Raw genomic sequence first — 72,089 nt, 5'->3', positions numbered from 1 at the left:
CCATGAGGGTGGTGTCATCTTTATATCTGAGGTTATTGACGCTTCTCCCAGCAATCTTGATTCCAGCTTGTGCTTCTTCCAGCCCAGCATTTCTCAAGATGTACTCTGCATAGAAGTTAAATAAGCAGGGTGACAACACATAGCCTTGACGTACTCCTTTTCCTATTTGGAACTAGTCTGTGTTTCATGTCCAGTTCTAACTGTTGCTTCCTGACCTGCATATAGGTTTCTCAAGAGGCAGGTCAGATGGTCTGGTATTCCCATCTGTTTCAGAATTTTCCACAGTTTATTGTGATCCACACAGTCAAAGGCTTTGGCATAGTCAATAAAGCAGAAATAGATGTTTTTCTGGAACTCTCTTGCTTTTTCCATGATTCAGCAAATGTTGGCAATTTGATCTCTGGTTCCTCTGCCTTTTCTAAAACCAGCTTGAACATCTGGAAGTCCACGGTTCCAATATTGCTGAAGCCTGTCTTAGAGAATTTTGAGCATTACTTTACTAGCGTGTGAGATGAGTGAAATTGTGCGGTAGTTTGAGCATTCTTTGGCATTGCCTTTCTTTGGGATCGAATGAAAACTGACCTTTTCTAGTCCTGTGGCCACTGTTGAATTTTCCAAATTTGTTGGCATATTGAGTGCTGCACTTTCACAGCATCATCTTTCAGGATTTGAAATACCTCAAATGGAATTCTATCACCCCCACTAGCTTTTTTCGTAGTGATGCTTTCTGAGGCCCACTTGACTTCACATTCCAGGACGTCTGGCTCTAGGTGAGTGATCACACGATCGTGATTATCTTAGTCATGAAGATCTTTTTTGTACAGTTCTTCTGTGTATTCTTGCCACCTCTTCTTAATATCTTCTGCTTCTGTTAGGTCCATAGCATTTCTGTCCTTTATCAAGCTCATCTTTGCATGAAATGTTCCCTTGGTATCTCTAGTTTTCTTGAAGAGATCTCTAGTCTTTCCCATTCTGTTGTTTTCCTCTATTTCTTTGCATTGATTGCTGAAGAAGGCTTTCTTATCTCTCCTTGCTATTCTTTGGAACTCTGCATTCAGATGCTTATATCTTTCCTTTTCTCCTTTGCTTTTCGCTTCTCTTCTTTTCACAGCTATTTGTAAGGCCTCCCCAGACAGCCATTTTGCTTTTTTGCATTTCTTTTCCATGGGGATGGTCTTGATCCCTGTCTCCTGTACAGTGTCATGAACCTCAGTCCATAGTTCATCAGGCACTCTATCTATCAGATCTAGGCCCTTAAATCTATTTCTCACTTGCACTGTATAATCATAAGGGATTTGATTTAGATCATACCTGAATGGTCTAGTGCTTTTCCGTACTGTCTTCAATTTAATTCTGAATTTGGCAATAAAGAGTTCATGATCTGAGCCACAGTCACATAGTTCAGTTTTCTTTAAATCACTCAGTAGCATTTCTTTGTATGGATTTCTCAAAGTTAGTGTATCTATTTACCTTTTGAAGAATATCTTGATTCCTACAAGTTTTGGTAGTTACGATCAATTCTTTATAAATATTTTATACAAGTTTCCATGTGGACACAAGTTTTTCATCAGCCAAGGGAATGCTCAGGAGCAAGATGCTATGTTATGAGTATTCATGTTGATATATGGCAAAACCAATACAATATTGTAAAGTACAAAATAAAATAAAAAATATATATATATTAATAAAACAAAAAACAAACAAAAAAATTTGCTTAGTTTTTTCAGAAAGTGCCAGACTATCTTCCAAAGTGGCTGTACCACTTTATACTCCTACTTAATGAATGAAAATTCCTGATGAATGGGAATTACTGATGCTCCTTATGCTTGCCAACAATCAATATTATCTATGTTTGGATTTTAGACATTCTAATAGATATGTAGCTGTATCTTGTTCCTTTTCTTGTAAATTACCTAGTAATAAGTGATGTTGATCATCTTCCCATATGTTTATCTTCCATATGTATGTATTCTGTCCTGAGATGTCTATTCAGGTTTTTCCTACATTCAGCTCAGTTCGGTTCAGGTGCTCAGTCATGTCCGACTCTTTGCAACCCCGTGGAGTGCAGCACGCCAGGCCTCCCTGTCCATCACCAACTCCCGGAGCTCACTCAAACCCATGCTCATTGAGTTGGTGATGCCCTCAAACCATCCAATCCTCTGTCATCCCCTTCTCCTCCTTACATTATTGAGTTTTAAATTTTTATTTTATATTCTGGACGTAAGTCCCTTATCAAACATGTGATTTGCAAATATATTTTACTAGTCTATGATTTTTTTTCACTTTTCATTTTCCATTTCTTTTGCAAAGAAAATATGCTTAATGTTAATAAAGTTCAATTTATATTTTTATTTTATGATTACAATTTTTATTTTCATGAGTTGTTCTATCTGAAACTTGTAAAATTTTGATTATTGTTCTTCCTGACATTTTACAGTTTCGTGTTTTAAATTTACATGTATAATACATTTTGAGTTGATTTTCATGAAAAATACAATGTCTATGTTTAAAATCATTTTTTAAGTACAGACATCATCCAATTGTACTACCATTTATTGCAAAAACATGATCCTTTTTCCATGGAATTGTTTTTGTCTTTATCAAAGATCATATGGTTATATTTGTTTTGGTTTAGTTTTGGCATTTTAATTTTAAACTATTGATTGATGTATCTGTTTTTAATGCAATACTACACTATCTTCATTATGATCTCCTTAAAGTAGGGTTATGTGAGTCCTTCACATGCATTGGCTATTCTAAATTCTTGATTTCCTAGATGAATTTTAGAATTAGTTTACTGATGTCTACAAAAAAAAAATTGCCAAGGTATTGATTAAGCTAGAAATTTTGTTGACTCAACAGATGCAGTTGGGAAGAACTGGTATCATAAAGATATTGAGGATTCTAATATATGAACAAGGAATAGCTCTTCATTTGGTTAGATCATCTATGATTTCTGTTATCTGTTATATGGTTTTCTACACACAGATTCTACATATATTTTGTTATATTTTTACCAAGTTATTAAACTCATTGGTGCTATAGTAAATGACTTTAGTTTTTATTTCTGATTCCAATTGTTTATTGCTGATATATGGGAAAGTAATTGACTTTTATATATCAACATTGAAACACGCAAAGCTGTTATACTAACTTATTATTTCAAGATCTCTCTCTCTCTCTGTATGTATAGATTTGTTGAGATTTTTATAGAGAAAATCATACATCATGTCATCTGAAAATAAAAATGGTTTTAATTCATCCTTTCCAATTTGTATATCTTTTCTTCTTCTTTTTACTGTTGTATCCAATTAAGTAAGATTTTCAGGATGATGTTAACAGGAACAATGAGAAAGGATATTCTTGCTTCATTTGCCATGTTAATGAAATCAATCTTTCACTATTAAGTATGATGTATAAGATGTTAGAGTTTTTCAAGTATACTCTTTATTTGGTTAATGAAATTCCGTCTTATTCCTAGCTTGGTGGGGCTTTTATGTTTGCTTGTTTTGAAAATAGTCTTGCAATCTTGGAAAGAACTACAGTTGGTTGTGACATATAATTCCTTTTCTATTTTGCTGGATTCAATTGACTAATATTTTGTTAAAGATATTTGCATTTATGTTTATGCGAGATATTGGATTATAGTTTTCTTTTCTTATAATGTATATGTAGTTTTACTAAAAGGTAATGGTGGCCTCATAAAATCACATGGAATGTGTCCCCCAACTTATATTTTATGGAAGAGATTGTTTAGCATATAACATTGGCACAATTTCTACTTTAAATGTATAGTTGAATTTATCAGTGAAACCATCTGAGATATGTGTTTTCTTTTTGGAGGATTTTTAGCCAAATATCTAATGTCTAACTTAATGTCTTTGCTAGATACGGAGATATATGGTTCATCTATTTGAGAATTTTGGTAGTCTGCTTCTTTCAAGGATTGATCCATTTTATCTAAAATTGTGAACATAGAATTGTTTACAGTGTTAAATTATTACCCTTTGAATGCCTATCAGATTAGTAATTATCCTCTTCTTTCCTGATATTGGTAATTGTGTCTTTTTTTTCTTCTAACCTGAGAGGAAGTTTATCAATACGGTGATTATTTTCAAAGAATCAGCTCTCAGTTTCATTGTGCATGGAGGGGTGGGGGGCAGGGGGCAGATTTATCCTGTTTGGTCCTCTCTGAGTTTCCTAGATCTTCTGCCCTGTTCTCTTTCTTCCAATTATATGTATTCACCTTTGGTTATTATTCCCCAGTCCCTAAATTTTCTGATCTGCTTGCCATTACTGCTTCTGTTGTTCCATCTTACTTCTTGTTGGATATTAGTTTGGAAAGTGGCTACTGACCTCTTGTTAATTTTTCCTCAGACACCTTGAATATATTGATGACTCTCTTGAATGCATTCTAGGTTACTTTTCCCCTCAGCATTTTCTTTTGATTCTCTCATTGTTTCCAGATCTTTGCTGAGAGCAGCCCTTGGGTCTTGTATGTTGTACTTTTTCCCCGTTAGAACCCTTAATATGCTGATCATAATTATATTAAATCCCTGTTTTGATAATTCCTACATCTGTTTTGTATCTGACTCTGGTTGTAATGCTCACTTCATTTTTTATTTCTGTTTTGGCATGACTTGTGATTTTTTGTTGAAAGTTGGACTTGCATTAGTGTTAGGTTCTAAGGCTTTAGTGTTTATCTGGCTAGGAGTTTGACTGTTTAATGTTTTTGAATCTATTACTACCAGAGGCTTCAGATCCCTCTACTATCTGTGTTCTGGCTTCTTGCTTGGTTCTGTGTTTCTATCTGCTGCTCAGAGAGGATCTGTGCTGCTCTTTAGGCTGAGACTCTTTATCATTAATAGGAGAGGCTTTCTGAGTCATAATATGGTGTGGCTGAGATGGAAATTCTACAGCGTTCTGATTAAATTCTACAGCATTCTCACTCTTTCCCTGTCTCAGAGCTAGACCTTCATGGGTATGTTAACCTCTCTTCCAAGGTCATGGTTGTTGCTATTGGTTTTTAAGTTGCTGCTGCTGTTGTTCTCTGCTAACCCACTCTGTTTCCCGGCTACAGCTGGTGGGTTTCACTAGAGCGGAAGCAAATGGTAGTGCAGGGGTCCCTTGGGCTTGACGTTCCCTAGAGTCTCCCATTCTCGTGTTAGTCTGCACTCAGCCTTCAGCACTTCGTTAAAATTACCACTTCACTGTTCCCAACAGATTTTGGTGTCCAGCAGCTTTTGCTCCAGACAAGTAGATCTCAGATGTGTCTCTTTGTAAGTTCTTCTCTGTCTGGATTTTGGAAGATGCAATTTGCCCTGTAACTTCAGTTCCATTATAAATTCAAGTAAAGTCATTGATTTTCAGTTTATTCAAATTACTCTTGTAATGAGAGTGAGAGTGATGACTGGCTCTTTGGAACTGAAATGGGAAGGCCTAGCTTACCAATTTTTAATTGAAATATTTTTATTCCTTAGCATGCCTCTGACCAAATTAATTGGAAAATCAATAATCTCATTTAGTCCCATTTGGTAAACTGATTCTGCAGAAGTACTTTTAACAGCCCATCTGGGTCATGTTATCACCTGGTTGAAAAATTGTCACTGTGGGCCCCTGATGTTTTCTACAAGATGACAACCAGCTTCTTGATGGAAGAGCTGTGGTTCAGAATGCTCAAGACTTACCTTTGACTGAGAAAGATAACATCTTCAGATTTCTCGTGTTAACATTGTAACATTCTATAACCTTGTCTTCCTTACATTCTATAACCTTGTCTTCCTTCGGTGCTTTTATCAGGAGCTTGGTGATCTAAGAAGAAAGACTGTAAATTCAAAAAGTTTAAAGAGAAAATAAATATTTAACTTTTAAAAGATCACAATCATTACACTAGCAAACCTCAGAGATAGGTTTGGCCTCCACAGATGAAGAAACTAAGTTCATAAAGAGGAAGAGTGTTTTCCATGTTCATTCCAGGAGCAAGGCGTAATGGTCATGTTGGTGTCTGGGGTGGAATGCAGAGCCTGAGTTATGTCTTCCTTGGTGCTTCAGATTATACCTGCAAGGCTCTCATCATTCGTAAATTCAGAGAAGAGGAGAGCCCTATACGCATTCACAGTGCACATTCAATATTCCTGCTACAAAATTTAGGAATCAAATACTGTGTATCAGTTGCAGCACTAGCCACTAGAAGGACAACGGTGCAGATGGAGTAAGTAGTTTGTGAACTCAGGAAACCGATAGACTTCCAGAAGATTTGAGAATGTGAGCACAATACGAAATACATTTTTTACGTTTGCCATGAAGATATAACAATGCGTTCTTTGTATTTTGTTTTGATCTTCTTTCCAAAGTTATTTTTTTCCTCCTTACCTCAGATATTTTGGTAATTTTCTTATCCATGTACAGGTCTCTTGTCCTCTCTTTTGTTCGCTCCTTCAGGCTTCAGAAACCTTAAAAAGATCTTTCCCTAAATAGATAGCCAGTAGAATTAAAATAACATTGGATTGAGAGGCAAGAAAACAGGTTTGACTCTCAACTGTGTTGGTTGATTACCTGAATGACCTCTGACAAGTCACTTGACCACTCTTAAGACAGTTTTGTTCATCTTTAAACTGAAGGTGATAATAACCACTTTACAGAGTTGTTATGCTAATCAAATGAGCTAATATATTCGAATAACACTTTTAAGTACACAGAGAACCAGAGACACATACAATTGTAAGTTATTTTACACTTGTTTAACAATCTAGAGGGTTTGATTATATACTAGGAAGCACTGAAAAGCAGACTGTACTTGAATATTACAATTTTTTTTTTAGCAAAATATCTTAAGCCTTTATAAAGGGTAAAGATTTTCTTATGCAAGCCAGCCTCGCTTGTCCATAAATAATGGTTTTTCCATTCAATCATGACACTATATTTATAAAAGCAGTCCTTAAAACATCACCTCTTTCAGATTGAAGCACAGTCTGTATTTGGTTGCTTTCTACAGATTTTATCTTTTAACGTATTAAATATTGTCATGGAAAATATGACAGAAATATGCCTAGTATATAGCCCATAGATTATCAAAGAAGGTTTCCTTGAAGAAATGATTCTTCTGGCAGGTTTCTGCCACAGAATCGCATGACAAGATTTGAAAGGCAGTTGCCTATAATTCTTTTGTAGCAATTATGGGCCTAGAAACTTGTGCTCCAGCATAATTAATGTCGTTTAATGTTCCTTCTTTTTGTATAGCGTGCAATTCCTCTCCTTAAGCCCCAGGCCACTTTGGAAAGCATCGTTATCCTTGTGCAAATGAGTCTGGGATCAACTGGCATAGTTCTGTCCATAAACATCTGAAAGGACTCTAGGGCAGGAATGTTCAAGGGTAGAGGCAAGAGAGAGAAGGTTGGGGATGTCAGACACCGTTAACTTCTACCCTAGTAACCAATCCTCTCCTTGTAGTGACTTAAGTTATTTACAGTCAGTTCAGAATTCAACACTCAACTCACTTTCTGCGTGCCATAAATTTGATCGAAGAAAAATTTATAGGATGGCTAGGGTCCCAGATATTGGAATTAGATGAGTTGTTGAGGTTTACAGAAAGAAAACAAGGTTTTAAAGACCAAATAACACATAAAACATTTTTTAAAGACAGTGGTGATAGTAAAGGGAAACTATAAATATGATCAGACCAGAAGCAAGATATCATAGAGAAACAGCTATTAGGTTTTAAAAGATCAGGAGACCAGATAATATGTCATAACACAGCATCACAAGCTTAGTTTATTGAACTTGGGAGAATATTTGTATTCATAGTTACCCTGATAGGGGATGTAGAAAGCCAAAATCAGACAACCTATCTTTAGGCTTATCCTCAAAGGACCTAAAAGAAGTCAGATGAATATATAGAATCTTAGTTAGAAATTAACCTTGGAATGCTTTGGCTACTTCAAATGTCTCAATAAAACTCAAGAAAAATCATTTGCAAAACCAAACGGAAGCATAAACAACAAAGTCATGAGCATATCTCACTCTCACAAGCAGGTCTGATAACTCCCACATGGTTGATACACTGGAGTAGGGGTGGCAAAAAAGCTGACGTGTTATAAACCGAAGGAACTGCATGGGTTGCTCTACTGGTTCCAAAACATAGCTAGAGAAATCCAGGGATCAATAATGAGATTTCCATTTTAATAGCCAGAGCCATGATGATCAGACTCAAACCAAAGTCCTGCTGTTAACTAATTATTTGCTCATTTCACATAGACATGAAATATGTTCTACGCTACTTATGAGATGCAGCCATGAATTCAGGCACAGCTTTTCCCCTGCACCACTGCTGCACATTGCTAAGACTGGCTGGAGACAGCGCACAGCCTGAGACTGCACCAGGGACCTACGGGAGCCTGCACTTGGTGTCCATGGTCTTGGTCAAGCGTGACATAACCTACCATACATGTGTGCTGTGTGCTAAGGGGCTTCAGTAGCGTCCAACTCGTTGTGACCCTATGAACTGTCAGGCTTCTCTGTCCATGGGATTCTCCAGACAAGAATCCTAGAGTGGGTTGTCACGCCCTCTTCCAAGGGATCTTCCTGACCCGAGGTGGAACCCATGTCTCTTACATCTCCTGCATTGGCAGGTGGGTTCTTTACAACTAGAGCCCCTGGGAAGTCCTATTATATAATATAACCTATCATATAATCCCCTATAAAATATAAGCCAATATCACAAAGCTGTCTGGATAGAAATAATCTAAAGAATGTTTGAATCTATTTCTGGAAAAATGGACTGAATCTACTAAGCTAAAACTTGAGAAAAGTGACAAGACTTGAATTTAGATCTGACTGCCAATTATATAAATATAAGGTGGGCAGTTCAAAGCACATAAATAGAAAGCAAAAAATTTATAATTAGAGTAAGTTTCTAATCAGTCAACCATGTGATATGGTTGTCCAGATTCAAATAAATGTGCAAACCTGTTGGACAGTTGTTGGAAGTATCCATCTATTAAAAACTTTGTGTCATTTTTCAGAAGAATAAACAGAAATGTGAAATTTAAATAATGTTGTTGTTTAGTCGCCAAGTCATCTCTGACTCTTTACGACCCCACAGACTGCAACATGCCAAGCCTCCCTTTCCCTCACCATCTCCCGGGAGTTTGCCCAAGTTAATGTCCATCACGCATTGGTGATACCATCCAATAAATGCCATTAAATAACATGTCCAACATCCATTCTTGTAGCTGAAATGGAGCCAGATCTGAACCAAATGGTGTGTGTTCTTTCCTTTTCCTGAAATCATATTAATGAGCGAATTCAAAACCATCATACATAAAAAAATAATATGAGGAATAAATAAATGATTGGAAGAACTGTAGATGTTTCCCTTAAGGATTAGAAGACATGAAAAATACAAGACATGGTGAAGACAAGGAAAAATCATGATTCTATGAGTTAAATATCTGATGATCCATTAATAACACAAAAGATAACAATGGAAGAGAAAATGGATAAAATTTAAGGATGGCAAGGTATCTACTGAGCTAGAAAAATTGAAAGAAATGATCAAGTTACTTAGGTGGTAATGATTTTCCTGCAGCACAAGTACTGGAGAAGACTCTGGAGAGTCTCCAGGACCGCAACGAGATCAAACCAGTCAATCCTAAAGGACCCTGAAAATTCACTGGAAGGGCTTTGCTGAATCTCCAATACTTTGGCCACCTGATGCAAAGAGCCAACTCATTGGAAAAGACTCCAATGCTGGGAAAGACTGAAGGCAAAAGGAGAAGGAGACAGCAGAGCATGAGATGACTGGATGGCATCTGACTCAGTAGACATGAATCTGAGCAAACTCCAGGAGATGCTGGAGGACAGAGTGGCCATGGGGTCACAGGGTCAGACATGACTCAGCAACTGAACAGCAATAGCAGCAGTGAGTTTTCTGATAAGGAACATGCTCAGGTAGAGACTAACCATCTGTCAAAGGAACTATTACAGAAGTGGCTTGAATATTGTGATATGGTCATTCTAGATGATACTAAACTCTGACCCTCAGAGTTTTTGATTCTATGAAACTCTGGAAGCACACAGGTAGTATAGGAAAATCTCTGGACTAGCCTATGGAGGACTTTTTTCTGGTTCCTTTCCTTGATCCAAGCTAACCAAAGAATGGCTACCAAAAGATAGAGGAAAAAAGAAAACAAAAATCCCTGTTGGCTCAACAGTGCAGCTTCAGTTTCCATGTTACACAGCGCCATTGCCCACGATGCTTGGTTTCCCAAGAGATTCTCAACGATATGCTTTAGTAAAGTGCATCCTGTTACTTATCTCAATACCTGCTTGATGTCTTGCTTCCCCTAAGGACCAAGTAACACCTTATCATTGGTCTAATGATGCTCTGTGCTGAGGTCTCCTGCCTCTGCTTCCTTCCATTACTGATTGGCTGCACGACCCTGATCAAGTTACAGTTGTCTCATGGGCCTGCTGAGCAGTGCTAGCAGTCTTTCAATCTAATGTACTGTAGGAATAAAAAGTAACTCGAGGATGATCTATAGAGCGCTGACAATGCACAGGAGACTTGGTGAACTCTAGCGCTTGGTGGTTGCAGCAGAAGAGACATCCAGGTTAGTAATTTACATTCAACTCAGAAAACAAAAATGCAAATATTCATTTTGTCACACATATATTAGGTAATTTGGATATGTATTGCAGAGGGTTGAGTTGTTAAAAGGACTCAATGTGGAGTCTTTCACAGTTTTGGATTATGGGAGCATCTCACGTGGATGTGTGCTCAGTCACTTCAGTCCTATCTGAATCTTTGCCACCCCATGGACTGTAGCCCACCAGGCTTCTCTGTCCACGGGATTCTTCAGGCAAGAACACTGGAGCAGGTTGCCATTTCCTCTTCTTGGGGATCTTCATGACCCAGGGATCGAAACTGCATTTCTTGTATCTCCTGATTTGACAGACAGGTTCATTACCAACTAAGACCACCCAGGAAAGGAGGAAATAGTACCACTAATGGGGTCCTGAAATTCTGATAAGGAGTATTTTCCAGAATAAGAAGAGGTATAGGCATCATAGTTCTATACCAGACACTATCATAGGTTACTTTCCTGTATTATTACTCATAATCCTCATGATGACCATAGGTCATGATGACCATTTCCCCATTGCACATATGGGGAAAATGTCATCAGTGAGACATAGTGATGTGTCCCAGTTCAGCTCCTATTGTACTATTTTAGGCATATGATTTACTCCATTTGAGAGGTAATTGTTAATATCTAAAGCATGTGTAATAGTAATGCATACCTTTTATTGCACATGTATACACAGTATACAATCTGTTCATACGATACATAAAAATCTGTAAAAAATTAAGCATGTGAGACATGGCATGCACCTGCTCAGTCACATTTTGATTTTTTGTGACCCCGTGGGCTGTAGTCTGCCAGGATCCTCTGTCCACAAAATTTGATAATTTGCTATGATAATGATAGCAAAGAATTGTAGCACAGCAAAACACCATGATAATATAACCTGAAAACAGACAAATCTGGACAAAATGTGATTAGCAACTGCCCAGCCTTGTTCCCCGGAGAAGGCAATGGCACCCCACTCCAGTATTCTTGCCTGGAAAATCCCATGGACAGAGGAACCTGGTAGGCTGTAGTCCATGGGGTCGCGAAGAGTCGGACATGACTGAGCGACTTCACTTTCACTTTCCACTTTCATGCATTGGAGAAGGAAATGGCAACCCACTCCAGTGTTCTTGCCTGGAGAATCCCAGGGACGGGGAGCCTGGTGGGCTGTAGTCCATGGGGTCGAGAAGAGTCGGACATGACTGAGTGACTTCACTTTCACTTTTCACTTTCATGCATCGGAGAAGGAAATGGCAACCCATTCCAGTGTTCTTGCCTGGAGAATCCCAGGGACGGGGGAGCCTGGTGGGCTGCCGTCCATTGGGTCGCACAGAGTCGGACACGACTGAAGTGACTTAGCAGCAGCAGCAGCCTTGTTCCCTCACCTGGCCCAAGATTTCAAATGAAGGCAGGTGTAAAGTTCTTGTAATTGACGGGAGTGGGGTTGGAGTGAAGGAATTAGAGGGAAGGGAAGAGCAAAAAGGAGGATGAAAAGGGAAAAATTAGGGTGGAAATAATATCAGGAGACTCCTTCTCAGGAAGGAAAGAGCCAAACTGTCCCTGTGTCATCAGCAATCTCTTGGCTTAGTCCCCCCAGCAGGGCTGGGGAAGCAATTGTCAAGTAATCATGAGGTTCCTGGAAGTCCCAGAGAGCTGAGGGTCTCAGAATTATTCCCATAATTATTCAAGCAACAGAGGAGAAAAGCCACCAGAGTACATTAAACAACAGCTGGAACTGGGGCATATTTGGATCACGGCAGCCACCCTGGAATTCCCATTTGTCAGCTATGCAGGTTTATCCCAGTTATTTTGTTAACCTCTTAACAATAGTCAATCCTTCATTTTACTTGAATGAGACTCTTGGAGCCAAATCTATCGGATGGTGACAGTGTTTTCCTTTAATAATAACTAGCACCGAGATCGTCGGTGCCCGTCACTGTCTCTTACCCTTGCATCCTTTCATGTAACACTATTACTCCTGCGACACTGGTTCTATTGTTATGCATCACTTATATATGAGGGAACGGAGGCTTAGAGCTGCTAAGTTAACGGCAAGCCACAAGGTTGCATAGTGTTTCAGTTATCTATTGACGTGTAACAGACCATCTCAAGATTTAATAGCTTGAAAACATCGGCCATTTTATTTGCTCACAATTACTGATCAGATGTTTGGCTGGACATAGCAGGGACAACACCGCGATCTGGGGCCTCAGGTTGGGGCTTCAATGGCTGGGGTGAAGTGTGTGTCTGGTGTCTGAGTTCTGGCTGTTACCTGGGTTCCCTGGCATTTCTGCATAAGGCTAGTGCGAGCCTCTCTGCACGGTGATCTCAGGATTGCAGGAGAAATTGTGCTAAATGACAAGTCCACTGTGAAAGTGCTTGTTAAGGCTCTGCTTGCATCATGATTGCTAATGTCTCCCTGGGTGCAAGTCATGTGCAGAAGTGCTGTCACTGTGAGAGACAACCTTGTTTACAAAGTCTAGTAGACAAGAAAAATAATACAGGCATTTGAGGGGGCTGTGAGACCCACTGGGGCAGAGTTATGCCAGATTGTGTGTGTGTGTGTGTGTGTGTGTGTGTATGTGTAGGGAAGAGAGTTTGTCACATAAGACTAAAAGGATAAAAATAGAACTACAGAGTTTCAAAGAGAAATCATCTATTTAGTACAGCCCTTCATTTTGCACAAAAATACATTAGGGCCACAACAGGAAAGGAACTAAAGTCACAGACATAATTATTGACAAAGACTAGCTTCGGAATGCACATCACACCAAAATCCAATAGGAGGTAATATTGGTGAACAGGAGAAGAATGCAGGAACTGAATGAGACTCGTGAAGAACAAGAAGAGGCAAGGAGTAAACAGTCGAAAAGTCCAGTCCTAAGAAGTTTAAGTACCCCACCTGAGATTCGATTATATCTGCAGTGTCCCCCTGCCTGCCCTGGCCAGGCTGAAAAAACCATATTCCCTCTTCCACAGCCGTGGCCTCTGTGATTATTTGGAGTACTTGCATTTTGCTGTTTTTCTACAGCTCTGCGTTTGAATATCTGTCTTGGAGCATAAACTCCTGAGAGCAAAAGGCTGCTCATCTTAAATGTAAGGCAAAGTACTCTATGTAACCAAAGCTTTAGGATTGTAAAAATGATGGAACACGTATGATCCCTTAAATTCCCACGGAAGCAATATGTCTAGACAATCTGCTCTATAGATAATTATTAACTACTTTACATAGAACTTTTACAACTTAGCATAAAATAAAACTATTAGGTAGGTGTGCTTTTAAGTGTGTGTGTTGTGGCCGACTCTTTGCAACCGCATGAACTGTAGCCCGCCAGGCTCCTCTGTATATGGGATTTCCCAGGCAAGAATCCTGGAGTGGGCTGTCGTTCTCTACTCCAGGGGACCTTCCCAACTGAGGGACTGAGCCTGTGTCTCTTGTGTCTCCTGCACTGGCAGGCAGATTCTTTACCACTGTACCACCTGGGAAGCCCAGGCCTGCTTTAATCCCTGCCCCTTTTCTTTCCACAAAGGAAACTAAGAGTGAAATGGATAAATGATGTGCCCAGGATCACACGGCTAGGATTTCAAATGTGACCATTATCCTCCTGCTCCTCTTCCTTTGATGCAATGAAGCCACAATCACAAGGAAAGATAGACTAGCATGTTTTAAACACACCAGGATTTGAATACCAAATCAGGCATTTGTCTCTAAAGCGTTCTTGTAGAAATGGTATCACCTCTCTGCGTGTGAGTAGTTTCATTTGCAAAATCAGAATCTGGAAGTGAATATTTCTCAGAGGTACTCCATCTCCAAACTGTTTCTAGCATTCATTGACAATTGAAAACACAACGTTATTCAATGCAGCGCCATCTGCTGGTCATTGGTGAGATTACCTGATGGTTCCTGCTGCTGCTGCTGCTAAGTCCCTTTAGTCGTGTCCAACTCTGTGCGACCCCATAGATGGCAGCCCACCAGGCTTCCCCATCCTGGGATTCTCCAGGCAAGAACACTGGAGTTGGTTGCCATTTCCTTCTCCAATGCATGAAAGTAAAACGTGAAAGTGAAGTCGTTCAGTCGTGTCCGACTCTTAGCGACCCCATGGACTACAGCCTACCAGGCTCCTCCATGCATGGATTTTCCAGGCAACAGTACTGGAGTGGGGTGCCATGGTTCCTGCTGAACAGCTAAACAAATCAGTTAAAAGAAACACAGAAGCAAACTACCATACGTAAAACAGACAAACAACAAGATCCAATGTATAGTACAGGGAATTATATTAAATACCCTGTAATCAAACATATTGTAAAATGAAAAACACACCAATATACACAAGTAATAAATATACATTATTTATCCAAAATCAATTCCAGTGTGGATTTCATTACTTCACTGTATAAAGTTTGTACTGTTGGTGTTAAAATATCAAGAGCATCCCGCTAACAGAATGGTTGTGCAAAGTTGCACACAGGGATAGACACTACTCTCACATATGAATCAGGTCGATGACACCTACACATTTCATATTCACCATAAAAGCAGTCGTAGGTCTCATCACAGTTCTATGTAATTAGCGTTAAATACATTTTAATCCCATGTAGCTACATGTATTCGAACAGTAACCAGAACTATTGCATTTGAACTGTATAATTACACACTGGTTCTCTCAGTGGCAGAAAATGTATAATTATGAAGTTCTTTGCATTATCAGAAAAAAAAAAAAACAACTATGCCGTGCTGGGGAAAATCACAATAGGATTATGCTGCCTGTGATTCCACATCTCTTAGTTCAGGGCCTACTTAACTTTCTATACAGTGTAATTAGGCACGAGGTGGGGTTGGGAGACAAATGCTATCTAATGTATTAAGAGTCCCTCTTATTCCCAGATAGCTAAAAAGTATTCTACCAAGCTTATGCCAACATTTTTGTGTGCACAAAATACAAGTGATTTGCCACTCCACACGGAGTAACACTATTCTATTTCGTGCCTTTTAATACGAGATTCTAAAAATATTTCCCCAGGCCACTCAAAATGCATCCCTGGTGTTGGTTTTATATAGGTTTTCTAGATTCATGAAACATAATGACATAGGGGAGTTAGAGTGGATGAAGTATGCTCAGTAAGTAAGAAGGAATGCATACTGAATACAACCTAAATGTTGAATTTCTTGTTTGCTCTCTCAAGAAATGAGAAGCTCTATAATGACTCTCCAAAGGATATGGCTAAATAATTCAGTTTATTTTCTACCACTCTGTGACAGATAAATTCCTTTATTTAAATGTTTAAAAATTTATTGGTGACTTCCCTGGTGGCTCAGATGGTAAAGCATCTGCCTACAATGCGGTAAACCCGGGTTTGATCCCTGGGTCAAAAAGATCCCCTGGAGAAGGAAATAGCAACCCACTCCAGTACTCTTGCCCAGAAAATCCCATGGACGGAGGAGCCTGGTAGACTACAGTCCATGGGGTCGCAAAGAGTCGGACACAACTGAGAGACTTCACTTTCACTAAAAATTTATTAAACCTCTACACAATTTGAGATAGTAGCTCTTATAGCAGCTCACATACAATCTTAGTGGAGTATAGGCTTCTCTTGAACAAATGAGATGATGTACTTAAGTAAAGTGTCTTGGGATGTCCTTCATGGTCTAGTGGTTAAGAATATGCCTTTCAATGCATGGGACTTGGGTCCGATCCCTGGTTGAAGAACCAAGACCCCACAGGCTGAGGGCCAACTAAGCCCCTGTGTCTCAACTGCTCAATGTGTGTGCTCCGCAACTAGAGAAAGACCACAATCCACAGCGAGGACCCAGCACAGCCAAAAAAAAAAAAAAAACAACCAGCCTCATGGGCATCATTAGATGTTATGGAATGTAATTCAGGGGCAACTGAGATTTGGGAACCAATGGGACCTTAGAACCAGTGCTTTGGTTGGGAGAGTGACTGTCCTACAGAAGGTGGAGGAAGTGGGATCAAGCAAATAGCAGCTGGAAGATGGATGTTTAGACTGTGCCTAGAGGGGATTTTTATTAAAAAATATAAAGTTTGGAGTAATTAAAAGTACTACATGGAGGCAAAAGGCGACCAATTACAGGAAAGTTGGAAAGCAGAAACTGAGATGAAGCTGGCAGAGGAATGACTTTTTCTGAGATGGTGGGAGCTGAGCTGAAACCTAAATCATGAAAGATGGGGCCTCGTGGGAAACATTTCAGGCAGGGGTAAAAGCAAGTGCTACGTCTTTGGGGACGAATAGTGAAAGAAAAGCAACTTGAAGCAAAAAAAGCAAGAAGCTGCCACTTTACTACTGGATGTGTAAACCAGACAAGCATCCTGGTGTCCAAAGAGCTTAACACTTTGGGAGTTCAGCTGCGTAAAGGTGGATGAATCAGAACATCCAAACCGTAACATCAAGTCATATGTGAGAATAGGTCATGTAATTGGGTCCAAGTCATTCTCCTCTGCTTCAAAGAAGCTATTACTCTAATTTAAAATATCTTGGGACCTCACTGCCGGTCCAGGGGTTAAACTTTGTGCTTCCAATGCAAGGGACAAGGGTTCGATCCCTGGTTTGGGAACTAAGTTCCCACATGCCACACAGCATCCCCACCTCCCATGACAAAAGATAAAATATCTTATGCTACAGAGAAACTTACTTTTCCTTGCAAAGCTCAAGTTTTGGACGTATTTCTGTTGCTATTTATTTCATTTCTATGCAATTAAATGAGTATTATCCAACCAGTCCATTATGAAGGAGATCAGCCCTGGGATTTCTTTGGAAGGAATGATGCTAAGGCTGAAACTCCAGTACTTTGGCCACCTCATGCGAAGAGTTGACTCATTGGAAAAGACTCTGATGCTGGGAGGGATTGGGGGCAGGAGGAGAAGGGGACGACAGAGGATGAGATGGCTGGATGGCATCACTGACTCGATGGACGTGAGTCTGAGTGAACTCTGGGAGTTGGTGATGGACAGGGAGGCCTGGCGTGCTGCGATTCATGGGGTCTCAAAGAGTTGGACACGACTGAGCGACTGAACTGAACTGAACTGAATGAGATGAAAAACATTTCAGAGTATTAAAAGCTACATGAATTAATATACATGATTAGTTTATTGACATCTCATATTTAATCAAAATTCTTTTGAATATTAAGATGTCCAAGAGAGCTGTTTTTTCTTTTTATTTAACTCAGCGAGGGAGGACATTCTACCATTTCTTCCTGTAGAAGTTATGGACTTTCATAGGGGAATCATATTGTGCAGTGCAGTGAGAAATAGTTTGCAGATATTAGCCCTGAGTGCCACTCACAAGGCATTTGAAGTTGGGGAAGTCGTTGAATCTCTTAAGTTTGTTGCATCATGATGTAAAATGACATTGCATTATATGGCATCTGTTTCTCTGCACACCCTTACTCTTTTAGTAGAACTGTATTATTGCAATGGAATAATCTACACATTTATATGTGTGTGTGTATATATACTTATAGGGTTTCTTGGTGGCTCAGACCATAAAGAATCTGCCTGCAATGCAGGAGACACAGAGTTTGATCCCTGGGTGGGAAAGATACCCTGGAGAAGGAAATGGAACCCCACTCCAGTATTTTAGCCTGGAGAATCCCATAGGCAGAGGAGCCTGGTGGGCTACAGTACATGAGATCACAGAGTTGGATGCGACTGAGCAACTATATATATATATATATATATATGCATGTGTGTATGTGTGTAGGTGTGTTTATTCTTAACTATGGACTTCTGTGGTAAAGAATCTGCCTGCCAATGCAGGAGACCGGGGTCCAGAATTCTGGCCTGGGAAATCCCATGGACAGAGGCGCCTGGTGGGCCACAGTCCATGGGGTCGCAAAAGAGTTGAACATGACTTAGAGACCAAACAAAAATAAATTATTAACTATAATATATATTCTTATATATTATATATTCCATGATATATATTCTTAACTATACGATTAGGTACACCATATATAACTATATATAACGTACTATGCTTTTATAGTATATGTGGTGGGTGGTGGTTTAGTCCCTAAGTCGTGTCCGAGTGTTGTGACTCCATGGACTGTGGCCCACCAGGCTCTTCTATCCACTAGATTTCCCAGGCAAGAATACTGGACTAGTTTGCCATTTCCTTTTCCAGGGGATCTTTCCAACCCCACCCAGGTCTCCTGCATTGCAGGCAGATTCTTTACCGACTAAGCTACCATGGAAACCCCAGATATATATATATATATATATATATATATATTATATATATATATACACATATATATATATAGTTTTATATATAGTTATGTATATTTATATACATAGTGTTATATATATAGTTATATACATAGTTAAGAATATATTTTTGTAGTATATTATTATACGAGGATATTCTGATATGTTTTTCCAATCTTTATCGACATAGTCTCTCCTTACTACCACACATTCTACATTTAATTTCATGAGAGAATATTAGTTTTTAATCCTATTTTCTACATCTTAACTCTTTAGCCTTAAGGCAAACTCAGGAATCCTTGAATCCTTATTATTTTTCTCTTCTTTCTCATGAGTGGGAAATATTTTCCTTCTCTTTTTCCCCTATTTTCCATTTTAACTGAATAGTGAATTTATAAGCTGATTTAGTTATGAACATTTAGAAAATTGATTTTAACTAAAAAATTATAATTGCAAAATATTGTGTTGGCCAAAAGATTCATTTGGGCTTTTCCATAACAGCATACAGAAAAACCTGAACAAACTTTTTGGCCAACCCATGATGTTGGGAACACATAGGTCAATCCATATCGGATTATCTTTGTCCCCTTTGGTCAGAAAGTTTTAAAAATTCTTAAAAAGTCTTGATTGTAGTAAAGTATAGGTAACATAAAATGTACCATTTTAACCACTTAAAAGGTTCGATGCACGATACTGGATGCTCGAGGCTGGTGCACTGGGACGACCCAGAGGGATGGTACGGGGAGGGAAGAAGGAGGAGGATTCGGAATGGGGAACACGTGGATATCTATGGCGGATTCATGTTGATATATGGCAAAACCAATACAACATTGTAAAGTTAAAAAATAAAATAAAATTTAAAAAAATAGCATACGGTGCACTGTTCGGTTATTGTGCAACCATCCTCACCATCCCAGAACTTTTTTATATTACAATGCTGAAACTGCTGCTGCTGCTGCTGAGTTGCTTCAGTTGTGTCCGACTCTGTGCGACCCCATGGACTGTAGCCTACCAGGATCCTCCGTCCATGGGATTCTCCAGGCAAGAGTACTGGAGTGGGGTGCCATTGCCTTCTCCAATGCTGAAACTATGTACCATTAAACAATAACTTTCTATGCCATAAACTTTGAACTTTTTCACTCTCATAATGGAAAATAGACAGAAAAAATGTATAAAAGTCAAGTATGGGAGGATTTTCTTCTGAGAACCAAACAGAAGATCTCATTCAAGAGGGAAGACAAGATGTGGGATTAGCAGAAGGGCAGACTCTCCTGTGAACCTGATAGGTCTATAGGTAAGAATCAAGATCAACGTTCCTTGCTGGGCACAACTGCATAGAGGAACAGGAGGAGCAACCATAAGAGCATCTGGAGTGTATACATCATTTTCTGGCTCTAAGTGGTCCAAGGTTCCTTTGACATTCACACACTTCCTGATGATGACCAGGTGACAAAAATCGGCTGCGAAGCAGTGTGCCTCTTCTCTAGGCAGTCATTTATCCTTATACGGGGCCCCTACATTCAACCTCATCCTCTGGTGGAAAACCACAACTTTCTCTGAAGCTATTCTCCTCTTAAAATAAGTCAAAAGGGAAAGAGAGTAAAACAAACCAGAAGAAAATGAAGGGAAAGAGCTCATAACAGTTATTATATGGAACTATGACAGGATAGGTGCCTTATCTCCTTTATCTTTACAGATTTGTCTATATTTTTATTCATACTCTATAGGTAGTAATGTGAAGATTTACAGAGCTTCAACTGGGATTCAAAATTCTTTATAGCCCTTTCTATTTGCTCTGAGGTCTGAAGAAAGATATCTGGAAAGGTAGCTTTCTAGCACTTTCCCACATCTATGAGAGGGCAACGTCACTGCTGTATACATGGCAAGAGGTCATGCTGCTCAGTGACAAAATTAGGGATGAAACTAGACAGCTTTTTCAAATGTCCTTTAAACTCATGACTCTACAAAGTTCATGATAATTGCCACATAGCATTTTCTACTTTTAAAAACAAAATGTACACAACTGAGTTGGCATTCCCAATGTATTTCATTAATATTTTATTATTGAAAGCAACTCATGGAAACAAGCATATTCCAAATCTAGACAAAAATAAATCATCACTGAATGGTTTTCGTGCTATGCAATAGCTTAGTACCTGATCTTTTTACTCGTTGCTGTGCTAGGTAATCCAAGTCTCTTGTCAGCACCCTGGGGAAGGAATGATACGCCCCAGGAGTTGTATGGATGTGTGTGTTTGTGGTAGAGGATGGAGGTAAGAACTGAACCAGACTTGCAGAGAAGCTCGTCTTCCCGGGAAGAATTAAGAATTGTTTGATTCTCGACCATGAAATTTCCCTCCAGACAAGGAGTGCATTTAAACTCTGAAATCATACATGGTTACAAGAAACTTGCCTGGATAACAGCCAATAATTTTGGGGTGAGACACATCTCTGAGACATTAAGTCAGACCAAATGTATTCTTTTCATGGAAGAACAGGAAGGAAAGAAAATCAGATGGTCTGGTTTCAATATTTGGTAAGATGTTCTTCAGGTGTCTTTTTTTTTTTTTTTTTGGAAGGAGAGGTGCTGTTAGGGAACTAAGATTTAAGGTAAAGATCTATTACTGACAGGGAATTTAAATCTAAACCCCTTTCTAATAAAACGATGAAGTGTATGCTATTATAGGGCAAGTGTTGAATTAAGCATAAATAATATTTGGGTTTTAATTCCAACTGTAGTGTTTTAAAAAACAATAATTTTGTACACAGGACACAGACTGGTACACTTTGTACACGGGACACATGGAGACTATTAGCCAAAAGTCCTAGATTATAACAATTATATTATATTCATATGTATAATTAAATTATATAATTACTATTACAATTATAATACTTCTAAAGCAAACTTACTGAATGATCATTATTTTTATCTAAGTAGAAGGGAAGTTGGTGTGAGGTGGTTTAAATAAATGCTTGACTTGCTGATCAAAGGATGCCTGGGAAAATTCTGAAAGAGGATGACTGAAATCCAGAGAAAGCAACAGCTGTTTTATTTTAGTCATATTTTAGTCATCTGAGGACTACTGCTGCTGCTGCTAAGTCACTTCAGTCTTGTCCGACTCTGTGTGACCCCATAGACGGCAGCCCACCAGACTCCCCTGTCCCTGGGATTCTCCAGGCAAGAACATGGGAGTGGGTTGCCATTTCCTTCTCCAGTGCATGGAAGTGAAAAGTGAAAGTGATGTCACTCAGTCGTGTCCCACTCTTAGCAACCACATGGACTACAACCTACCAGGCTCCTCCGCCCATGGGATTTTCCAGGCAAGAGTACTGGAGTGGGGTGCCATTGCCTTCTCCAGAGGACTACCTTTAATAAGAAAATTTCTCTCTATTTCAGAATTTATAATAATAATAAAACATCTGAGCTACCTTAATTTTCTAAAAAATTAAATTTTGAAGGGAAGATTCATGTTCTATGGCTGCTACAAGAATCACAAGATGAGAAAGAGTCTGGGAAATGTTTAGAATCAAATTCACACCTACTGTTTCATACTCACTCTGCAAATTACAGTCATGGGTTATGAATACTGGGAAAGGTAGGATGACTGAGTAGAATATTCTACAGCACCTACTAGTTGAGCAAAGTCAAGTAAATTATTTACCCTTCCTGATTCTTAATTTCACATCTATAAAGTAAGACATGTGGGTAACAATCAGTGATATATGCCCATTCCTTTGCACAGAGCTATTGTAAAGATTTTTTTTTTTTTTTTAAAGAAAATCCATCCTGAACCCTTCTCCCTCCTCCCTCCCCATACCATCCCTCTGGGTGGTCCCAGTGCACCAGTCCCAAGCATCCAGCATCGTGCATTGAACCTGGACTGGCATCTCGTTTCATACATGACATTTCACATGTTTCAATGCCATTCTCCCAAATCTTGCCACCCTCTCCCTCTCCCACAGAGTCCATAAGCCTGTTCTATACATCAGTGTCTCTTTTGCTGTCTCGTATACAGGGTTATCGTTACCATCTTTCTAAATTCCATATATATGCGTTAGTATACTGTATTGGTGTTTGTCCTTCTGGCTTACTTCACTCTGTATAATAGGCTCCAGTTTCATCCACCTCATTAGAACTGATTCAAATGTATTCTTTTTAATGGCTGAGTAATACTCCATTGTGTATATGTACCACAGCTTCTTATCCATTCATCTGCTGATGGACATCTAGGTTGCTTCCATGTCCTGGCTATTATAAACAGTGCTGCGATGAACATTGGGGTACACGTGTCTCTTTCCCTTCTGGTTTCCTCAGTGTGTATGCCCAGCAGTGGGATTGCTGGATCATAAGGCAGTTCTATTTCCAGTTTTTTAAGGAATCTCCACACTGTTCTCCATAGTGGCTGTACTAGTTTGCATTCCCACCAGCAGTGTAAGAGGGTTCCCTTTTCTCCACACCCTCTCCAGCATTTATTATTTGTAGACTTTTGGATCGTAGCCATTCTGACTGGTGTGAAATGGTATCTCATAGTGGTTTTGATTTGCATTTCTCTGATAATGAGTGATGTTGAGCATCTTTTCATGTGTTTGTTAGCCATCTGTATGTCTTCTTTGGAGAAATGTCTATTTAGATCTTTGGCCCATTTTTTGATTGGGTCATTTATTTTTCTGGAGTTGAGCTGGAGGAGTTGCTTGTATATTTTTGAGATTAGTTGTTTGTCGGTTGCTTCATTTGCTATTATTTTCTCCCATTCTGAAGGCTGTCTTTTCACCTTGCTAATAGTTTCCTTTGATGTGCAGAAGCTTTTAAGTTTAATTAGGTCCCATTTGTTTATTTTTGCTTTTATTTCCAATATTCTGGGAGGTGGGTCATAGAGGATCCTGCTGTGATGTATGTCAGAGAGTGTTTTGCCTATGTTCTCCTCTAGGAGTTTTATAGTTTCTGGTCTTACATTGAGATCTTTAATCCATTTTGAGTTTATTTTTGTATATGGTGTTAGAAAGTGTTCTAGTTTCATTCTTTTACAAGTGGTTGACCAGATTTCCCAGCACCACTTGTTAAAGAGATTGTATTTAATCCATTGTATATTCTTGCCTCCTTTGTCAAAGATAAGGTGTCCATATGTGCGTGGATTTATCTCTGGGCTTTCTATTTTGTTCCATTGATCTATATTTCTGTCTTTGTGCCAGTACCATACTGTCTTGATAACTGTGGCTTTGTCGTAGAGCCTGAAGTCAGGTAGGTTGATTCCTCCAGTTCCATTCTTCTTTCTCAAGATCGCTTTGGCTATTCGAGGTTTTTTGTATTTCCATACAAATTGTGAAATTATTTGTTCTAGCTCTGTGAAGAATACTGTTGGTAGCTTGATAGGGTTTGCATTGAATCTATAAATTGCTTTGGGTAGTATACTCATTTTCACTATATTGATTCTTCCAATCCATGAACATGGTATATTTCTCCATCTATTAGTGTCCTCTTTGATTTCTTTCACCAGTGTTTTATAGTTTTCTATATATAGGTCTTTAGTTTCTTTAGGTAGATATATTCCTAAGTATTTTATTCTTTTCGTTGCAATGGTGAATGGAATTGTTTCCTTAATTTCTCTTTCAGTTTTCTCATTATTAGTGTATAGGAATGCAAGGGATTTCTGTGTGTTGATTTTATATCCTGCAACTTTACTATAATCATTGATTAATTCTAGTAATTTTCTGGTGGAATCTTTAGGGTTTTCTATGTAGAGGATCATGTCATCTGCAAATAGTGAGAGTTTTACTTCTTCTTTTCCAATTTGGATTCCTTTTATTTCTTTTTCTGCTCTGATTGCTGTGGCCAAAACTTCCAAAACTATGTTGAATAGTAGTGGTGAAAGTGGGCACCCTTGTCTTGTTCCTGACTTTAGAGGAAATGCTTTCAATTTTTCACCATTGAGGATAATGTTTGCTGTGGGTTTGTCATATATAGCTTTTATTATGTTGAGGTATGTTCCTTCTATTCCTGCTTTCTGGAGAGTTTTTATCATAAATGGGTGTTGAATTTTGTCAAAGGCTTTCTCTGCATCTATTGAGATAATCATATGGTTTTTGTTTTTCAATTTGTTAATGTGGTGTATTACATTGATTGATTTGCGGATATTGAAGAATCCTTGCATCCCTGGGATAAAGCCCACTTGGTCATGGTGTATGATCTTTTTAATATGTTGTTGGATTCTGATTGCTAGAATTTTGTTTAGGATTTTTGCATCTATGTTCATCAGTGATATTGGCCTGTAGTTTTCTTTTTTTGTGGCATCTTTGTCAGGTTTTGGTATTAGGGTGATGGTGGCCTCATAGAATGAGTTTGGAAGTTTACCTTCCTCTGCAATTTTCTGGAAGAGTTTGAGCAGGATAGGTGTTAGCTCTTCTCTAAATTTTTGGTAGAATTCAGCTGTGAAGCCGTCTGGCCCTGGGCTTTTGTTTGCTGGAAGATTTTTGATTACAGTTTCAATTTCCGTGCTTGTGATGGGTCTGTTAAGGTTTTCTATTTCTTCCTGGTCGAGTTTTGGAAAGTTGTACTTTTCTAAGAATTTGTCCATTTCTTCCTCGTTGTCCATTTTATTGGCATATAATTGTTGATAATAGTCTCTTATGATCCTTTGTATTTCTGTGTTGTCTGTTGTGATCTCTCCATTTTCGTTTCTAATTTTATTGATTTGATTTTTCTCCCTTTGTTTCTTGATGAATCTGGCTAATGGTTTATCAATTTTATTTATCCTTTCAAAGAACCAGCTTTTGGCTTTGTTGATTTTTGCTATGGTCTCTTTTGTTTCTTTTGCATTTATTTCTGCTCTAATTTTTAAGATTTCTTTCCTTCTGCTAACCCTGGGGTTCTTCATTTCTTCCTTTTCTAGTTGCTTTAGGTGTAGAGTTAGGTTTTTTATTTGACTTTTTTCTTGTTTCTTGAGGTGTGCCTGTATTGCTATGAACTTTCCCCTTAGGACTGCTTTTACCGTGTCCCACAGGTTTTGGGTTGTTGTGTTTTCATTTTCATTCGTTTCTATGCAAATTTTGATTTCTTTTTTGATTTCTTCTGTGATTTGTTGGTTATTCAGCAGGGTGTTGTTCATCCTCCATATGTTGGAATTTTTAATAGTTATTCTCCTGTAATTGAGATCTAATCTTACTGCATTGTGGTCAGAAAAGATGCTTGGAATGATTTCTATTTTTTTGAATTTACCAAGGCTAGCTTTATGGCCCAGGATGTGATCTATCCTGGAGAAGGTTCCATGTGCGCTTGAGAAAAAGGTGAAATTCATTGTTTTGGGATGAAATGTCCTATAGATATCAATTAGGTCTAACTGGTCTATTGTATCATTTAAAGTTTGTGTTTCCTTGTTAATTTTCTGTTTAGTTGATCTATCCATAGGTGTGAGTGGGGTATTAAAGTCTCCCACTATTATTGTGTTATTGTTAATTTCTCCTTTCATACTTGTTAGCATTTGTCTTACATACTGCGGTGCTCCCATGTTGGGTGCATATATATTTATTATTGTTATATCTTCTTCTTGGATTGATCCTTTGATCATTATGTAGTGACCTTCTTTGTCTCTTTTCACAGCCTTTGTTTTAAAGTCTATTTTACCTGATATGAGTATTGCTACTCCTGCTTTCTTTTGGTCCCCATTTGCATGGAAAATCTTTTTCCAGCCCTACACTTTCAGTCTGTATGTGTCCCCTGTTTTGAGGTGGGTCTCCTGTAGACAACATATGTAGGGGTCTTGTTTTTGTATCCATTCAGCCAGTCTTTGTCTTTTGGTTGGGGCATTCAACCCATTTACGTTTAAGGTAATTACTGATAAGTATGATCCCGTTGCCATTTACTTTATTGTTTGGGGTTCGAATTTATACACCATTTTTGTGTTTCCTGTCTAGAGAATATCCTTTAGTATTTGTTGGAGAGCTGGTTTGGTGGTGCAGAATTCTCTCAGCTTTTGCTTGTCTGAGAAGCTTTTGATTTCTCCTTCATACTTGAATGAAATCCTTGCTGGGTACAATAGTCTGGGCTGTAGGTTATTTTCTTTCATCATTTTAAGTATGTCTTGCCATTCCCTCCTGGCTTGAAGAGTTTCTATTGAAAGATCAGCTGTTATCCTTATGGGAATTCCCTTGTGTGTTATTTGTTGTTTTTCCCTTGCTGCTTTTAATATTTGTTCTTTGTGTTTGATCTTTGTTAATTTGATTAATATGTGTCTCGGGGTGTTTCGCTTTGGGTTTATCCTGTTTGGGATTCTCTGGGTTTCTTGGACTTGGGTGATTATTTCCTTCCCCAGTTTAGGGAAGTTTTCAACTATTATCTCCTCAAGTATTTTCTCATGGTCTTTCTTTTTGTCTTCTTCTTCTGGAACCCCTATGATTCGAATGTTGTAGCGTTTAATATTGTCCTGGAGGTCTCTGAGATTGTCCTCATTTCTTTTAATTCGTTTTTCTTTTATTCTCTCTGATTCATTTATTTCTACCATTCTATCTTCTAATTCACTAATCCTATCTTCTGCCTCTGCTATTCTACTATTTGTTGCCTCCAGAGTGTTTTTAATTTCATTTATTGCATTATTCATTATATATTGACTCTTTTTTATTTCTTCTAGGTCCTTGTTAAACCTTCTTGCATCTTCTCAATCCTTGTCTCCAAGCTATTTATCTGTGATTCCATTTTAATTTCAAGATTTTGGATCAATTTCACTATCATTATTCGGAATTCTTTATCAGGTAGATTCCCTATCTCTTCCTCTTTTGTTTGGTTTGGTGGGCATTTATCCTGTTCCTTTATCTGCTGGCTATTCCTCTGTCTCTTCATCTTGTTTAAATTGCTGAGTTTGGGGTGTCCTTTCTGTATTCTGGCAGTTTGTGGAGTTCTCTTTATTGTGGCTTTTCCTCGCTGTGTGTGGGTTTGTACAGGTGGCTTGTCAAGTTTTCCTGGTTAGGGAAGCTTATGTCGGTGTTCTGATGGGTGGAGCTGTATTTCTTCTCTTTGTTCAGTCGCGCTGTGGGGAGGGAGGGAGGGATGCTGCAAACAAATAACACTGGCGTGCGCTCGCAGTGCCTCAGCCACACTGGGTCTGCCCCCGCTCACGGCGCGTGTAGCCTCCCTGCCCACACTGCTCGGGCTCTAGGTTGTTCCGCTGGGAACAATCCGAGGCTGGCCCTGGGTTGCATGTACCTCCCAGGTCCAAGCCGCTCAGGTTCAGGCACTCAGGTAGTCCTCAGTGGCGCAGACTCAGTTGGGCCTGAGTTTTGTGCTCTTCCCAGGTCCGAGCAGCTCAAGTGATAAGGTGTTTGGCGAGCGCCAATGCTGCGACTTATCGCCTCCCCGCCACTCGGTTATCTGGGTGTAAAACCGGCGCACCTTCTCAGGCAGATGTTAACCGTCCAGACCCCCAAAAAGTTTTAGTTAGCAAAGAAGCCTGCTTACAGTTTTATAGATAATGTCTCTCTGGGGCTGCGATTGCCCCCTTCCGGCTCTGGCTGCCTGTCACCAGAGGGGAAGGTCTGCAGCCGGCTATCTCTGATCACTTCTTTGTTCCGTGTGCTGGCCTGGCGGTGTCTTAGGTTGGGGCTGGCTTTTCGCGTGGTAGATATCCCACAGTCTGGTTTGCTAGCCCAAATTATTTCGCTCAGATAGCGCTCAGGGTATTCAGGCCAGATTCTTACTCTAAGCGATGCAGCCCGCGCTGCGCCTCCCTGCCCAGCCCCCGCTTGCTAATGGCACGCGCAGGCGTCTGCGCTGCTTCTCCGCTGGGGGAGTTACCGTAGGACTCGCAATCTTCGAGTTTTAATTGTTTATTTATTTTTTCTTCCTGTTATGTTGCCCTCTGTGCTTCCAAAGCTCGGCACAGATTCGGCAGTGAGAAGGTTTCCTGGTGTTTGGAAACTTCTCTCTTTTTAAGACTCCCTTCCCGGGACGGAACTCTGTCCCTCCCTCTTTTGTCTCTTTTTTTGTCTTTTATATTTTTTCCTACCTCCTTTCGAAGAGTTGGATTGCTTTTCTGGGTGCCTGATGTCCTCTGCCGGCATTCAGAAGTTGTTTTGTGGAATTTACTTGACGTTTAAATGCTCTTTTAATGAATTTGTGGGGGAGAAAGTGTTCTCCCCGTCCTAGTCCTCCGCCATCTTGGCTCCTCCTCTCTATTGTAAAGATTAAGTGAAGCAAAATTAAAAGTCCCTAAAAGTTTCTCTAAGTTATATGATGCTATTAATTATGTGGCATCATGAACTGGTATTGATGGTGTAGCGATAGTATATACTACGGGGTGTTACTGTTGTAATGACTACAACTACCTCTACTGAAAGCACTACTGATACTTTTGTTACTTCTGCCACTATTGAGGCCATGTTAAAATAGGTATTCTTTATCTCTGTCGAGAGATGGTCAATTGGCTATTTGATTGTCTTTCATTCCTCCAGAGTCCATTACAAAATAATAGGACATAAAAGGAATAAAATGGTATCCCTCAAGAGAAATGGGGCATAATGTAGAGACTGATTGCAAGGAAAAAAACATTGAAAAAAGGAAAGCAGGTCAAAACGTAGTCACAGATTTACAATAAGGAAGAGGATACAGCACAGGTTCATGGGAGTCGTTTTCAGTGAATTTTCTCTGAAGAACTCTAGAAAGTTACAAGACACTGAAAAAAAGTGGGAATAAAAAAAATGAATGAAAGAAAAAAGAGTGAGGAGGAAAACAGAGGAATCATTTGAAAAGTATTATAATGGCTATTTGACTCACTCCTTTTGCCACCCAGGGCAAAGAATATAAGAAGTGTATGGAATATTTTGTTACTGTTGTTTAGTTGCTAAGTCATATTGACTCTTTGTAACCCCATAGACTATAGCCTGCCAGGCACCTCAGTCATGGGATTTCCCAGGCAAGAATACTGGAGTGGGTTGCTATTTCCTTCTCCAGGGGATCTTCCTGACCTAGGGATTGAACCTGCATCTCCTGCATTGACAGGCAGGTTCTCTACCACTGAACCACCAGGGAGTTCCCTATATGGACTATTACTCAGACGTAAAAAGAATGAAATCTTGTTCTTTGCAACAGCATGGATGGAACTGGAGAGTTTTATGCTAAGTGAAATAAATCAGACAGAGAAATACAAATGCCATATGACTTCACTCATGTGTAAAATCTAAAAAAACAAAACAAAAAACAAATAACAAACATCAGAAACAAAGTTATACATACAGAGAAACAGGTGGTTGCCAGAGGGGAAGTGGTTAGGAGGATGAATTCAAAACAAAACAAAACAATAAACCAGCAGTCAGACATCTCTTTTACAAGAAGGACTTTTATACTTATTTCTGGAAAATTCCACCCAGATGCACAAGATTCAAAATCAGCAGTAATAGGAAAAGGTGCAGGAGATGCACAGAGTTTAAAACAAGGAAGGAAGATAAACATTTGCTGAGAGGCCTCTTGCTGGAGCCTGAGCATCAACAGAGGCTGCCAAATCCTTCCCTGGGAAACCTACTGGAAGTATCATCACTAGACAAAGTGAAGATCCACAGAGAAATAACATGCACACATTTGTATTTTGGAAAAGAGTAACCCAGCAAAAGAGCCAGCTGTCCACCTAATTACTGGATCCAGCTCCCTGTTTATTGTCCACCAGTAAACAAAGGGCTTTCATACTGATATTTTAATAACTCCTTCTTATATAAGAAGAGAGATTTAAAAACTACCTAACAGTTGAAGAAAGATTTCAAAATAAAAGGCAGGGAAAAAATGTAGAAAAATGATAATTTAGTCTTGAAGAAAGGGATAAATCTTTTAAATAATCAAGCAAAAACTTCCATAAATAATTACTCTCCTCATAAAGAGGGGTTAATACATGCAATATTTTCTAAATAATATGGAAAAAGTACTATGAAAATAAAAATCAGAAAAGAAGAAAGAACTCTTGAAAATATTGCAAAAATAGGTTAATTAAATGTTATAAATATAAGTTTGAGAAAGTAGAACAAAAGACACAATGTTAACAAATATGAAATAAAATGTACCTAAGAATCAGATCCGAGAACTTTGTCTGATTAAAAAAAAAAAAACCCAGGAAGAATAGATGAATAATATAAATAAAAGGGAATTAGCCAGGAAAATTTCTGGAGCTAAAGTACACAGGACTACAGCCTGCTTAATATAACCAAATAAAAAAGTCTACCCCAAGGTCAATTATCATAAAATTTCCAAATATCCGTGATGAAAGGAAGATCTTAACATCTAAAGAGATGGGGGAGAATACCGTATACATAGGTAAGAATTACAAAATTTCAGATTTCTCAGTGGCAACTATGGATTCTAAGAGAGAATTATCTTCAAAATTCTGAAGGCAAATATTCTTCAACCTTGAATACTATGCCAAGTAAAAATATACACTGAGTATAAAGGTAGGGTATGACTCCACAATTTTTTTTTTATGAAAGGAATCAGAGATATCCTTTTTTCGCACTTTTTCTGAGGAAAGAACAATGTGCTTAAGAAAGTGAAGTCTGGTGACTTAAAGCACAGAAATGTGTCAGTTTAGGAAAAAAGAAAAGGATTATGGAAAACAGGTCTTCATTAAAAACAGTGATTTAATGGAATAATATAGCATTTGAAACAAAATAAACCTATGTGAATAGGAAATTATACAAATGGAAATAAATACAAATTATTACCTTCAAGAAGACCAAATAGCAATATGAAAAAGGGAGTATCAGCATAATACTACTTGTCTCTATCATATCATTCAGTTCAGTTCAGTCATTGAGTTGTGTCCGACTCTTTGCCATCCCATGGACTGCAGCACACCAGGCCTTCCTGCCCATCACCACTCCCGGAGTCCACCCAAACCCATGTCCTCCGAGTCAGTGATGCCATCCAACCATCTCATCCTCTGTTGTGCCCTTCTCCTCCTGCCTTCAATCTTTCCCAGCATCAGCATCTTTTCCGAGTCAGCTCTTCATGTCAGGTGGCCAAAGTATTGGAGTTCCAACTTTAACATCAGTCCTTCCAATGAACACCTAGGACTGATTTCCTTTAGGGTGGACTGGATGGATCTCCTTACAGTCCAAGGGACTCTCAGGAGCTTTCTCCAACACCACAGTTTAAAAGCGTCAATTCTTTGGTGCTCAGCTTTCTTTATAGTCCAACTCTCACATACATACATAACTACTGGAAAAACCATAGCCTTGACTAGATGGACTTTTGTTGGCAAAGTAATGTTTCTGCTTTTTAATTTTCTGTCTAGGTTGGTCATAACTTTCCTTCTAAGGAGTAAGCATCTTTTAATTTCATGGCTGCAATCACCATCTGAAGTGATTTTGGAGCCCAGAAAAATAAAGTCAGCCACTGTTTCCACTGTTTCCCCATCTATTTGCCCTGAAGTGATGGGACTGGATGCCATGCCTGGTTATAATTATATAAAACCTAATTCCATGATGGTAATGTACATATAGAAAGACTTTTGAGGTATTGTTGGTATACGCTGCTGCTGCTGCTGCTGCTGCTGCTAAGTCACTTCAGTCGTGTCCGACTCTGTGCGACCCCATAGACGGCAGCCCACCAGTCTCCCCTGTCCCTGGGATTCTCCAGGCAAGAACACTGGAGTGGGTTGCCATTTCCTTCTTCAATGCATGAAAGTGAAAAGTGAAAGTGAAGTCGTTCAGTCATGTCCGACTCTTAGCAACCCCATGGACTGCAGCCTACCAGGCTCCTCCATCCATGGGATTTTCCAGGCAAGAGTACTGGAGTGGGGTGCCATTGCCTTCTCCGTCTAGCTACCATGAGAAGGTACTTTTGTTTAAGTTAGAGTAATGAATATTCCTGGTTAGCCAGGTACCGAAAGGTTTCTAGGCACAAGATTTGGGGATTAAAACCAGAAAAGTTCCCAGGCAGGAAGGATATTATGAGAGGTAGTGAGGAAAAGAATCCTTTTTAAATTATTGTTGTTCTTATCATATTATTTCCCCTAGTAGTAATATGTAATATTACAGTACTATGCAATTACAGAGGAAATATGTAATTATTATTAATATGTAATTGCAGTAGTAATATGTAATTACTATTACTATATGTAATAGTAGCAGTGCTATAAAGCTTTTGAGACTTCCCAGGTGGCTCAGTGGTAAAGAATCTGCCTGCCAAAGTAGGAGATGCAGGAGACACAAGAGACATGAGTTTGACCCCTGGGTCAGGAAGATCCCCTGGAGTAGGAAATGGCTACTCACTCCAGGATTCTTGCCTGGCAAATTCCATGGACAGAGGAGGCTGGCTGGCTACAGTCCACGGGGTCACAAGAATTGGACACGACTGAGTGAGTGAGCACACATGCCTGCATCATATGTAAGTGAGGCTACGGCTGTTTTGAGAAGAAAAGGTAACATGAAACCAAACATCAAATTAATACTGCAGTAGTTTTATTTCCAGGAGAGGACCCGCATGGTACAGAGTGAGAGCCTGATGGAGAATGCTTGTGGGGCGCACGGCCTCCCCTCCGTCATTTACAGTGATCCAGCACCTGTTTAGTGTGCTCTGCTCAGAGTACCAGAGTTCATCCCGTTCTGATGCAGTTTGGCCTAAATAACACTCCTCTCAGAGGTGTTATCTTCCTACTCTCAGTGACTTACATCAAAGCATCTTCCAACTACCTTTAATAGTGACTCTTATTCAATGTACTGATAAATGAAATACTTTTGTTCTTATATTCTCAAGGATGTTTTAATACTCCAGATACTCCAGTCTCCCAATGGAGACTGCTATCCTAGGCAATTTCCTTCGCTTTAATTTGGGTTTTGTCTCTTTGTCTGTAATTATATTTTCACTGGGAGAATCCCAGGGACAGAAGAGCCTGGCAGGTTACAGTCCATGGGGTAACAAGAGCCAGACATGACTTAGCAACTAAACCACCACTATGTATTTATAAAACTGGATCACTTTTCTGTATGCCTGAAACTAGCACAACACTATAAATCACCTATAATTCAATAAAAACAAAAATAAGGAAAAGAGGAAAAAAGGCAAAAAGAATGCAGTCCAGACAACACCTTGATTACAGCCTTGTGAGAACCCAATTAAGCTATGCTTTAAATCCCAATCCACAGAAACTATTAGATGATAAATACTCATTACTGTATTAATAAGCCTCTAAATTTGTAGTAATCCATCATGCAGTCCAGAAAGCAAACACTGTCCCCTGTAGTTATGCTTGTATTATATAATTAGCTACTAGGTATAAAAGGAGTCAGGGTCCTTTCACAGAAAATTTGGAATTGAGACTAAAGTTTTCAGTCTCAGGCTGGGCTTGTGTCTAGAGCAGAGGAAATTTTGCAGGAGTTGTGAAGAACTAATCACTGAAAGTGGGAGCTGAGTAGCAGAAAAGCTGGTCTACAGAGAGACAGTAAGGGTATCTGAGAGGAAGAGAAAGGAGAAGTAGAAAAAGAATTCTTCCGGATTTTCATTTAGCATCCCACTTCTGAGTTTAATCCGTTGAATGTAGGCAAGGGCTTTCTGGGTGACTTCCGTGGTGAAGAATCTGTCTGACAATTCATCAGACGTGGGTTCAATCCCTGGATTGGGAAGATTCCCTGGAGAAGGAAATGACAACCCTCTCCAGTAATCTTGCCTGGAAAATCACACGGACAGAGGAACCTGGAGAGCTATATTTTACGGGCCCCCCAGAGTCTAACTCGACTGAGCAACTAAAAAAGCAAACAACAAAGCAAACTAACTGCATTTTCTAAAATTTCTTGACTTATCTGCTGTGAAAATCTCTGTATCCTTATAATAAGTTATCCTCTTTTAAATACAGTTGTCTCAAGTTAATATCTGCTTTATGCAATCAAAAAATCTAAACCATTCGAATAACAGACAAAGAAAGGAAATTTAAACCACTCTTTGTAACCAGTGGAATATTTGGCAAGAGTATCTCCTGAAATATTGTTTTTAGCTCTATAGATTGAATTTATACCCAGTTTACTTTGTAAAATGAGACTTCTCTTTTCTAGGTTAGAGAATTCAAATTCACAATTTCATTTTTAATGAGCTAAAATATTTCTGTCCAAAGGGGGAAATACATTTTATGACTTTAAAACAAGCTATTTAGTTCACTATAATTTCGACTTGAAATGAAGTTAAAATTTGACAATGGAGAGACAAGAGTAAATACTGCATGGAGTTAGTGTTTCTGCCTCCTATAATCTTACTTTTAAATTTGACTATAATGAAGTGGCAAAAAGTAATACCACATGGATTAGTTGTTCAGTGAAATCTTAAGATCAGTGAATAATAAGATAGGAAATAATATTCAGATTATGGGATGATATTACAAGGTCAACTTCAAAGAGAAAAAAAATGACACTGATTTCAACAAACACATGCTTCTTAATGGGAAGGTAATATAAACGGCCATCATGAATCCAAAAACAGCAGCAGACTGCTGCTGAGAATGTAAAGATGGGGGAAAAAAAGCATATAGCACGAGGAAATGAATATTGACTGAGCTAGGAAAATTGTAAAGGTAATATTTTTGAAAAAGAGGTTTCTGGCAACTGACTTGGAGGAAATCTAAGAGAGACACTGTCACCAATCTCTGAAACAAGATTGTTTCACAGTGACCACGGGTACTCAGTTTGTGATCCAATAGCATGCTGGTAAATATATCGAGACCGGCTCTTGGGGAGAGGGGAGGGTGGACCGATCTGTAGCCTTTGCCAATTTCCATGGTGTATTTGGTGTATTTATCCCACCAAAACTCATTTCAAGCTAATAATGTGAAGACAATGAACATGGAGTCAGGAATTGATGAACACAGTCAACTCCAACTGGCTTTATCACAGGGCATCTCAGGGTTGGCGGGAGGCCAGTGTGTGGGCTCAGGGGGATGCTAACAAAGCTGTTAGATCTTGTGTTAGAAATCCTGTGATTCGCTGACTCTTCACAGAGAAGGAAGGAGGAGCTTCACACTGTTCTTGAGGCTGCTTCCGTCCACTGTATGGCAGAAGTACTGTGTAATTCTGTGCCACTGGGTACCAGACTGCAGTGAATTAGAGGATGAAAGAATATCAGATAATTTCTAAAGCTAGTCAAACACACACACAATTAAGCCAGAGTTTCTCAATATTTTTGGTGCATGTAGAATCTAATTCTGCAGGTGTGGCAAGAGGCATGTGAATATTCAGTTTAATCAGTTCTTCCAGTAACACTCATCTGTAGGGAACACACTTGAGAACCACTGAATTTTGGGATGAAATTCTTCACTGTTACTGAGCATTGTGGGTACCGTGCCAGGTTCCTGGAATCTGGAGATGGATAAGGAAGCAGGTTATGTTGCAGGAAGAAACTCTGTCTTTATGCTTCTCTGCATTTTATTCTGAGCTCACCATTTGTGAGTCTTGTGACCTTGGACTGTGTATATATGCTTCATGAGCTTCTGCTTCCTAATGTGTAAAATATTAATTGTCCCTTTAGGCAAATGAGATAAATATGGAAAGTGCTTAGAGCAGTGTCCTGCACACTGAAGGAAAGTAATGTCAATTTGCTTCTACACAAGTCCCTCTCAAGCTATTTAAGGATATAGTCAAATACATCTTCTATTAAAATTTTGACTGCAGATGTGAACAGACTGTTCATGGATATAAAACAAGGAAGGTCTACCTGGCTCAGTCAAGGTAGGTCAAGTGGGTTCAAAGACAAGAATTTAAGTATTTTAGTACATTTCAGAGGAATGAAGATGTAGGCAGACAAAAGGTAATGAAATAAAAAGTATTTGTGAGGAAGGGTGAAGTGTCCAGGAGATAGTAAGTGTGTGGGTGTTTTGTGTTTATTTGCTTTATTTTGTCTCAGTTCAGTTCAGTCGCTCAGTCATGTCCGACTCTTTGCGACCCCATGAATTGCAGCATGCCAGGCCTCCCTGTCCATCACCAACTCCCGGAGTTCACTCAAACTCACCTCCATTATTTTGTCTAGAACATTACAATCCATCTGGTAGTGTTTGAGAGGTGAAATTGAGAGATACATAGTTTTCAGAACTTGAAGGTATACCTAACAACAAAATTTCATCTTCAAAATAAAAAGTAAAGTGAAGTGAAAGTGTCAGTTGCTCAATCGTGTCCAACTCTGTGCGACCCCAAGGACTGTAGCCCATCAGGCTCCCCTGTCCATTGGATTCTCCAGGCAAGAATACTGGAGTGGGTTGCCATTCTCTTCTCCAGGGGATCTTCCCAACCTGGGGATAGAACCCATGTCTCCTGTGTTGCAGGCAGATTCTTTACTGTCTGAGCCAAAGGGAACTATTACACGAATTTAAGCAGGAAAGTGTCATATAAAAACTTGCACAAGCTCCTTCCAGCTTCAAAGGGAGTCAAGAGTAGGTCACAGTTAAGTCAGTTCCTATGTTGCCATAAAAGCCCAGGAAATGAAGCACTGGGCATAGACTAGGCAATATAGGGGTAACTAGGGTTTGGTGGAGGGTAGATAATGCACCAGTGTGCTGGACACATCTCCCACTGGCTCATAAGGACTTATATTAATTTCTCAAGAATTGTACAAAACGGTTGTTACACACCACTTTTAATAAAGCCCAAATTATAAAATTATGTAAACTATACTATATTAGAAACAAAGGTAACAGATCCCCCAAACCCATTATTTACTATTTTATTTCATTTTATTATTTTTGTGTTCTCTAGACTACTTACATCTACTGTATCCACATGGCAGAAGTGCTGTGTGACTCTGCAACTGTTCACATCCTTCCAATGTTGCATTCAGTGATATCACATCAGTAGCTTGGCACCAGGTGTGGCAGTAGTATTTATCCCACAGAAACCTGAAAATGTTGTAAATTCACCTTGATACACTGTTTTGCCTTTTTTTTTTTAAGAGCTATCTGATCATTTTATTCTGGCATTTCTATGAGCAAAATAATATATGTTAAAATTTATTCTAGCTATTTAAAGACTTAATAAAGTCTTAAAGAATTTTTTTTTCACCTTGAATTTTTTAAAAAAAATTTTATTATTATTATTTTTTTTACTTTACAATATTGTATTGGTTTTGCCATACATCAACATGCATCTGCCACGGGTATACATGTGTTCCCCATCCTGAACCCCCCTTCCATCTTCCTCCCCATCCCATCCCTCAATGGCATTAAAACATGTATAATATCATTTAAGAAAAGAATCGCCAGTCCAGGTTTGATGTTTTACTATTTTTTAAACTTAAGAAACTGCTAAGAAAAGAGAACAATTCAGGCTCGGCATAAAAGTGTATCATATCTGTACCATTACATTTTAAATAGTGCAAAAAATTAAGTGAATATTCTGTCCGTATTCAAAAACTGTTTTCTAATTCAGCAAATATATCACCTGCTGTATATACTGAGTTAAGTTACCATGTCCATCTTGGTTGCTTCAAGTTTGTCTTAGTTATTGATACAAATAAAATCATGAACTGATGTCTCTGTAGGAAACAAAATTGGTCATCCATTTTCTTCACCTTCAACCATCGATTGGCTCTGTACACAAAACATGGGCAAAAATCAACTAATACATCTATGAGATCTGATTGGCTATATGGAATTTCAATAAAGTAGTGTAGACGTTAGGATTATTTATAAGTTATCTGTGACATGTGTATATCTGTGACATATATGACATATATGACATATGTGACATAACATTTGCAATATATTTGTATACATTCATATATACACAGTGTTTTTCCATTGGGAAAATATTTAGGAGCACTCCCTTAGGGTAGAAAAATGATCAGTTGTGGAATACACGACTGGCTAGAAGAGGTGAAGAAAGTGGAAGGTGATAAACCCACTTTCATAATAGGCTGACAAGAGAAGATGGTGGCGTCATTCACACACAGACCTGCTGGGGGCCAGATACCCAGGAAATAGTTGCAAAAGGAAATACTCAGTTTGAGATTTCCCAGATTAAATCCTTGCCTGGAAAGCTCCACCGATTTCATCATGTACCAGCCTGAGTGCTCCAGGACTTGACACCTCCAAATTCCAGATTCGGACTTCCTGGGTCTGAACAGAGTCGGAAGTTCCCTCAAGAAGACCTTGGTGGTGAAAGAAAGAAGCACTTGAGAACATGGGACTCTATGACCCTTTAATTCCCTTGTCCCAAGAAATAGTATCTTTTTTTTTTTAGATATTTATTGCTCTCGGTCATATGTCACTGTACAACTCAGAGCAAAAAGTTGAGACAGTGTTAGCTGACTAAGATATATCTAGCTATCTTAAAAAAAAACTTTTTATTTTGTATTGAGGTATAGACGATTAACTATAACCATCGGGGCTTCCCTGATGGCTCATATGGTAAAGAATCTGCCTGCAATCTGGGAGATCCAGATTGGATCAATGGGTTCGGGAAGATCCCCTGAAGAAGGGAATGGCAACCTACTCCAGTATTCTTGCCTGGAGAATCCCATGGACAGAGGAGCCTGGTGGGCTACAGTCCATGGGGGTCGCAAAGTCAGACAGGACTGAGCAACTAACACCATCTCTTTCATAGCTGATTAACAATGTTGTGAAGGTTTCAGGTGAACAGCGAAGGGACCAGCCATCCATACATGCATACTGACTGCTATCTCCTGACTATTCTATGTTACAGACTTTGACATCAGAGAAACACAGATGATTCTATATTATATATTCTATATTTATTCTATATTATAAACACAGATGATTCTATATTATATTCATGTGTACTTCTTAGACACAAATCTTTGTGGTCTTTGGAGATAAACTGAACTAGATACATCAAGAACTTCATATACTCAAAATAGTCTTTTTCCTAAATTCTAGATTTATTTAGAATAAATGTATTTATTTCTAACAAGAAGAGTCTTATTAAAGCAAAAGCTAGAATAATACTAGACCTAAAGAATGGAGTTAAAGATAAAAAGAATGTATGAAGTACTAAATTTTTACAGGAAACATGTTATTACTCTGTCCTACCCCTGGCTGTGTCTTGCTTAATAAAATTGCTCTTATCCTTGCTAATTGCATAGATTTGTTGCCATTTTTTTCTCCTATTTCCTTTTTATCTAGATATGTTTTCCCACCTGTTTTATTCTCCTTGTGGATAATATACTTTCTAATAAAACCTTTTTTGGTTAAACTATTAGGAAGCCTATGTGATGTTTTTCCAAATGGTTAGTCTAAGAACTATGTCTGGCTTGGTGGAAAGCCTGGATTTTTAAAATAGTTTTGATTTGATCATTGTATTTGCCTTCATTTTGATTAGAAACTTACTATGTTTCTTTGCATTTATTCGCACTTAGGTGCATGTGTGTGTGTGTGTGCGTGTGTATGTGTGTGCGCACGTGCGTGCGAGCATGTGCATGTGTGTGTGTATTGCTTATAAATAGTCTTTAGTGACTTAAATTGATTTAATAACTTGGATACCCAATAGATTATGACATATCTGGGGCAGAGATAGTCTATAATAAGAGCAGGGAATTTATTTCTTAAGGAAGATTCTGGGAAAACAGGTGCATGGCATGTAAACCAATACCTCTGGAGAATAAGACTTTTATGGAGAGCTCACATTCAAAGATTTATTTCTTTAGATCAAAGCACTTTGGCCTCTTAGAAGGCCCATCTGTTGCCAGCTGCTTATAATTGTTAGTTGCAAAGATTAAAGGGAGAAGCTATTCCTTGAACGCAGTACAGTTCTTTTTCAGATAACAAATTTCCTAGGACTTTGTCTCCACGTCACTTCCATTTTGCATTAATGTTTAGTCTGGGTCACTTTATTTAGCCTTTTGGCTAAACTCCACATGAGCTGGCACAGGGAATCACATTAATTGTCCATTTAATGTAATAGCCCTCTCTGGCAGAGGCCTATTTCTGCTGTTTCAGGGGCAGACAAAACACAAACCATAATGCATCTAGCCAACTGGAGATCACCAGATTAAATTTGCTGAGAAAGGAAGAGTGGATTGGGAACTTTGACCAGCCGTTAAAAGAGATTCATTTTACTGACATTTAAATGCATGTGTGCACCTGTCGTAGCAACTTTGAGTGTCTGCATACAACTTATATACATCAAGAACCTGTAATTTTCTTAAGGAATTAAAAACAAACCCTTATTTCCATTTATGATATGTTTAAGCAAATTCTAATAGTGACATTTATACAAGACCAGTACCATTTATATTATGATCCTACCCTACCCATGCCTTATGCTAGAGAAGAACCTCATGATTCAAAGTATGCTCTGTGGGTCAGATGCATTAGCATTACCTGGAAGCTTATTAAAATTCAAAACCCCAGGCTACATCTTAAATCTGCAGAATCAGAAATAATGTTTCACTAAGATCTTTGGGTGGTTCGTATGTCCAGTAATGTTTGAAAAGCACTGTTTCATAGGATACACCAAAAATAAAACTTAAGAATAATAATCATTGGTTACCTACCTTTTCAAAGAACTGAATAGATGTGCAATTGCCCAACTCCTCCTTAACTAGAAGTACTTGCAAATCTTATTTCTATAATCACCAAGTCTCTATCTAATAAGAATAAAAAATATTCTCCCTGTATTCAAGGGGCTTCCCAGGTGGCATAATGGTAAAGAATTCGCCCGCCAATGCAGGAGATGCAAGAGACACAGTTTCAGTCCCTGGGTCCTGAAGATCCCCTAGAGTAGAAAATGGAAACCCATTTCAGTATTCTAACCTGGGAAGTTTGATGGACAAAGGGGCCTGGTGGGCTATAGTCCAGGCAGTCAGAAAGAGTCGGACATGACTAACTGACTGAGCACAACACACACACACACACACACACACACACACACACATTCTTCTCAATTCCTGGAAGAGTTAGATGAATATGGTCCTGAATTATAGATCAACTATTTTGTGGAATGTCTTTCAGTTTGTGCTTGTCTGATGTGTTCTCATAATTAAATACAGGGGAAATATGAAAGAAGTGATGCTGCTCTTATTGCATTATCTCAGGGGACATATGATTTTTATTCCTCCCTTTACTGGTGATGTTGACTTTGATCATTTAATTAAGATAGTGTCTCCTGAAATTCTCCAGTGTTAAATTACTCATTTCTCCCCTTTGTTATTAATAAGTATCTTGGATGGAGATAGTTTGAGCCTATGAAAAATATCCTGCTCTTTATCAACTTTAAATTTATATATTAATATAAGTAGAAACTCATTTTATTCTATAAATAATAATCCACTACTATATTATTTATTTTGATGCCTGGATTTTCTCAAATTTACCCAGTGGGAACCCTGGAGAAGGGTTCTTTTCATTCTTTAAGCACTTCCTTACTTTTTAGAACAATAAGATATTTCGGGTTTATTTCAGACTTATCCTTCCCCAGTCCCAGAGTCAGCTATTTCCCCAAGAAACTATGGTTTCTGTGGGTGGAGAATGAAACTCAAAGCCAAGATCTGGGCTCCAGGTGTATTTATTGGTACTGGGATAATTCTGTTCCCAGGCCAACTATGAGGATGAAGCTTGGGAACATATGCATATATACATATGTATATGCATCATCCCATTCATATATATATACAAAAAATAAATAAAAACCCTTGTGCGGCCACCTCTACCACTAGTCCCCCACCGTGTGAACATACTCATCTTTTCTCTGAGGCTTTGATATCTCATACTAGACCATCACTGTTATCTTTCTCTCCACTGTGGATTTGTTACCCCATACAGGCCTCCCCTTCAATCCTGGGCCACCCTCTTGCCCAAACGTTTCTTTGCTCAGCTTTGACTCTGATAATCCTCTGAATCGCTGCTACCGCCACCCCTTGCAAGCACTGCTTTCTTTCTCTAACTGGGCTCTGATTCCTCAAGCCAGTCTCCTGCAGCTGTTCAGCTCCACCTTTACATATGGACCAATATCTTCCCGAGATCCAACCAATACCTCCTGAACTCAGTATTTTACTAAGGAAAGAGATGACAAGGAAGAGTAGGAAATGGCAGCGTGGTGGTCAATTGTATCGGTCCACTTGGTGAGTCTACAGTTTCTAGCTTTTCAATCAAACACAAATCTAGGAGTCATTATGAAAACATTTGTTATGCAACTAAAGTTCATATTCAGTGTACTTCAAATAAAGGAGATTACTCTATATAATGTGAGTGGACCTGATTCAATCATCTGGAGGCTTCCCTGAAAGAGTACCTTTTGCCTATGAACAGCATCTTCCATCCACGTTCCAAAGCTCCAGCCTGCCCTTCTTGACAACTAGCTCTATGTATCTGGACTCTCTTAACCAGCCCCACAATCATGTACATCCACCCTTTGCAATACATCTCTGACTATATCTCCTAATGGTTATGGTTCTCTGGCTTAACATTGCCTGATACAGGAAGAAAAGTATAAAGGAAAAACAAAACATATCATTATATTTTAATGAAAATTCACTGAGAAATGTTCAACTTTAATTTTCTCTTTCTATAAAAAATGACAAATAGAGCAGAAAAATACATGGTATGAGAATTTAAGTTAATCACAAGGAAAAATTTCATTACAATGAAAATTAAAAATGAAACTGTGACATGATTATCTGAGCCATGAACATCTAAGCAACGTCTGCTTAGAGAAAATATGAACCATTTTCCTATGTCAATATATTAAGTCATAACTCATCTCCAGGAATTCCTTTCCTCAATGAGTATAGTAACCTTCTCTTTGAGTTCCAAAATGGTAAGTCAGAGTACACTTAAGGGGGAGGGGCAGGGGAGGATAATTTGAGATGAAATGTTACAGTAAATAGACATTTGTGTCTGCGTTGTAGTCAATGTAATGTTTCACTTTTTGCCTTTCCAAATCACTAACTCATGCTAACTTCTCTGCTTGGAACGCTTGTTCTCTAATCCTCAAAGGATTGTCTCCTCAATTTTTATAGCTCAGCATAAACAGGCTTTCTCTTTTTCTTAAAGCCTTTCTCAAAGCAACTCTCTCTCTCCTTCTGTTAATATCTACCTCAACCCACATTTATTTTCTATTTTATCACATACCACAACTTCTTCCTCTTAAAAAAAGTAATTTTTTAACTTGTTTTTCTCTGTCCCTCAACCAAGTTTTAAACTCTGTTAGAAAAAGAGTTCATGCTTTTACTGTTCACTTTCATAATTCCAGCATTTAAAACAGAATAGTTGTCCAATAAGTGTTTGCTAAATAATTGAATATCACTGTGTCCCTGCTGCTTACGAGTCTGTGATCTCAACATCAAATTAGAAAAAAAGATGTCTTTTATATAGCATCAGAGATTGTTTATCTGCCATTTAGATGCTATTGTTTCAAATCTCTAAATAGATAAATCCAAATAAAATGTACTCAAGTACAATTTTACCATTTTACATTGAGTTCTATCATTCAGCAAAAGTTGCTACACTTTGGCTTATCTGAGTAGGTACTGTGGAAACTCATCGATTTGTCAACAGGCGTTTGGTTATGCTGATGTTTACTACTGACTAGACCACAAACAGGATCATAAATGGGGAAATCTGAGTTTAGTTGTTCCTGTAAACTTGATTGTGGAAGAGCCAGAGAACTAGTGGCAATATGTAATATATCAGACAGAAAGAAGGGAAAGTTCTATGGAACTATCTTGGGTATATCATAAAGAAGGTAAAAAATCACCATCTGTTTAATAGGAATAATAGGGAGATCAAATATTAGTGCATCCTAAATTACTAACAAAACAAAGGGATTTTGTAATATTGAACTGAGAGGAAAAACAGGATTTCTTACCACTGCAGAATATATCTACATGCTATCACAAAATTTATAGAAAGATAATATGTCTACATGCTATGAAACCCATTAAGAAATTAATTATATATATGTCTGAAAAAATCATATATATGTATATATAATCTTCACTTAAAACTGCTGGATGTTAGAAATATGAGATCATCCTTTTTAATTCAATACAGATAATATATATGAACTTGTTAGGATACTCTTCTGTCAATTATAGTAATTGTTCCATAATATTTTCTTCACTTCTATGCCATAATAAAGAATAACCAAGCATCTTTTTTCTCTGATTTCTGATTATTAAACCTATTAACTGACTTATATTGTTATTTTGGGCAAGTTTTTTAGTTGTATACTTTTGTCAGTGTCTATGTAAAATAAAACAGCCTGACTGACTATGTCGGTTAAATGACCTTTTATTTTTTGTCTGTGTACTACCAAAATTTTTCCTCCCTTTAACAAAGGACATAGATCAGATCAGATCAGGTCAGATCAGTCGCTCAGTCGTGTCCAACTCTTTGTGACCCCATGAATCACAGCACCCCAGGCCTCCCTGTCCATCACCAACTCCCAGAGTTCACTGAGACTCACGTCCATCGAGTCAGGGATGCCATCCAGCCATCTCATCCTCTGTCGTCCCCTTCTCCTCCTGCCCCCAATTCCTCCCAGCATCAGAGTCTTTTCCAATGAGTCAACTCTTCACAAGACATGGCCAAAGTACTGGAGTTTCAGCTTTAGTATCATTCCTTCCAAAGAAATCCCAGGGCTGATCTCCTTCAGAATGGACTGGTTGGATCTCCTTGCAGTCCAAGGGACTCTCAAGAGTCTTCTCCAACACCACAGTTCAAAAGCATCAATTCTTCAGCGCTCAGCCTTCTTCACAGTCCAACTCTCACATCCATACATGACCACAGGAAAAACCATAGCCTTGACTAGACGGACCTTTGTTGGCAAAGTAATGTCTCTGCTTTTGAATATGCTATCTTAGATTGGTCATAACTTTCCTTCCAAGGAGTAAGTGTCTTTTAATTTCATGGCTGCAGTCACCATCTGCAGTGATTTTGGAGCCCAGAAAAATAAAGTCTGACACTGTTTCCACTGTTTCCCCATCTATTTCCCATGAAGTGGTGGGACCGGATGCCATGATCTTCATTTTCTGAATGTTGAGCTTTAAGCCAACTTTTCCACTCTCCACTTTCACTTTCATCAAGAGGCTTTTGAGTTCCTCTTCACTATCTGCCATAAGGGTGGTGTCATCTGCATATCTGAGGTGATTGATATTTCTCCCAGCAATCTTGATTCCAGCTTGTGTTTCTTCCAGTCCAGCGTTTCTCATGATGTACTCTGCATAGAAGTTAAATAAACAGGGTGACAATATACAGCCTTGATGAACTCCTTTTCCTATTTGGAACCAGTCTGTTGTTCCATGTCCAGTTCTAACTGTTGCTTCCTGACCTGCATACAAATTTCTCAAGAGGTAGATCAGGTGGTCTGGTATTCCCATCTCTTTCAGAATTTTCCACAGTTTATTGTGATCCACACAGTCAAAGGCTTTGGCATAGTCAATAAAGCAGAAATAGATGTTTTTCTGGAACTCTCTTGCTTTTTCCATGATCCAGTAGATGTTGGCAATTGGATCTCTGGTTCCTCTGCCTTTTCTAAAACCAGCTTGAACATCAGGAAGTTCACGGTTCACATATTGCTGAAGCCTGTCTTGGAGAATTTTCAGCATTACTTTACTAGCGTGTGAGATGAGTGCAATTGTGTGGTAGTTTGAGCATTCTTTGGCATTGCCTTTGTTTGGTATTGGAATGAAAACTGACATTTTCCAGTCCTGTGGCCACTGCTGAGTTTTCCAAATTTCTGGCATATTGAGTGCAGCACTTTCATAGCATCATCTTTCAGGATTTGGAATAGTTCAACTGGAATTCCATCACCTCCACTAGCTTTGTTTGTAGTGATGCTTTCTAAGGCCCACTTGACTTCACATTCCAGGATGTCTGGCTCTAGGTCAGTGGTCACACCATCGTGATTATCTGGGTCGTGAAGATCTTTTTTGTACAGTTCTTCCATGTATTCTTGCCACCTCTTAATATCTTCTGCTTCTGTTAGGTCCATAGCATTTCTGTCCTTTATCAAGATCATCTTTGCATGAAATGTTCCTTTGGTATCTCTGATTTTCTTGAAGAGATCCCTAGTCTTTCCCATTCTGTTGTTTTCTTCTATTTCTTTGCATTGATTGCTGAAGAAGGCTTTCTTATCTCTTCTTGCTATTCTTTGGAACTCTGAATTCAGATGCTTATATCTTTCCTTTTCTCCTTCACTTTTCACTTCTCCTCTTTTCACAGCTATTTGTAAGGCCTCTCCAGACAGCCATTTTGCTTTTTTGCATTTCTTTTCCATGGGGATGGTCTTGATCCCTGTCTCCTGCACAATGTCACGAACCTCATTCCATAGTTCATCAGGCACTCTATCTATCAGATCTAGGCCCTTAAATGTATTTTCACTTCCACTGTATAATCATAAGGGATTTGATTTAGGTCATACCTGAATGGTCTAGTGGTTTTCCCTACTTTCTTCAATTTAAGTCTGAATTTGGCAATAAGGAGCTCATGGTCTGAGCCACAGTCAGATCCTGGTCTTGTTTTTGCTGACTGTATAGAGCTTCTCCATCTTTGGCTGCAAAGAATATAATCAATCTGATTTCGATGTTGACCATCTGGTGATGTCCATGTATAGAGTCTTCTCTTGTGTTGTTGGAAGAGGGTGTTTGTTATGACCAGTGCATTCTTGGCAAAACTCTTATCAGTCTTTGCCCTGCTTCATTCCATATTCCAAGGCCAAATTTGTCTGTTACTCCAGGTATTTCTTGACTTCCTACTTTTGCATTCCAGTCCCCTATAATGAAAAGGACATCTTTTTTGGGTGATTGTTCTAAAAGGTCTTGTAGGTCTTCATAGAAGCGTTCAACTTCAGCTTCTTTAGCGTTACTGGTTGGGGCATAGACTTGGATTACTGTGATATTGAATGGTTTGCCTTGGAAACTAACAGAGTTCATTCTGTCGTTTTTGAGATTGCATCCAAGTACTGCATTTTGGACTCTTTTGTTGACCATTATGGCCACTCATTGTATAAATCAGAAATGATTGTTTTGGCATTGCAGTGCTTTGCTATTGTTCAGTTGCTAAGTTTTATCTAATTCTTTGTGACCTCATGGACTACAGCATACCCTGTGCTTCACTGTCTCCTGGAGCTTGCTCAGACTCATGTCCACTGAGTTGGTGATGCCATCCAACCATCTCATCCTCAATTTACCCTTCTCCTCCGACTCTCAATCTTTCCCAGCATTAGGGTCGTTTGTAATGAGTTGGCTTTTGATGTCAGGTGGTCAAATATTGGAGCTTCAGCTTCAGCTTCAGTCCTTCAAATGAATAGTCAGGGTTGATTTCCTTTAGGATTGCTTCGGTTTGCTATTTTATGTTTTGCTTTATGCTTTGTTATTGTGGCCAAAGCATATTCACAGATGTCCTTATGGTGAGCTCGGGTATACAAATATATGAATAATGCACTATGGAGATAGTCAGTTGGATGTGAGAATGCTTTGTATTCCACACACATGTTCTGAACTCTTGGTGGACAAGTTTTGTTTTGCTTTTTTTTTCAAATAATGTGATGAATTACTGGCAAAGCAGTAACAAAACATTTTACTGTTCCAAGAGTAATGGTTATGTTGAAATCATTTTCTTATTAAAAAAAAATCATTAAGTAGGCACATTCCCTTTTTGACTTTTCTCTTAAAAGGAAAAAAAAAAAAATAACTTTTTGACTCTCATTCCAAGCATTTGTTTGATATTTTTGTTACTAGATGTTTTTGAATATCTTGATAATTGATTATTTTTCAGTTAATTTTTAAACATTTAGTTTTGTGTGCACATAATTTACAAAACTGAAAAGGAAGGGTGCTTTTTAAAATAATTTATACTCCTGGTTTTCATTAATTATCACAGTAATAAGTGAATTTTTAAACCATATGGGATTACAAACATGGTTTCTACCATTCCAATATTATTCATTTTTGTATTTGACTCACATACACAGACTATACAGAAATGTTGAGAGTCTTCTTAAATCTACTTTAGGAAAGTAGACAGCAGGTTTTGATTTTTGAGGGGATTTAAGTGGTCAAATGTCCTCCTCCCCAAACCATGCATTTTTTATTTTCTGAACAGCCTCTATTTTACATCTTGGTATATATTTTTGATTTTCTCTTATGATACCGAACCTCTAACACTGCAGCTTTTACTATTTTGCATATAAATCATCACTGGAAATGAGAATCATAGTTTACATTTCATAACTTGACTTCTCAAAAGATTCAGCTGTGTGTGAAACAACTTTGTTATTGAGCATTTCCTGGGTTTGATTAGATTTAGTCATAACAAAAATATTGAAGCATATAAATTAAAATCTGAGAACAAAAGACATTGAACTGTTCAGGATTTGAAGGGACAATCAGTCTAACATACATATAAAATATAGAACTTGCAGTCTCCTGGGAATGTGAAAATATACATGTGATGTGCATGTTCTGGTTCAGGATTCAAATAAAAAAGCACACCTTAAGAAAGACACTGAGACTAAAGAAAGAGCTTGGATGTCTGGATAAAACCGGGTAGAAGGAACATTAACAGAATATTTCCCCAAAGCCCTGTATTACCACCGCAAGGTAGAAGACAAAAGACTTCTCAATGCCATTTACGCTCTTAATTTTGGTTGACCTGGGAATTAATGACCAACGTGCCTTGAATGTTCACATGATGGCAAGGGAATCATTTATTTTGTAAATGGCATTGCAAATGTGCTGAAGCATGCACAATTCAAACTTGCCAGCCAGCCACTCTGCCCTGCTGATTCAGTGGTATCAAGGGCACAGCATCTAACCCTCACATTTTGCTTGGCTGCAACCCTCCATCTGAATAGGGTCCATGGAGCATGGATCTTGGTCTTATGAAACAAATCTTTCCTCTTTAAATGTCCTCTTTCCTTTGGTTCAGTTTAGTGATATTTCCCCCTGCTCACTAGTGAAATGAAGTGGTTAGCAGCCTCTGCAGTCTTAAAAGTATGAGCTTATGCTTTGACTCTAGGCAGACTGTGTGACTCTGAAACAAAGACTGAACTTGCATTTCTGTCATGGAAGAATTTAAAGATCACAGTAAAGTGACAAAGGCCTAGCTTACAGGAGAGTAACCGTCATTCCCATGTTCCATAACTCTCAGTTAGGAGGTTCCTTTTGATTTCTGAAGACCTTGACTGAATTATAGTGACGTTGGACAGTTAGAGAGGGTCTATATCTTATATCTCTTGGTGTGGCTATATTTTGGTAATGTGTTCTGTAGGGATGCTATGCATAATGTTAGCAGGAATAGTCTAACATTTAATTTTCTGTTTTTAGACCAAAACCAATCCCAATTTTATAAGACAAATCAGTTCAGAATAACATGGGGAAGATTTTCAGAGTCTGTGTCAAATTGTACAAGTATATAGGCCAGTCATTTGGTCATGTGAGATAACCAATTTTTAAAATACTGGGTGCAATGGATGACTTTACACAGTATTTTGACAGAATTTAATTGTTTGATATTAAGTTGAGGGGAAGTCATTTTTCACTTCATAAGGGCAAATGTGTTTTAGCTTAATAGTCACATTTCCATCAATTGTTTTGAAATGACATAGAGTGACACACAACAATAACAACAAAAGCAAATGTAAGTAACACATTTTTAAATTATTTATTTTTATTGACTCATGCAGTAGAAGTGAAATGAAGCAGGATCCCAGGGTCCTTCCCCTCCATGTCCTGCTGCTTTCTGTCTCTGGAAAAACTTTAGTCAAAGAATAAATTTAAGCAGAGAAATGAGAAAAAAGAGAAACAAAAAAAAAGTCATCAATCAGGACAAAATAACAATATTTTTGTCATTAAACAAAATCAGGGATTTTTAGTTCTTCCCTAAGGGCTCCCAGGTATTGCTAGTGGTAAAGAATCCGCCTGCCAATGCAGGAGACCGGAGAGTAGTGGGTTCAATCCCAGGGTCAGGAAATCCCCTAAAGGAGGAAATGGCAACCCACTCCAGTATTATTTTTGCCTGGAAAATTCCATGGAGAGAGGAGCCTGATGGGCTACAGCTCATGGGGTCACAAAGAGTCAGACATGACTAAGTGCATGAGCACATACAAGGGCTATATAGTTAATATCCTTTGAGCTATTTTATAGATACTGAAACCCCCACTATCTTCCACCAGAAAGAAGTTAACTACATGATGATCAGGCTGTAGCCATTACAAAAGCTGCCACAGTTCTAAGAACTGTCCCCAAAGAAATGGAAACAAACTGACCCTGGACTTGAAGATTAAATGCACTTAAAGAGATCAAGATGCTCATCAGACAACCACATGACCAATTTCAAGATGGTCATCAGAGCTGACTGACTCAAGGTACATATATATACCTGGAGAACCCCAGGGACGGGTGAGCCTGGTGGGCTGCCATCTCTGGGGTCGCACAGAGTCGGACACGACTGAAGCGACTTAGCAGCAGCAGCAGCAGCAGTATCTATATCTATATCTATATCTATATCTATATCTATATATGTGTATATAATGTTTCTTCTTTAAATAATGTTTTAGGTTTCAGTTGGTTTTCTTTACCTTGTTGCCACAGAATCATTTTATTTCTAATTAACAAGATTCTGAATGGATTTTAAATATCAAATGTCCTTTAGGCGTCATTGAGTTGTCATTTTTCTCCTTTGATTATTAATGCAATGATTTAGAATGATGTATTTTCTCATTTTCAATCATCTTTACATTTGTGGAATAAATCCCACCTAGAGTTGCTCAATTGCTCAGTCACATCCGACTTTTAAGATACTTATAAATATTCCATGGGGGTGGGGTTAATTTGAGATTGTAATCTCAAATTCTGTAACACTTACAGAAGTCTCCGATATTAGTTTTTTGCATGCAATTTTTATCAGCATTTGGTATCAATATAATATTAATATTGTAGTAGCCATTCCATTTTTATATACTCTGGAATGGTTAAAGTAGCAAGGAAAGTGTTTCATGAAGTTACGGTTGAAATTCCCCAAAATTGACATTAATTCAAAAAGTTTAATGAAAATAAGGAATCATTTCTAAGACAGGATTAAATCACTTTCATGGTGATTGGCCAATTAAGGTTCTGTCCTTCAGAGGTCAGTTTTCTTATGTCAATTCACAGTGTGTGTTTAGATGGTCACAGCTTGTGATAAACTCTCGCCCACCAATTGACCATGTACCTCACCTACTGGAAACACCTTGCCTTAGTCTTTGCCCTTTGTATCAGGTTGGGAAATATTTTCTGAAAGAAATGGTATTAAATATTTTATGGCTTGTGGGCCAATAATAAAATTCATATATATATATATATATATATATATATATATATATATATATATCTCCAAGAGAATACAATCATTTAAAAACACAAAAACTGGTCTCTGTCTCTGGGTCTTTAAAAAAGAAAAGCAAAAGAGACTATAGTCTGGATTTTGCTAGCAAGTCCTAGTGTGCCAATCTCTGCTTATACCATTCATCTTAATTTATTGAAAATTTAGTGTGGGCAAGCAAGTACAATAAGCAAAACAATACAGTATAAGGGAGCTTCATACTGCTACAAAAAGTCCATTTTGTTTGTTTGTTTTAGAGGAAATTGGAAACTTCAAGAACAGTTTTTACCCTGATTCATTTTAATTTTTTAGATATACATAAGTATATAGATGTTTACATAGACACATACCTATATGCATTACATAGGTTTTAGTATACATGTTGTTAGTCTTTTAATTATGTTTCTTCCCTCTTTCATTTCTCCCACTTTTCCAAAGCCCTTGAAAACATAATTTATACACTTTCATATTTTCCTCTGGGATCATATTATCTTACAAAATACACTTATCAGAAATTATGCACATTTATATCCATTAGAAATATACCTATCATTTGCATTTTATGACAATAAAATAATTTAAGCACATTCCATTCTGCTTTTTTAAAAAATATTAAGAATGCTTCATGTAAATTCCTGATTATGAATTGGGACAGTTCAGATTCATTGTTTCTAAAGATTGTGCCATATTCTTTACTGTGTCCCATAATTTATACAGAAATTGACCAGCTGAAAGGCACTCATTATTCCCTAAGTGGAGAAGGCAATGGCACCCCTCTCCAGTACTCTTGCCTGGAAAATCCCATGGACAGAGGAGCCTGGTGGGCTGCACTCCATGGGGTCACTAAGAGTCGGACACGACTGAGAGACTTCACTTTTACTTTTCACTTTCATGCATTGGAGAAGGAAATGGCAACCCACTCCAATGTTCTTGCCTGGAGAATCCCAAGGACAGCAGAGCCTGGTGGGCTGCCGTCTGTGGGGTCGCACAGAGTCGGACACCTGAAGTGACTTAGCAGCAGCAGCAGCAGCAACATCATGCCCTAAGTATTGTTTTGAGTTTGTTTTCCTTGACATTTGGTGTTGCACATACTTGTGTTTATATCCTTAGGAATATTTACTTTGTGCAATTGACTCCAAAGAGGAGAATTTGTTGTTAAAGGATATATTTATTTTATTAGCTATATATATATATTTATTTTATAGCTATATAATTTTATTAGCTATTTATTAGCTTTACTTTCTAATAAATTTAAATAATTTACATTTATGTGACAAATATATGAGTAAATGTGAGCAAATATATTGCCCACATCCTGCTAGTAGTAGGGATTGAAATTGTTTTTAGTTTTATTCATTTTAGATAATATAATGTATTGTTTTCTTATACATTTTTAATAAAACTTAAAAAAACTGCAGTAAAGCTTATAGAAAACAGTTAGAAATATAGACTCTTGAAAATTATCAAGAAGGTAATTAAGACCCAGTTTTAAAGAGGCAATTCACAGAAAAGCAAATCAAAATCTCAATGATCCAATAGAAAATACACAACTCATAAGGAAAATGAAAATTATAATGGGAAATATATCCTTTGATCTATTTCTGAATTCCCTCTCTTATTTCTGCTGATTTGATTAAAGCAGCACTAATGTTCTTCAAAATTTTCTTTACTACCTTTCAACAATGATTCTTCTGCATAACAGTTAATGCTCCAACTGCGTCTGCAGATAAATTTATATCCTATTTCTATACAATTGATATATTTATCATATAAAGAATTTCTACATGATAAAATGGCCAATGCTTACAATAGTTGATATACTTTTATTTTATTAAGAATAATTTATAGTATATTCTCATAAAATTTGTTCATAACCTTATTTTATTCATCTCTAAAAGTTTTATAAATTGTTTATATTCTGATAAGGAGAACTTCTATACAAATATTGAATTCATATCTAGCTGTCTTACATATTTAAAAAATCAATGCTAGCAGTTTGCTACTAGAACTTTCTTGGTGTTATAGACATGCAATCATATCATTGACAAAAATGAACACCCTATGCCTTTAACAATGTTTATAGCGGCTTTTATGTTTTTGATTCATTACATTCTTAGGATATTATTAAATGGTGCTGTGATATCTCCTTATAGTTTTGCTTATTGGATTGGATTTAACATTTCATCGTTGTTACAGTGCATACTGGGGGAATTTGATAAATGGTAATTATAATATTCTAGTAATTGCTTCCATTTTACTTATAGAGTTATTAGAAAGATCTGCTAAATTTTATCAAATTCTTTTTCATCATTGATTCATATGACCTAATTATTTTCTTCTCTAATTGGTTATTATAATAAACAATGTCATTAGGCTTCCTGATATTGAATCATTTTTTCTGGCACTAAACCCACATTGCTATAGTATATTATTCTTATTACAATATGGAGGGATTTAACTTGTAATATTTTATTTACATCTTTTGTCTGTGTGTATATACAAGTACATACTATGGATTTCTTTTTATGTGAACTCCCAATCAAATGTTATCTCTAAAAATATTCTGATCTTGGAAATTTTTCATTTGTTTCTATGGCCTGAAAAGTTTTTTATTATTATTATTATTTTTCTTTACAATATTATATTGGTTTTACCATACATCAACATGCATCCACCACGGGTGTACACGTGTTCCCCATCCTGAACGCCCCTCCCACCTTCCTCCCTATACCATCCCTCTGGGTCATCCCAGTGCACCAGCCCCAAGCTTCCTGTATCCTGCATTCAACCTGGACTGGCGATTCATTTCTTATATGATATTACACATGTTTCAATGCTATTCTCCCAAATCATCCCACCCTCCCTCTCCCACAGAGTCCAAAAGACTGTTCTATACATCTGTGTCTCTTTTGCTGTCTTTCATACAGGGTTGTCATTACCATCTTTCTAAATTCCATATATATATGTTAGTATACTGTATTGGTGTTTTTTTTTTCTGGCTTACTTCACTCTGTATAATAGGCCCCAGTTTCATCCACCTCATTAGAACTGATTCAAATGTATTCTTTTTAATGGCTGAGTAATAATCCATTGTGTATATGTACCACAGCTTTCTTATCCATTCATCTGCTTGCTGATGGACATCTAGGTTGCTTCCATGTCCTGGCTATTATAAACAGTACTGTGATGAACATTGGGGTACACGTGTGTATGCCCAGCAGTGGGATTGCTGGGTCGTATGGCAGTTCTATTTCCAGTTTTTTAAGGAATCTCCACACTGTTCTCCATAGTGGCTGTACTAGTTTGCATTCCCACCAACAGTTTCTCCACATCCTCTCCAGCATTTATTATTTGTAGACTTTTGGATCGCAGCCATTCTGACTGGTATGAAATGGTACCTCATAGTGGTTTTGATTTGCATTTCTCTGATAATAAGTGATGTTGAGCATCTTTTCATGTGTTTGTTAGCCATCTGTATGTCTTCTTTGAAGAAATTTCTATTTAATTCTTTGGCCCATTTTTTGATTTTTGTCGTGTATTTTTCTGGAATTGAGCTGTAGGAGTTGCTTGTATATTTTTGAGATTAGTTGTTTGTCAGTTGCTTCATTTGCAATTATTTTCTCCCATTCTGAAGGCTGTCTTTCCACCTTGCTTATAGTTTCTTTTGTTGTGCAGAAGCTTTTAATTTTAATTAGATCCCATTTGTTTATTTTTGCTTTTATTTCCAATATTCTGGGAGCTGGGTCATAAAGGATCCTGCTGTGATGTATGTCAGAGAGTGTTTTGTCTATGTTCTCCTCTGAGAGTTTTATAGTTTCTTGTCTTATGTTTAGATCTTTAATCCATTTTGAGTTTATTTTTGTGTATGGTGTTAGAAAGTGTTCTAGTTTCATTCTTTTACAAGTGGTTGACCAGTTTTCCCAGCACCACTTGTTAAAGAGATTGTCTTTAATCCATTGTATATTCTTGCCTCCTTTGTCAAAGATAAGGTGTCCATAGGTGCGTGGGTTTATCTCTGGGCTTTCTATTTTGTTCCATTGATCTATATTTCTGTCTTTGTGCCAGTACCATACTGTCTTGATGACTGTGGCTTTGTAATAGAGCCTGAAGTTAGGCAGGTTGATTCCTCCAGTTCCATTCTTCTTTCTCAAGATTGCTATGGCTATTCGAGGTTTTTTGTATTTCCATACAAATTGTGATATTATTTGTTCTAGCTCTGTGAAAAATACCATTGGTAGCTTGATAGAGATTGCATTGAATCTATAGATTGACCAAGTGGGCTTTATCCCAGGGATGCAAGGATTCTTCAATATCCACAAATCAATCAATGTAATACACCACAATAACAAATTGAAAAATGAAAGCCATATGATTATCTCAATAGATGCAGAGAAAGCCTTTGATAAAATTCAACAACCATTTATGATAAAAATTCTCCAGAAAGCAGGAATATAAGGAACATACCTCAACATAATAAAAGCTATATATGACAAACCCACAGCAAACATTATCCTCAATGGTCAAAAATTGAAAGCATTTCCCCTAAAGTCAGGAACAAGACAAGTGTGCTCACTCTCACCACTACTATTCAACATAGTTTTGGAAGTTTTGGCCACAGCAATCAGAGCAGAAAAAGAAATAAAAGGAATCCAAATTGGAAAAGAAGAAGTAAAACTCTCACATTTGCAGATGACATGATCCTCTACATAGAAAACCCTAAAGACTCCACCAGAAAATTACTAGAGCTAATTAACAAATATAGTAAAGTTGCAGGATATAAAATCAGCACACAGAAATCCCTTGCATTCTTATACACTAATAATGAGAAAACTGAAAGAGAAATTAAGGAAACAATTCCATTCACCCTTGCAACAAAAAGAATAAAATACTTAGGAATATATCTACCTAAAGAAACTAAAGACCTATATATAGAAAACTATAAAACACTGATGAAAGAAAGCAAAGAGGACACTTAATAGATGGAGCAATATACCATGTTCATGGATCGGAAGAATCAATATAGTGAAAATGAGTATACTATCCAAAGCAATCTATGTTGCTAAGTCACTTCAGTCATGTCCGACTCTGTGTGACCCCATTGATGTCAGCCCAGGAGGCTCCCCCGTCCCTGGGATTCTCCAGGCAAGAACACTGGAGTGGGTTGCCATTTCCTTCTCCAAGCAATATATAGATTCAATGAAAAGTTTCTAAATATGAATACCATCTGCTATTAATATTTAAAGGAAAAGAGAAACTATTTAATAAACCTTTCTGATCCTCTTGTCCTTTTACAATAGATTTTTAATCACTTTGCAATCTCATCTATTATGATGTTTCCATTGCAGATTTCTAATTTTGTGTCAACTTTTATACCTGTGGTGGATTCATGTTGATGTATGGCAAAACCAATACAATATTGTAAGGTAATTAGCCTCTAATTAAAATAAATAAATTTAAATTTAATAAATAAATAAATAAAATAAATATAAAATAAAAAATTATGTTTTGCTCAGAAATTATTCATTTCTAAATTTTGGAATAAAATATCTTTGAAATGCAAAGCTATTCTCTTATAAATTTTTAACTATTTTATCTGTGGTTGTGTCCTTTTCCCTCATCTAACCTTTTCTATTTTTGCTATCTTTTTTAAAAAATCAGATTAATATTCACATATTTACTTATAAAATATTTTTTAATCTTGACAAAGTATATGAAATAGTTATTACCATCTCTGGGTTACAGATGACACGAGTTTCTCCCAATCAATGTCATGCATTTTAAATTATAAAATCCATTTTATATCCTATAACAGTGGCAGTATTTCCTAGTACTGGTAAACCTGTATGTTAAGATAATATTTTTGGCTGCTAACTAAACAACAATTGAAAAAAATTTTAGCAATGCTTGTGTTCTTTAATATAAGTATTGTACTTATAAAAATTTATGTAAAGATGTAACTAAGATTATACAGAAAGATTACACTGACTTGGAATGCTTAATGTAAAATAATTTAAGATATTAAAAAAAAGTTGAAACAAAATAAATGACCACAAAAAAGCTTTGGCTAGATAAACAATGGCACAATACTACAATGAAATGATTAAGCACATTAGCTATGCAGTCATTTGAAAGCTTCTCTAGCATTACTGATATGGAAAAATATTCACAGAATAATACTAAGATGACAAAAAAATTATCTCCAATATAATTCAATTAAAACAAATGGATACATGTGAAAATATCTCAAATGTTAACTTAGCAGTTTAAAACTGGTAGAATTATGAATGTTATTCATTTTTTTATTTCCTTATTTTTTCTATAACAATCATATTCTCATGTAAGGGAATATCTAAACCTATTTATTTAAATATTAAACTAAATATAATGATTTTGAGCCCATTATAAGTAACAATATCTTTGAGTTCTTAAACTTTCTGACATAGTGAATCATTTCAGTGATGGAAAAGAGCTTATAGGGTATTTAAGCTATCACTTTATTTATCCACACATTGACTCAGTCAAAAGTGACACATTTAGTTGAACAAAAAGACCCAGAACAAATGTCACCAGCAGAGTATTTGATTTCTGTAATCTCCCGGCTAAAACTGTTACCTTCAAACTCTGCTCTTCATATACAGTTCACTTCAAGGCATTTATTACTCTACAATTTTAATACAGATACTTGTAGAGCCACTGCTACTAGACTGTAATTTCCATAAAGCATGAAAACGTATTTTGGTCACCTTTATATCTCCAATTGTGCACATCACATTTAAATAACATAAGTAATGGATTTTGTGATGGAATAAATAAATTAATGCATAAATGACAGTTAGTGAGAAGACTGCTATTGTATTTGCAGACTTATGAATAAAGAGGTGTGTCATAGCTTTGAATTCCTAGAAACAAAGCCTCAACCAAGGGTAACATACCAATTCATGTCTGACTCTTTGTGACCCCATGGACTGTTGGCCTACCAGGCTCCTCTGTCCATGGAATTCTCCAGGTAAGAATGCTGAAGTAAGTAGCCATTCCCTTCTCCAAGAGATTTTCCCAACCCGGGGACTGAATCTCAGTCTCCCATGTTGCAGGAAGATTCTTTATCATCTGAGCCATGAGGAAAGCTCCAAAGATTTTTATAGGGCATATAATTTCAAAGGGCTTCCCTGTGGCTCAGCAGTAAGAATGCACCAGCTAATGCAGGAGACACAAGTTCAATCCCTGAGTTAGGAAGATCCCCTAGAGAAGGAAATGGCAACTCACTCCAGTATTCTTGCCTGGGAAATCCCACAAACAGCGGAGCCTGGTGGTCTACAGTCCACAGGGCTTGCAAAGAGTTGCATGTAACCATGTCTTAGTCACTAAACGATAGCAACAGCATACTTTCAAGATAATCAAAGGAAAAGAGAGTTGAGCCATACAAGGTAATGGCTTACTGTGTTGGCCATTCCTTCTTGACAAGCCACAATAAACAGCTCAAGTACATTCACTCGACGTCATAGAGAAAACATTCTTCAGAACTATATATCAGAGGAAAAAGGGAGATAAAGACAACCCATCTTCCTGTTCCATCTGTCTCCTGTCTTCCCTTGCTTAAAGTTTGCCCTATGGGGAACTAACCATATCAGATCCCACACCTCCTCACACTCACTTCCAGAATTCATAACCTTTTTGCAACATTTCAGAATGTTAGATCCATGTCTTGTGTTATCTTGAGATGTCTGAAATTTCTGGAAAGAGCCAGAAGTTCCAGCTCTGAGCCTGAGGGGGCGGGGGGTGGGGCTCAAAAAATATACATCATGGTCTGCCTTGGCATCAGTAAACCAGAAGTTGAGGGGGATAAGTGGCCACGGGGGTGAAAGAGAGATTTGACTGAGAGAATTTAAGGAGATGCAGAAGATGTATTCAATAAAAGGCAATGTCTGTGTGTGCTCAGTGGCTCAGTTGTGTCTCACTCTTTGTGGCCCCATGGACTGTAACCCAGCAGGCTCCTCTGTCCCTGGAATTTTCAGGCAAGAGTACTAGAGTGGGTAGCTCTTTCCTACTCCAGGGAAATCTTAACAACCCAGGATCAAATCTGAGCCTCTCGCGTCTCCTGTAGGCAGACTCTTTCCTCTGTGTCCCCTGGGAGAAACTGATGTACAAACAAATCGTTAGTTATCATTAAGGTCACAAACTATAGCTGTTAAAACTTGGAATCTAGTGTGAGACATTCTCCAAAATGTAGGAAAAAAATGAAATCACTACCCTATGAGAGTAAAACCAAAACAATGCATTATGTATTTGTGAAAAGATATGCAAACAATTAACATTAATTAATAGTTAATGCTTAGTGCAATCTAGTCATTTTTTTAAAATTCTCACTTGGTACATAAAATTCTTAAAGATATCATTAAACTTTTATTTTTTTATTTTTTTTTTATTTTTAAACTTTACATAATTGTATTAGTTTTGCCAAATATCAAAATGAATCTGCCACAGGTATACATGTGTTCCCCATCCTGAACCCTCCTCCCTCCTCCCTCCCCATACCATCCCTCTGGGTCGTCCCAGTGCACTAGCCCCAAGCATCCAGTATCGTGCATTGAACCTGGACTGGCATCTCGTTTCTTACATGATATTTTACATGTTTCAATGTCATTCACCCAAATCTTCCCACCCTCTCCCTCTCCCACATAGTCCATAAGACTGTTCTGTACATCAGTGTCTCTTTTGCTGTCTCGTTATAATTTAAAATTTAAAGATTAGAAAAGTGCCCCGAATCACATGGCTAGTGTGTTGTACAGGTGACTTAAAGCCCAGGATATCTGATTCCAGAGATGGTCCACCTGATGTATCAACCCCCAAATTTCAACAACACAGATGACTTACAAGGTGAACACTGTGTCTTTCTTGAAACCATCAGAGGGCTTACCATAAAGAGTCAGTCATCCATGGCAACTAAAGGCAACAGACTCACAGAGTGAAAAAAGCACTGTCCATAGGTATTGTCAGCTATGGAATTTTGAACTGTGGTGTTGGAGAAGACTCTTGAGAGTCCCTTGGACAGCAAGGAGATCAAACCAAACAAGCCTAAAGAATATCAAGCATGAAAATTCATGGGAAGGACGGATACTGCAGCTGAAGCTCCAATACTTTGGCTACCTGATGCAAAGAGTAAAATCATTGGAAAAGACCCAGATTCTGGGAAAGATTGAGGGCAGGAGGAGAAAGGGGCAACAGAGGATGAGATGGTTGGATGGCATCATCAACTCAATGGACATAAGTTTGAGCAAACTCTGGGAGACAATGAAAAACAGGTAAGCCTGGTATGCTGCAGTCCATGGGGTCCCAGAGAGTCAGACAAAACTGAGTGACTGAACAACAACACATTTAAAAAAATCTTTAAAATAAAAAAAGAATACATAGGGTTAACTTTGTCACCTAAAACACACATCTTCCACCTCTTTGACTCTTTGGTTTATGTCATCCATCTCATATATTTATAGGAGACTTTAATAATAATACTAAAAGCTTTTATATTGAAATTAAATAAATATTTGATATAACAAAACTCTATTAGCTTGATATTTTAAGGATCAAAATCTAACAATCCTACTGGAGATATAAAAATTGGACTCTAGAGGCCTTTTGATGGATTTTAGTGTCAGTAAAGCAGAAGTAATACCTGGAGGGAATGCATTTTGTTACACAAAAGAAAAGACATTTTGTAAATTCTCAACTCACTGAGGTTTCAAATTCCTTGGGTCAAGGCCAATTTGCTTTCATTAACTGAAATATGATAGCACACTGGTCCCTACCTTTTTGGCAACAGGAACTGGTTTCATGGAAGACAATTTCCCACTGACTGGGGGGTTGGGGTGAGTGTGGTGGTTTGGGGGTGACTCAAGCACACTGCATTCATTGTACACTTTACTTCTATTACTATCACATTGTGATAGATGATGAAATAATTATATAACTCACCTTAATGCAGAATCAGGGGAGCCCAGAGCTTGTTTTCCTGCAATTAAATGGTCCCTTCTAGGGGAGAGGGGAGACAGTGACACTCAAAGTATGTTGCTTATGTCCATTCTACTCCATAATCTCATTTTGGTTGCTCTCACTGCAGAAAATCCTGCTTTACAAAGATAAGATGTAGAAAACGAAAGCAGGCTTTTCAGTGCTTTTGTAGCAATCTAAGGATATTCTACCTTGAATTTAATCCAGAATATATAGAGATTGGGCATTGTCCCAAACATACTTTTAAGGCCACCACCATTTGTGATTGCAAGCAGTTGATCCTCTTCTAGCACAGGCAAAAAAAAAAAAAAAAAACGTTGATTCACCTGACTTATTCACAAATGGATTGCAGATCCATTCCTTCCCACTCTGGTGGTCTTTTGTGCTTGTGAAGTAATGCTCATTCTCTTTTGAAAGCTGAAATAGGTGATCACACACCAACTGCGAGAAAGAAGTCCTTGACTTCATCTTTAAAATTCTCTACTAATGTTTGGTGGTAGGTGGTAACTTGGCTCAGACGTGTCCAACCCTTTGCAACCCCATGGACTGTAGCCTACCAGGCTCCTCCGTCCACAGGATGTTCCAGGCAAGAGTACTGGAGTGGGTTGCCAGTTCCGTCTCCTAATTAGGAGGTCTACTAATTAATAAACATTAGGTCTACTAATGTTTGAAACATGTCAACAATTGCAGTGTTCACTCATTGCCCGCATAAGTACCCTCTGGCTTTGAACGAGACCACTGTACCTGCCGACTTGAACACTGGTGTCATTCTCCCCTGAACTGATAGATTGAGTTTGTTGAGCAGGTTGAATACATCACACAAGTAAGCAAGTATTACGACCCATTCTTTGTCACTGAAATGTGCTGCCGGTGATGATTGTTTCTCTAAAAGAAATCTCTGAAATGGCTCACGTAACTCAGAAACTCTGGCCAATGGCCTACCTTTAGAAAGGCATCTCACTTCTGTGTATAAGAGAAGATGTTTGTGTGCTGTGTCCATCACCTCACAGAGCTGTGCCAACAGATGGAAAGTATGAGTTAAGGGCCTGTACTCTAACGTGGCTGATAATCTTAATCACGTCTTGTAAAATGTCGTTAATTTCAGATGATGGTTTTTGGCTAGCCGGCATTTCTCTGTGGATGACACGGTGCATAGACTCACATTCAGAAGCAACCTCTTCAACTCGAGTAGTGAAACCAGAAAGTCATGGCAGCTGCTCCACCCATGCTGCTGCTGCTGCTGCTGCTGCTAGGTTGCTTCAGTTGTGTCCAACTCTGTGCGACCCCATAGAGACCCCATACTATACCACCACAAAATGACCAATTCAGCTTTCCTGATACGTATTCTTTCAAACTCTTGAATAGTTCTGCAGTGATGATGTTGGTAGACAGCAAAAGTGCTCGTAACATATCTTCGTGCATATCCTCCTGAAAAATGTGTCTCATAAAAACAAGCATGGTTGTCTTATTGTCAACATCCGTAGACACATCAACCTGGATTGCATACCATGGCACAATTAGGCCTCAATATCTTTTGCTATTTCATCACTCTGTCTAGTTATGGTGAATTTCAATCTCTCCTAAAACTTCATGACAGATGTCATTAGCAGCAAGTAGAATCAACTCTTCACCAAGAGTAAAGGGCTTCTTGGCTTTAGCAATGTGCTTAGCCCCTAAGACTGATGTCTTCAGCACAGACACATTTGATGAAGTCTGTTCTTTGTGTTCATGGGGTATTTTTTGTTGTTGTTGTTTGCTTGTTTTTCATTTTGAAAAACTCCAAAGTTTGTCTTTTAATGCAAAGTGTTTAGTCTCCATGTGGTGAAAGCAGTTTTGAAGGTGTCATGACCTTGTTGGATAGCCGGTTTCCATATATTATACAAAGTTGGCTTGGTGAATGTGTTTCATCTGTTGCAATGAACCCATAACTTAAGTAGGACTCTTGGTATTTGGCTTCTGTGGTGGCTCAGTGGTAAAGAATACTGCTGCCAATGCAAAAGATGCATAAGACACAGGTTCAGTCTCTGGGTTGGGAAGATCCCCTGAAGAAGGAAATGGCAACCCACTCCAGTGTCCTTTTCTGGAAAATTCCATGGACAGAGGAACCCGGTGGGCTACAGCCCATGGGGTCACAAAGAGTCGAACATGACTGAGCACACGTACTTTTGATATTCACTTTTAAACACAGCTTTGTTTTTGTTGGTAGTCTTAGAATCTTCTGCTGTCTCATCATTGGGTCTTTCCCCCTTTCCAAAGAAGACCTGTGGTGACATATGTTTTTGTTTTTTACTCAGTTTGGCTAGGGTTAGCATCTGAGCTTACCAAAACTGTGACTGAGACAAGCACACAGTGTGGGAAAGAGGCACGGATGAAAGTGGTGAAGAAAATAATAGGTGGACCACGTGTGAACTAAAATAAGTGCCAGACTCTGACTTAAAGCCTGCCACCAGACACAGCTGCACAATTGGAGCACATCAACTCACTTTCCCCTGTAAATCCTGTCACTAGATGTAGCTTAATTGCCACTCAGTTGATAGGGTTCTGATATGAGTCTGCAAGGAGTTGACTTACTGTGTCTCTATGCAGTAACACCTCTCCTCTAATGGTCATCTGTATTTGCAGCTGCTCCATAGTGCTAAGTCTCAGCTCCACCTCAGATCATCAGGAATCAGATTCTCATGAGGAACACACAGCCTAGATCTCTCCCATGGGTGGTACACAGTAGGGTTCGTGTTCCCATGAGAATCTGGTGCTACCCCTGATCTGACGGGAGACGGAGCTTAGGCTGCAACGTGAGCCCTGGGGAGCAGCTGTAAATACAGATGAAGCTTCGCTCACTCCTGCTGTGTGGCTTGGTTCCTAACAGGCCATGGACCAGTGCTGGTCTGTGGCCCAGGGTTTGGGGACCCTGTCGGCACTGCAGACATCAGGAAGACTTGTGGAGTGACACACGAGCACTTCTCAAGCACTGAGAGCTCAAGTGCTGACTGCCACAGTACTGACACTTTTCACAAGACCTGTCTCAGGCTCAGAGACAGACTCAGGAGCACACAAATCAGAAGTAAGGATTTCTTCCACTGTGTGACATTAGAGCCATTCTATGAATACATATGCTATCTCAACTCTGTTGAAACATGGCCCTTCCCTTGAATCAGGATTATAGTTCTGGCTGTAAGATCTTGCTTCTATCTTTTTTTTTTTTTCTCTTCTCTTTTCCCCCAAGAATGCTTTAGGTCTCAGTCATTGACTCATAAAAACATTTTCACACCATGTTTAAGATCTGACTACCTTTTCAGTTATGCCTGGCCTTTTCTCTAATCTGGCTTTTCTCTTCAGAAATCCCATCTCCCATCTAGAGGCAGGGCTTTGGATGCCTTCCCAGGGACTATCAATGTCCATCCAAGTTTCAGAAGCCTCTGCTTTGAGTTAGTTGCTCTGAAACTTTGGAGCCCATCACAGTCATCTGAAGGGCTTTGTACTTCCCAGATGTTTGGGCTTCACTCCCAGAGAATCCGATTCAGTGATCCAGGGCCCCAATTTCTGCTGTGAACAAGCTGCTGGTCGATGCTGATGCTGTGGGTCTCGGGAATGAAACTTTGAGTAGACTTGGGATACTTATTGATGGAGGACTCTTTGCAATGTGAGAATTACTGCAACAGACAGATTCATGGGAACATTCAGTCTGTGGCTCTATGAAGAGATCTTTCTCCTGTGCCATTTCAAAATGAAGGGCCCCGTTTCCAATTTTGACATCTGTATCATGAAATGTAATGAAAAGTCTTCTGTTGTGAGTATGGAGTGCTCAGACAGAGCTGCTCTTGGAGACATGTTAAGGGAGAGGGAGTTCACATTGCTCTCTTCAGAATCATTATGAATTGAGAAAAAGCCAATGGAGAAAATGTGATGTTCTTGCAACTTGTGAAACACCATTGGCAGGCCTGTTATCCAGAGGTTGCTTTTGACAATGGCAAATCAATTTATTGATTGATGGGCACAACTACAGATATCTTCATATGATTTAACACAACTACACTCTGGGGTATCAACCATACATGAGAAGTAGAGAACAGCCATTGTGATTCTTTGTATCATTGAATTAGTAGGTTTGGAAATTTCAAAGACGTTTTCCGTATACATTCCTTAGGTTTTTGGAGAGGCCTGTGATAGGCAGGCAGGTTGAGTAGTTGTTTTATCTAACTGATCTTAGCCCCATACACACCAGCACAACAGATTTAACTGGAGGTTGCATGATGCTGGTGGGCGAGTAGGCAAGTCATTGCAGTAGAGGGTGGTTTAATCACCAGATTGTTCTGATGACTAGATTGGATTCACTTCTCTGGTGAGAGCCCCTATCCAAATTCAGTTAATTTAATACTGAAAAGCAAAAACCCAATCACTCAAGATTTAACCCAATTACCAATCAAGAGTTCCCTCTCCACAATGGGGGGAGGTGACTCCATATAAATAAGGTTTTGTTCCTTGACATTAACACTGCTTGGAAGAACAGGACCCAGCTGATCTTCTCTATGGCTTCAGAGTCCCCCTCAGCCCCTGAAATCTATCAGTCTGGCTGGAGTCCCAACGAGCACCATCATGCCTTCCTGTCCCCTCAGGGTGGCGGTGGTCTATATGAGTAATGTGAATAGGAGCAAGGGAGCCTGACGCATCTTCAAGACGAAAGGCTTCAGTGTCAGGCCTTTTCGGGCAGTATCCTGAGTAAGCTCCCAAGGCTGGCATCCAACCAACCAGTGATGTGTTATGCTCAACTTCATACAAGAAGATGCACAAGGACCTTTCCTGTAAAGACCGAAAATACTACCAAAGGAAGGGAGTCTTACAAATCTTGGGGGAAAAAATGAGAAAATCAAGTCCCATCCAGAAAGATTTCAAGGGTGCAGAGATCCCTCCAACGTCACCTTCACCTGTAAGGAGAGAGTCTATTTCAAGGTGGTGGCAGAGCCGTGTGCCAGAGAAGAGGAGACTGTCCAGCCTGTGCACATGATCAATGTGGACATGGAGGGCACCCTGGAGGCAGCCACCCTGGGAGCTTTGATCCTCTGTGAGCTCTGCCAAGGTCTCCAGCAGGCTGAGGACATGGAAAGGAATCTGGCTGAGCTGCTCCAGGAAGCAAAGGAGAAAACAGGAAGGTGCTTTCTGCACACGATCTGCTTCTGCTGAAGATCTTGGCTGGTTTCAGCTCCTTTGTTAGTAAGAACTTGTGCCTGGATTTTTGGGCAAGTCAGCACTTTCTGTGAGAAACATCTTCAAAGCCCTTTCCACTAAAAGCTGACCATATGATCTTTTTCAGATATACCCCACCCAGGGAAGGAAGTGGAGGATAAAAAGATTTTAAGGGAAATAGAACATAGATTACACATAGGTATCAAAACCCTTTCAATGTGAGAGACAATGGTATGGGTACTTGGAAGGAGCAAGTCAATGCTCACACAGTTTGCAAAACAGTTAATCTCTACTGCTAAGTTGCTTCACTTGTGTCTGACTTTGTGCAACCTCATAGACTGCAGCCTACCAGGCTTCTCCATCCATGGGATTCTCCAGGCAAGAACACTGGAGTGGGTTGCCATTTCCTTCTCCAATGCATGGAAGTGGAAAGTGAAAGTGAAGTCGCTTAGTCATGTCCAACTCTTAGCGACCCCATGGACTGCAGCCTACCAGGCTCCTCCATCCATGGGATTTTCCGGGCAAGAGTACTGGAGTGGGGTGCCATTGCCTTCTCCCAGTTAATCTCTAGGACTCCATTTTTCTGATGAACAAACCAAGCTTATATGTTGAAGGATATTCTTATTAAAACAAATTGTTCCATTCATTTATATCGATAACAACTTAACTTCCTTTTGGCATAATGTTAAACATTATTATTATTTGTGTGTGTGTGTGTGGTGAGAGAGTATTGTACTGAATTGTATGAACTTAGAAATATTTTTAGTTTTAGATTGTATGTCTTTTACTAATGCCAACTTTATTAAAAACTCATGGTAGATAATGGATGGCATTTATTACTAAAATCTTGGCATGATCTCTTCAATTAAGTAGCTCGCTAAATGAAATAAAACCCTTAATTTAAAGAAAATATGTCTTTTTGTTTGTGGTAGGGGATGCATATACAAACTGAGTCCCTTGGATTCTTATTGTTTAAGCCATGTGAATTCCATGGAGAAAAGCATTCTTTCCTAATGAGAAACTTCTTCACGCTTAAGGCATTCATAGTTTTGAATTTTATGCTCCTCTGAAATTAGACCCACACTATAGTGAAGTGTAACATTCTTGGTTCTGCTCAGCGGTGGCACCAAGGCCTATGTGACTTACAGAAGAAAATCAAGGAGAGGTAGTTGGCATGGCTGAATTAGGTTAGGTTACTTGCTATGTAATAAAGTAGAAGCCGAGTTTCTTTACAGAGTGCAGGCAAAATGAAGCAAGCTTGGACCTGGAGAGCCTAGCTTGCACTTAGTTCCTGAGAAGAAGAGTGGACCCAGAAATAGGTGGCAGCTCTGGACAGGTAGAGTAGACATGAGATCAGAGAGAGGAGCTGAAATGACAGGACTTGCTGAAGAAGAGAGAGAGGGAGGAATTTAAATCACTCACAAATTTCTGTCATTCCCCACAGGTGACCATGTGAACATATATGCATATGGCAGTGCGGGTGGTAGGGAGGTGAGAGTTTCTTTCCTGGTAGAATCAATGCCCTTTATGGTCAGCCTCTCTGCTGATTGTGAGTAGTCAGGATCAGGATTGCTTATCAGATCAGATCAGTCGCTCAGTCGTGTCCGACTCTTTGCAATCCCATGAATCGCAGCACCCCAGGCCTCCCTGTCCATCACCAACTCCCGGAGTTCACTCAGACTCACGTCCATCAAGTCAGTGATGCCATCCAGCCATCTCATCCTCTGTCGTCCCCTTCTCCTCCTGCCCCCAGTCCCTCCCAGCATCAGAGTCTTTTCCAATGAGTCAACTCTTCATATGAGGTGGCCAAAGTACTGGAGTTTCAGCTTTTGCATCATTCCTTCCAAAGAAATCCCAGGGCTGATCTCCTTCAGAATGGACTGGTTGGATCTCCTTGCAGTCCAAGGGACTCTCAAGAGTCTTCTCCAACACCACAGTTCAAAAGCATCAATTCTTCAGCGCTCAGCCTTCTTCACAGTCCACCTCTCATATCCATACATGACCACAGGAAAAACCATAGCCTTGACTAGATGGACCTTTGTTGGCAAAGTGATGTCTCTGCTTTTGAATATGCTGTCTAGGTTGGTCATAACTTTCCTTCCAAGGAGTAAGCGTCTTTTAATTTCATGGCTGCAGTCACCATCTGCAGTGATTTTGGAGCCCAGAAAAATAAAGTCTGACACTCTTTCCACTGTTTCCCCATCTATTTCTCATGAAGTGGTGGGACCGGATGCCATGATCTTCGTTTTCTGAATGTTGAGCTTTAAGCCAACTTTTTCACTCTCTACTTTCACTCTCATCAAGGATTGCTTATAGGAGGAGATAATCTGTTGAGGCTATCATTCCATGTAATGAAAAGAAAGTAAAAGTGAAAGTGGTTGTATAGTCCATGGAATTCTCCAGGCCAGAACACTGGAGTGGGTAGAATTTCCCTTCCTCCAGGGGATCTTCCCAGCACAGAGATCAAACCCAGGTCTCTTGCACTGCAGAATTGTTTACCAGCTGAGCCACAATTCAGTTCAGTTCAGTTGCTCAGTCGTGTCCAACTCTTTGTGACACCATGAACTGCAGCATGCCAGGCCTCCTTGTCCATCACCAACTCCCGGAGTTTACCCAAACCCATGTCCATTGAGTCGGTGATGCCATCCAACCATCTCATCCTCTATCATCCCCTTCTCCTCCTGCCCTCAATCTTTCCCAGCATCATGGTCTTTACAAATGAGTCAGCTCTCTGCATCAGGTGGCCAAAGTATTGGAGCTTCAGCTTCAACACCAGTCCTTCCAATGAACATCCAGGACTGATCTCTCTTAGGATGGCCTGGTTTCATCACCTTGCAGTCCAAGGGACTCTCAAAAGTCTTCTCCAACACCACAGTTCAAAAGCATCAGTTCTTCGGTGGTCAGCTTTCTTCATAGTCTAACTCTCACATTCATACATGACTACTGGAAAAACCATAGCCTTGACTAGACGGACCTTTGTTGACAAAGTAATTTCAATAAGCTGTCTAGATTGGTCATAACTTTCCTTCCAAGGAGTAAGAGTCTTTTAATTTCATGGCTGCAATCACCATCTGCAGTGATTTTGAGCCAAAAAATAAAAAAATAAAATCAGCCACTGTTTCCACTGTATCCCCATCTATCTGCCATGAAGTGATGGGACCAGATGCCGTGATGTTAGTTTTCTGAATGTTGAGCTTTAAGTCAGCTTTTTCACTCTCCTCTTTCACTTTCATCAAGAGGTTTTTTAGTTCTTCTCTTTCTGCCATAAGGGTGGTGTCATCTGCATATCTGAGGTTATTGATATTTCTCCTGGCAACCTTAATTCCAGCTTGTGCTTCTTCCAGCCCAGCGTTTCTCATGATGTACTCTGCATATAAGTTAAATAAGCAGGGTGACAATATACAGCCTTGACGTACTCCTTTTCCTATTTGGAACCAGTCTGTTGTTCCATGTCCAGTTCTAACTGTTGCTTCCTGACCTGCATATGGGTTTCTCAAGAGGCAGGTCAGGTGGTCTGGTATTCCCACCTCTTTCAGAATTTTCCACAGTTTATTGTGATCCACACAGTCAAAGGCTTTGGCATAGTCAATAAAGCAGAAATAGATGTTTTTCTGGAACTCTCTTGCTTTATCAATGATCCAGCAAATGTTGGCAATTTGATCTCTGGTTCCTCTGTCTTTTCTAAAACCAGTTTGAACATCTGGAAGTGCACAGTTCATGTATTGTTAAAGCCTGGCTTGGAGAATTTTGAACACACAAGAGAAGGCCAAGAGTACTGGAGTGGGCAGCCCATCCCTTCTCCAGTGGATCTTCCTGACCCAGGAATCCAACTGGGCTCTCCTGCATTGCAGGCAAATTCTTTACTAACTTAGCTATCAAGTAAGTCCTTTTCATGTAATGGGAACACCGAATTGAAGTAGGATTTTTAGGTAGTATTAGGTGTTCTTTGAAGGCAAAAATGTTTGGTCTAGTTGATATTATTTTGATCAGAAAATCAATTTTGAACAAAATTTAATATGTTCCTAATTGTGTTTCTGTCTGTTTGGGCAAGTCAAGGCAATATGACAGAGGAGTAAAATGTTGCAGGTGCAACACTCCATTTTAAATGGAGTGATTACAGTGATGAATTACAAAGTATAAAGCATATATAAAGTAGATAACTAATAAGGACCTACTCTATAGCCAAAGGAACACTTCTCAACTCTGTAAAGACTTATATGGAAAAAGAATCTAAAAAAGAGTAGGCATGTGTATATGTTTAACTGATTTACTTTACAGTAGAAACTAATACAACATTGTAAATCATCTATAGCCCAATAAAAGTTTAAGAATGTAATACATCCATTTGAAAAGCAAAATATAAAATGTACGTGGATAAATTAAAAGGGATAGGACTGGATTAAAGAGATTGCAAAACATCGTCTAAAAGTCCTTATATATCATAAAAATATAAAAAAGATTGGAAAGTTAGAACTTTAATGCTGGTGAATTTACTGTTTAGATCTTAATCTAGTGGTTTTATCTAACTTTAATTAGATTCTAATCTCAATGAAGGAGAAGGCAATGGCACCCCACTCCAGTACTCTTGCCTGGAAAATCCCATGGATGGAGGAGCCTGGAAGGCTGCAGTCCATGGGATCGCGAAGAGTCAGACATGACTGAGCGACTTCCCTTTCACTTTTCACTTTCATGCATTGGAGAAGGAAATGGCAACCCACTCCAGTGTTCTTGCCTGGAGAATCCCAGGGACGGGGGAGCCTGGTGGGCTGCTGTCTATGGGGTCGCAC

Source organism: Bos javanicus, chromosome 29 (assembly GCF_032452875.1).
Source record: "Bos javanicus breed banteng chromosome 29, ARS-OSU_banteng_1.0, whole genome shotgun sequence".
Taxonomy (NCBI): domain Eukaryota; kingdom Metazoa; phylum Chordata; class Mammalia; order Artiodactyla; family Bovidae; genus Bos; species Bos javanicus.
This window is presented reverse-complemented; position numbering follows the sequence as displayed.